Source organism: Mytilus edulis, chromosome 10 (genome assembly GCF_963676685.1).
Source record: "Mytilus edulis chromosome 10, xbMytEdul2.2, whole genome shotgun sequence".
NCBI lineage: Eukaryota > Metazoa > Mollusca > Bivalvia > Mytilida > Mytilidae > Mytilus > Mytilus edulis.
The window spans coordinates 36,370,916-36,443,004 of record NC_092353.1 but is presented as its reverse complement, the minus strand read 5'-3'; the positions used below and the strand labels follow the sequence as shown (position 1 = coordinate 36,443,004).

Genomic DNA, 72,089 nt, shown 5'->3' with positions numbered 1-72,089 from the left:
ATTGTTATTTGGATGGAGAGTTGCCTCTGAGGTCGAACCTTACATTCTAAATATTATTTCAATTTAGAGACGGAAACTGTCAGAAAACCTTTATCAAATATGACTGTTTCGCCGAGTGTGAATTCGAATTGCTTTACGACGTTGGTCTGTATTTATCTAACATTCTTCTATTGAGTTATAATTATAGTTGTCAAATCGTACACTTTAGCCTAACCGGTTACTCGTATAATCGTTCGACCGATTAACCGGTTAACCGGTAGTTTAAGTTAATGTTTGAAGGCCTTGTCAAAAGTAACCTACACATTGATATAAGAAGATGTGGTATGAGTTTCATTGTGACTACATTCCATCCAAGTCATACATTTACGTTTTTATAATACGATGATTTGAAGTTTGGCCTTTGATTTTATAAGGCTTGTCTGTGAAGATTCCTGTCGAAGTTTGACTTTCAATAATCAAATATTCGGTATCAATTATGGCGTTTGTACTAGCTTCAAATTATAAATAAAAAAAAAACTTCTTGATCTCGTAGAATTGAAAATGTCTGAAACCGATGATTCTTTCCTTATGTCTTGTTGTCTCCAAAAATAATGTGAGGTGTTTCAATTAAAATTGATTAATCCTGATATTCGTACCATCAAGTATATACATTGATTACATTCACCTTGGTTTGCTTTTTATAGTTTTTGATTTAGCATTTAGTTATGACAAAGACTTGCACGACGGAGATTGCACATTCAGATGTAGGTCTACACAATATACGATCAAAAGTGAAATAACGAAGTAAATCATAAAATTTAATCGTGTTACTGATTAAAAATTACTGTTGAAAAAAAAACATGAAACTAGTTATGTTTCCTTAAGATCTTGCCCCGAGCTGAGGGACAAGTTTTAATTAATTTTATATTTTTGGATTAACAAATCCAATCAGTATACTGGACAATTGATCCGTCAAATTAATTACCACGACAACATTTTTTAAAGAAAACACAACTATTTCATGATTTCAATTCAAATTTATATGAAATTTATTTAAATTGAAAAAAAGTTCGGTTAACCGGTTAGCTTTTTTGGTATTCGGTATTCGGTCGTTCGAACGGTTAACCGGTTAACCGATTAACTTTGACAACACTAGTTATAATCTAATATTTCTTCAGGTTCGATATTGTGATATGTATTATCATTGCCTATCGTTTGTGGTTTGAATTCTCTTTTTTTTTTCTACATGTATGTTAAAGTTAAGATAATTTAAAAAAAAATGCAAAATAAAGTCAATCTTTAATATCTTAATTAGCTTTGACGAGTTTATGACTAATTCAATTGTTTTCATCAAAAAGCTTCGTATATATTTGAGGTACAGCTGATATTTAAAGATAAAAGCTCTATAAATAATAAGTGACAATGACGTCTTAAAAGTATGGAAACCACCTTGTCTCAAACTACAGGACATACAGGTAATTGTATATCCAGGGTTTCCATTTGTATGAATATATATTTATCATATACTTAGACTAAATAACATGTAATTTTTACTGTTTGATAATAGCATTTAATTAACGTAAATTACATATTTTTCAAATTGGTGCTTAGCAGGCTGATATGAAAAGTGTATCACATGCCTCTCCGTAACTTTATCGCATGGCATTCCGGTAATACTCGGCAAATTCCGGAAAATACACCCCAATGCTACGTTTTCAGTGAAAACATTACAAAGTAGTGTACAAACCAATTATTGGGATACTGGTAAGTATATTGTGTAAAATAATAATAATAAAAAAAAATAAAAAAATAAAAAAAAATTATTAAATAAAAAATTTAATGCATATTTTAAAAGTTTCAAACATAATTTAGAAAGTTACTTTAAAAAAAAGTTGACTTTTCCAACCAGTGTTCATTATCATGATTATGTATATTGTTGAATTGATTGTTTTTTTTTCGATTCGTACATATCAAAATGTTTTTCTTTTCTGTTGAGGTATATGATAGAAAGATTTCATATCGAATGTACTAAATTTGGGGTCCGACGTCCGTGAACATTTCACTCTTTGAAATTCTTTTTGGGAACAATACATGCATTTGCTATTTTTCTCCATTGTTGAAGCATATGATAAAAAGATCATAACATGTCATTTTTCATATCGCATGTTTTATCAGCCCTCGGTGAATATCTACCCTCGAGCCATGCGGCTCTTTTGCTGATATGTACCTAGGGCTGATAATACATGCGATATGAAAAATGCCATGTAAATTTAAATCAAATCTAAAACTTCTTTTCATTTTTGGGTTTCTTTTATTATAGTTTGTAACACTAGCAGTATCATTTACCAGTTTTGACCTACGAATGTGTTATTATATTAAACAGTTCCATGTATCGTTTGTTTAAATTGATCATTCTGGTCTCGTTGCATTTAAGGTCAACTTTTCCTGAGACGATGAAACCTAAGCTCACTCAATTTATAAACGTACAGTTATTTTTCATTTACCTGTATATATTATGAAAACCGGTTATTTTTCAAAAGTGATTTTTTTTAGGGGTTAAATATTTCGTGGTGGTGTCTTGCCATGGGTTTGTTTGGACTTGTTTGTTTGCTTTTTGGCCTTGAATGTTTGTCCCATATATTTTATAAACTATGCATATACATTTAGGTATCGCAGATCAAACTCATTCGTTCATAGCGTGTTAATTTACGTTTTTCGATTGAGTTAAGCCTTCCAATTGATATTTTATCGTACATTTTTCTATGTTGTGATGTTATACTATTGTTTACTATTGTAGAAAAAGGGAGAAGGTTTGGTATCATAAAAACGTTGAATCCCACTGCAAATGTTTCATCTGTCCTAAGTCAGGAATCTGATGTACTGCAGTTGTCGTTTGTTTATGTAATTTATACGTGTTTCTCGTGTCTCGTTTTTTATATAAACTAGACCGTCGGTTTTCCCGTTTGAATGGTTTTACACTAGTGGTTTTGGGGCCTTTATAGCTTGTTGTTCGATGTGAGCCTAGGCTCCGTGTTGAAGGCCGTACATTGACATATGATGGTTTACTTTTATAAATTGTTATTTGGATGGAGAGTTGCCTCTGAGGTCGAACCTTACATTCTAAATATTATTTCAATTTAGAGACGGAAACTGTCAGAAAACCTTTATCAAATATGACTGTTTAGACGAGTGTGAATTCGAATTGCTTTACGACGTTGGTCTGTATTTATCTAACATTCTTCTATTGAGTTATAATTATAGTTGTCAAATCGTACACTTTAGCCTAACCGGTTACTCGTATAATCGTTCGACCGATTAACCGGTTAACCGGTAGTTTAAGTTAATGTTTGAAGGCCTTGTCAAAAGTAACCTACACATTGATATAAGAAGATGTGGTATGAGTTTCATTGTGACTACATTCCATCCAAGTCATACATTTACGTTTTTATAATACGATGATTTGAAGTTTGGCCTTTGATTTTATAAGGCTTGTCTGTGAAGATTCCTGTCGAAGTTTGACTTTCAATAATCAAATATTCGGTATCAATTATGGCGTTTGTACTAGCTTCAAATTATAAATAAAAAAAAAACTTCTTGATCTCGTAGAATTGAAAATGTCTGAAACCGATGATTCTTTCCTTATGTCTTGTTGTCTCCAAAAATAATGTGAGGTGTTTCAATTAAAATTGATTAATCCTGATATTCGTACCATCAAGTATATACATTGATTACATTCACCTTGGTTTGCTTTTTATAGTTTTTGATTTAGCATTTAGTTATGACAAAGACTTGCACGACGGAGATTGCACATTCAGATGTAGGTCTACACAATATACGATCAAAAGTGAAATAACGAAGTAAATCATAAAATTTAATCGTGTTACTGATTAAAAATTACTGTTGAAAAAAAAACATGAAACTAGTTATGTTTCCTTAAGATCTTGCCCCGAGCTGAGGGACAAGTTTTAATTAATTTTATATTTTTGGATTAACAAATCCAATCAGTATACTGGACAATTGATCCGTCAAATTAATTACCACGACAACATTTTTTAAAGAAAACACAACTATTTCATGATTTCAATTCAAATTTATATGAAATTTATTTAAATTGAAAAAAAGTTCGGTTAACCGGTTAGCTTTTTTGGTATTCGGTATTCGGTCGTTCGAACGGTTAACCGGTTAACCGATTAACTTTGACAACACTAGTTATAATCTAATATTTCTTCAGGTTCGATATTGTGATATGTATTATCATTGCCTATCGTTTGTGGTTTGAATTCTCTTTTTTTTTTCTACATGTATGTTAAAGTTAAGATAATTTAAAAAAAAATGCAAAATAAAGTCAATCTTTAATATCTTAATTAGCTTTGACGAGTTTATGACTAATTCAATTGTTTTCATCAAAAAGCTTCGTATATATTTGAGGTACAGCTGATATTTAAAGATAAAAGCTCTATAAATAATAAGTGACAATGACGTCTTAAAAGTATGGAAACCACCTTGTCTCAAACTACAGGACATACAGGTAATTGTATATCCAGGGTTTCCATTTGTATGAATATATATTTATCATATACTTAGACTAAATAACATGTAATTTTTACTGTTTGATAATAGCATTTAATTAACGTAAATTACATATTTTTCAAATTGGTGCTTAGCAGGCTGATATGAAAAGTGTATCACATGCCTCTCCGTAACTTTATCGCATGGCATTCCGGTAATACTCGGCAAATTCCGGAAAATACACCCCAATGCTACGTTTTCAGTGAAAACATTACAAAGTAGTGTACAAACCAATTATTGGGATACTGGTAAGTATATTGTGTAAAATAATAATAATAAAAAAAAATAAAAAAATAAAAAAAAATTATTAAATAAAAAATTTAATGCATATTTTAAAAGTTTCAAACATAATTTAGAAAGTTACTTTAAAAAAAAGTTGACTTTTCCAACCAGTGTTCATTATCATGATTATGTATATTGTTGAATTGATTGTTTTTTTTTCGATTCGTACATATCAAAATGTTTTTCTTTTCTGTTGAGGTATATGATAGAAAGATTTCATATCGAATGTACTAAATTTGGGGTCCGACGTCCGTGAACATTTCACTCTTTGAAATTCTTTTTGGGAACAATACATGCATTTGCTATTTTTCTCCATTGTTGAAGCATATGATAAAAAGATCATAACATGTCATTTTTCATATCGCATGTTTTATCAGCCCTCGGTGAATATCACCCCTCGAGCCATGCGGCTCTTTTGCTGATATGTACCTAGGACTGATAATACATGCGATATGAAAAATGCCATGTAAATTTAAATCAAATCTAAAACTTTTTTTCATTTTTGGGTTTCTTTTATTATAGTTTGTAACACTAGCAGTATCATTTACCAGTTTTGACCTACGAATGTGTTATTATATTAAACAGTTCCATGTATCGTTTGTTTAAATTGATCATTCTGGTCTCGTTGCATTTAAGGTCAACTTTTCCTGAGACGATGAAACCTAAGCTCACTCAATTTATAAACGTACAGTTATTTTTCAATTACCTGTATATATTATGAAAACCGGTTATTTTTCAAAAGTGATTTTTTTTAGGGGTTAAATATTTCGTGGTGGTGTCTTGCCATGGGTTTGTTTGGACTTGTTTGTTTGCTTTTTGGCCTTGAATGTTTGTCCCATATATTTTATAAACTATGCATATACATTTAGGTATCGCAGATCAAACTCATTCGTTCATAGCGTGTTAATTTACGTTTTTCGATTGAGTTAAGCCTTCCAATTGATATTTTATCGTACATTTTTCTATGTTGTGATGTTATACTATTGTTTACTATTGTAGAAAAAGGGAGAAGGTTTGGTATCATAAAAACGTTGAATCCCACTGCAAATGTTTCATCTGTCCTAAGTCAGGAATCTGATGTACTGCAGTTGTCGTTTGTTTATGTAATTTATACGTGTTTCTCGTGTCTCGTTTTTTATATAAACTAGACCGTCGGTTTTCCCGTTTGAATGGTTTTACACTAGTGGTTTTGGGGCCTTTATAGCTTGTTGTTCGATGTGAGCCTAGGCTCCGTGTTGAAGGCCGTACATTGACATATGATGGTTTACTTTTATAAATTGTTATTTGGATGGAGAGTTGCCTCTGAGGTCGAACCTTACATTCTAAATATTATTTCAATTTAGAGACGGAAACTGTCAGAAAACCTTTATCAAATATGACTGTTTCGCCGAGTGTGAATTCGAATTGCTTTACGACGTTGGTCTGTATTTATCTAACATTCTTCTATTGAGTTATAATTATAGTTGTCAAATCGTACACTTTAGCCTAACCGGTTACTCGTATAATCGTTCGACCGATTAACCGGTTAACCGGTAGTTTAAGTTAATGTTTGAAGGCCTTGTCAAAAGTAACCTACACATTGATATAAGAAGATGTGGTATGAGTTTCATTGTGACTACATTCCATCCAAGTCATACATTTACGTTTTTATAATACGATGATTTGAAGTTTGGCCTTTGATTTTATAAGGCTTGTCTGTGAAGATTCCTGTCGAAGTTTGACTTTCAATAATCAAATATTCGGTATCAATTATGGCGTTTGTACTAGCTTCAAATTATAAATAAAAAAAAAACTTCTTGATCTCGTAGAATTGAAAATGTCTGAAACCGATGATTCTTTCCTTATGTCTTGTTGTCTCCAAAAATAATGTGAGGTGTTTCAATTAAAATTGATTAATCCTGATATTCGTACCATCAAGTATATACATTGATTACATTCACCTTGGTTTGCTTTTTATAGTTTTTGATTTAGCATTTAGTTATGACAAAGACTTGCACGACGGAGATTGCACATTCAGATGTAGGTCTACACAATATACGATCAAAAGTGAAATAACGAAGTAAATCATAAAATTTAATCGTGTTACTGATTAAAAATTACTGTTGAAAAAAAAACATGAAACTAGTTATGTTTCCTTAAGATCTTGCCCCGAGCTGAGGGACAAGTTTTAATTAATTTTATATTTTTGGATTAACAAATCCAATCAGTATACTGGACAATTGATCCGTCAAATTAATTACCACGACAACATTTTTTAAAGAAAACACAACTATTTCATGATTTCAATTCAAATTTATATGAAATTTATTTAAATTGAAAAAAAGTTCGGTTAACCGGTTAGCTTTTTTGGTATTCGGTATTCGGTCGTTCGAACGGTTAACCGGTTAACCGATTAACTTTGACAACACTAGTTATAATCTAATATTTCTTCAGGTTCGATATTGTGATATGTATTATCATTGCCTATCGTTTGTGGTTTGAATTCTCTTTTTTTTTTTCTACATGTATGTTAAAGTTAAGATAATTTAAAAAAAAATGCAAAATAAAGTCAATCTTTAATATCTTAATTAGCTTTGACGAGTTTATGACTAATTCAATTGTTTTCATCAAAAAGCTTCGTATATATTTGAGGTACAGCTGATATTTAAAGATAAAAGCTCTATAAAGAATAAGTGACAATGACGTCTTAAAAGTATGGAAACCACCTTGTCTCAAACTACAGGACATACAGGTAATTGTATATCCAGGGTTTCCATTTGTATGAATATATATTTATCATATACTTAGACTAAATAACATGTAATTTTTACTGTTTGATAATAGCATTTAATTAACGTAAATTACATATTTTTCAAATTGGTGCTTAGCAGGCTGATATGAAAAGTGTATCACATGCCTCTCCGTAACTTTATCGCATGGCATTCCGGTAATACTCGGCAAATTCCGGAAAATACACCCCAATGCTACGTTTTCAGTGAAAACATTACAAAGTAGTGTACAAACCAATTATTGGGATACTGGTAAGTATATTGTGTAAAATAATAATAATAAAAAAAAAAAAAAAAATAAAAAAAAATTATTAAATAAAAAATTTAATGCATATTTTAAAAGTTTCAAACATAATTTAGAAAGTTACTTTAAAAAAAAGTTGACTTTTCCAACCAGTGTTCATTATCATGATTATGTATATTGTTGAATTGATTGTTTTTTTTTCGATTCGTACATATCAAAATGTTTTTCTTTTCTGTTGAGGTATATGATAGAAAGATTTCATATCGAATGTACTAAATTTGGGGTCCGACGTCCGTGAACATTTCACTCTTTGAAATTCTTTTTGGGAACAATACATGCATTTGCTATTTTTCTCCATTGTTGAAGCATATGATAAAAAGATCATAACATGTCATTTTTCATATCGCATGTTTTATCAGCCCTCGGTGAATATCACCCCTCGAGCCATGCGGCTCTTTTGCTGATATGTACCTAGGGCTGATAATACATGCGATATGAAAAATGCCATGTAAATTTAAATCAAATCTAAAACTTTTTTTCATTTTTGGGTTTCTTTTATTATAGTTTGTAACACTAGCAGTATCATTTACCAGTTTTGACCTACGAATGTGTTATTATATTAAACAGTTCCATGTATCGTTTGTTTAAATTGATCATTCTGGTCTCGTTGCATTTAAGGTCAACTTTTCCTGAGACGATGAAACCTAAGCTCACTCAATTTATAAACGTACAGTTATTTTTCATTTACCTGTATATATTATGAAAACCGGTTATTTTTCAAAAGTGATTTTTTTTAGGGGTTAAATATTTCGTGGTGGTGTCTTGCCATGGGTTTGTTTGGACTTGTTTGTTTGCTTTTTGGCCTTGAATGTTTGTCCCATATATTTATAAACTATGCATATACATTTAGGTATCGCAGATCAAACTCATTCGTTCATAGCGTGTTAATTTACGTTTTTCGATTGAGTTAAGCCTTCCAATTGATATTTTATCGTACATTTTTCTATGTTGTGATGTTATACTATTGTTTACTATTGTAGAAAAAGGGAGAAGGTTTGGTATCATAAAAACGTTGAATCCCACTGCAAATGTTTCATCTGTCCTAAGTCAGGAATCTGATGTACTGCAGTTGTCGTTTGTTTATGTAATTTATACGTGTTTCTCGTGTCTCGTTTTTTATATAAACTAGACCGTCGGTTTTCCCGTTTGAATGGTTTTACACTAGTGGTTTTGGGGCCTTTATAGCTTGTTGTTCGATGTGAGCCTAGGCTCCGTGTTGAAGGCCGTACATTGACATATGATGGTTTACTTTTATAAATTGTTATTTGGATGGAGAGTTGCCTCTGAGGTCGAACCTTACATTCTAAATATTATTTCAATTTAGAGACGGAAACTGTCAGAAAACCTTTATCAAATATGACTGTTTCGCCGAGTGTGAATTCGAATTGCTTTACGACGTTGGTCTGTATTTATCTAACATTCTTCTATTGAGTTATAATTATAGTTGTCAAATCGTACACTTTAGCCTAACCGGTTACTCGTATAATCGTTCGACCGATTAACCGGTTAACCGGTAGTTTAAGTTAATGTTTGAAGGCCTTGTCAAAAGTAACCTACACATTGATATAAGAAGATGTGGTATGAGTTTCATTGTGACTACATTCCATCCAAGTCATACATTTACGTTTTTATAATACGATGATTTGAAGTTTGGCCTTTGATTTTATAAGGCTTGTCTGTGAAGATTCCTGTCGAAGTTTGACTTTCAATAATCAAATATTCGGTATCAATTATGGCGTTTGTACTAGCTTCAAATTATAAATAAAAAAAAAACTTCTTGATCTCGTAGAATTGAAAATGTCTGAAACCGATGATTCTTTCCTTATGTCTTGTTGTCTCCAAAAATAATGTGAGGTGTTTCAATTAAAATTGATTAATCCTGATATTCGTACCATCAAGTATATACATTGATTACATTCACCTTGGTTTGCTTTTTATAGTTTTTGATTTAGCATTTAGTTATGACAAAGACTTGCACGACGGAGATTGCACATTCAGATGTAGGTCTACACAATATACGATCAAAAGTGAAATAACGAAGTAAATCATAAAATTTAATCGTGTTACTGATTAAAAATTACTGTTGAAAAAAAAACATGAAACTAGTTATGTTTCCTTAAGATCTTGCCCCGAGCTGAGGGACAAGTTTTAATTAATTTTATATTTTTGGATTAACAAATCCAATCAGTATACTGGACAATTGATCCGTCAAATTAATTACCACGACAACATTTTTTAAAGAAAACACAACTATTTCATGATTTCAATTCAAATTTATATGAAATTTATTTAAATTGAAAAAAAGTTCGGTTAACCGGTTAGCTTTTTTGGTATTCGGTATTCGGTCGTTCGAACGGTTAACCGGTTAACCGATTAACTTTGACAACACTAGTTATAATCTAATATTTCTTCAGGTTCGATATTGTGATATGTATTATCATTGCCTATCGTTTGTGGTTTGAATTCTCTTTTTTTTTTTCTACATGTATGTTAAAGTTAAGATAATTTAAAAAAAAATGCAAAATAAAGTCAATCTTTAATATCTTAATTAGCTTTGACGAGTTTATGACTAATTCAATTGTTTTCATCAAAAAGCTTCGTATATATTTGAGGTACAGCTGATATTTAAAGATAAAAGCTCTATAAAGAATAAGTGACAATGACGTCTTAAAAGTATGGAAACCACCTTGTCTCAAACTACAGGACATACAGGTAATTGTATATCCAGGGTTTCCATTTGTATGAATATATATTTATCATATACTTAGACTAAATAACATGTAATTTTTACTGTTTGATAATAGCATTTAATTAACGTAAATTACATATTTTTCAAATTGGTGCTTAGCAGGCTGATATGAAAAGTGTATCACATGCCTCTCCGTAACTTTATCGCATGGCATTCCGGTAATACTCGGCAAATTCCGGAAAATACACCCCAATGCTACGTTTTCAGTGAAAACATTACAAAGTAGTGTACAAACCAATTATTGGGATACTGGTAAGTATATTGTGTAAAATAATAATAATAAAAAAAAAAAAAAAAATAAAAAAAAATTATTAAATAAAAAATTTAATGCATATTTTAAAAGTTTCAAACATAATTTAGAAAGTTACTTTAAAAAAAAGTTGACTTTTCCAACCAGTGTTCATTATCATGATTATGTATATTGTTGAATTGATTGTTTTTTTTTCGATTCGTACATATCAAAATGTTTTTCTTTTCTGTTGAGGTATATGATAGAAAGATTTCATATCGAATGTACTAAATTTGGGGTCCGACGTCCGTGAACATTTCACTCTTTGAAATTCTTTTTGGGAACAATACATGCATTTGCTATTTTTCTCCATTGTTGAAGCATATGATAAAAAGATCATAACATGTCATTTTTCATATCGCATGTTTTATCAGCCCTCGGTGAATATCACCCCTCGAGCCATGCGGCTCTTTTGCTGATATGTACCTAGGGCTGATAATACATGCGATATGAAAAATGCCATGTAAATTTAAATCAAATCTAAAACTTTTTTTCATTTTTGGGTTTCTTTTATTATAGTTTGTAACACTAGCAGTATCATTTACCAGTTTTGACCTACGAATGTGTTATTATATTAAACAGTTCCATGTATCGTTTGTTTAAATTGATCATTCTGGTCTCGTTGCATTTAAGGTCAACTTTTCCTGAGACGATGAAACCTAAGCTCACTCAATTTATAAACGTACAGTTATTTTTCATTTACCTGTATATATTATGAAAACCGGTTATTTTTCAAAAGTGATTTTTTTTAGGGGTTAAATATTTCGTGGTGGTGTCTTGCCATGGGTTTGTTTGGACTTGTTTGTTTGCTTTTTGGCCTTGAATGTTTGTCCCATATATTTATAAACTATGCATATACATTTAGGTATCGCAGATCAAACTCATTCGTTCATAGCGTGTTAATTTACGTTTTTCGATTGAGTTAAGCCTTCCAATTGATATTTTATCGTACATTTTTCTATGTTGTGATGTTATACTATTGTTTACTATTGTAGAAAAAGGGAGAAGGTTTGGTATCATAAAAACGTTGAATCCCACTGCAAATGTTTCATCTGTCCTAAGTCAGGAATCTGATGTACTGCAGTTGTCGTTTGTTTATGTAATTTATACGTGTTTCTCGTGTCTCGTTTTTTATATAAACTAGACCGTCGGTTTTCCCGTTTGAATGGTTTTACACTAGTGGTTTTGGGGCCTTTATAGCTTGTTGTTCGATGTGAGCCTAGGCTCCGTGTTGAAGGCCGTACATTGACATATGATGGTTTACTTTTATAAATTGTTATTTGGATGGAGAGTTGCCTCTGAGGTCGAACCTTACATTCTAAATATTATTTCAATTTAGAGACGGAAACTGTCAGAAAACCTTTATCAAATATGACTGTTTCGCCGAGTGTGAATTCGAATTGCTTTACGACGTTGGTCTGTATTTATCTAACATTCTTCTATTGAGTTATAATTATAGTTGTCAAATCGTACACTTTAGCCTAACCGGTTACTCGTATAATCGTTCGACCGATTAACCGGTTAACCGGTAGTTTAAGTTAATGTTTGAAGGCCTTGTCAAAAGTAACCTACACATTGATATAAGAAGATGTGGTATGAGTTTCATTGTGACTACATTCCATCCAAGTCATACATTTACGTTTTTATAATACGATGATTTGAAGTTTGGCCTTTGATTTTATAAGGCTTGTCTGTGAAGATTCCTGTCGAAGTTTGACTTTCAATAATCAAATATTCGGTATCAATTATGGCGTTTGTACTAGCTTCAAATTATAAATAAAAAAAAAACTTCTTGATCTCGTAGAATTGAAAATGTCTGAAACCGATGATTCTTTCCTTATGTCTTGTTGTCTCCAAAAATAATGTGAGGTGTTTCAATTAAAATTGATTAATCCTGATATTCGTACCATCAAGTATATACATTGATTACATTCACCTTGGTTTGCTTTTTATAGTTTTTGATTTAGCATTTAGTTATGACAAAGACTTGCACGACGGAGATTGCACATTCAGATGTAGGTCTACACAATATACGATCAAAAGTGAAATAACGAAGTAAATCATAAAATTTAATCGTGTTACTGATTAAAAATTACTGTTGAAAAAAAAACATGAAACTAGTTATGTTTCCTTAAGATCTTGCCCCGAGCTGAGGGACAAGTTTTAATTAATTTTATATTTTTGGATTAACAAATCCAATCAGTATACTGGACAATTGATCCGTCAAATTAATTACCACGACAACATTTTTTAAAGAAAACACAACTATTTCATGATTTCAATTCAAATTTATATGAAATTTATTTAAATTGAAAAAAAGTTCGGTTAACCGGTTAGCTTTTTTGGTATTCGGTATTCGGTCGTTCGAACGGTTAACCGGTTAACCGATTAACTTTGACAACACTAGTTATAATCTAATATTTCTTCAGGTTCGATATTGTGATATGTATTATCATTGCCTATCGTTTGTGGTTTGAATTCTCTTTTTTTTTTCTACATGTATGTTAAAGTTAAGATAATTTAAAAAAAAATCCGACATGGTAAGAACATACCAAATAAGTATACCATTACAAACACAACTTTTATTTTCGAATAAAAATGTCATAGTTATAAAATACAAAAAGAACACATTTACATACTGAATTCAAATGTTATATTCTTTTTTGAGAATTTTACTTACTTTCTTAACCCTCTTCCTCTATGTTGTCTCCTTTAACTGTTATCATATATAAAAAAAAAAGATGTGGTATGATTGCCAATGAGACAACTCTCCACAAAAGACCAAAATGACACAGACATTAACAACTATAGGTCACCGTACGGCCTTCAACAATGAGCAAAGCCCATACCGCATAGTCAGCTATAAAAGGCCTCGAAATGTGAAACAATTCAAACGAGAAAACTAACGGCCTTATTTATGGACAACACATCAACGAAAATCAAATATGTTACATATAAACAAACGACAACCACGGAATTACAGGCTCCTGACTCGGGGCATGCACATATATATTGGTTGTTTTCTAGTTTTGTCATTAAGGCTAATTATATTTGTCTTTGGTGTATTTATCTTTAAACCTACAGATAGAGCAGTCTCATGTAGTATTGATGTTTTCTTCTGCATGTTTGTTTTAGTTGTTGATAATAGGCATATGTCGTCTGCAAAATAGACAGTTAACAGTTAAAATTTTCCACACCATCCGGAAAGCAAACATCAAGTGGTAGATTTAGAAGTGTGTTATTTTTCGTGTTCTTAAGATTTTGTTTATGTTTTAGTTTGTAAATCAAATGTTGGTGTCTAGTATTATAGATTAGACATTATTTTGACAACAGACATATTTACACGTAAAAAGTAAAACCACAAAAATACTTAACTCCGCGGAAATTCAAAACGGAAAGTTACTAATCAAATAGCAAATCAAAAGCTCAAACACATCAAACGAATGGATAGCAACTATCATATTCCTGACTTGGCACATGCATTTTCTCATGTAGAAAATGGTGAATTAAACCTTGTTTTAAAGCTAGCCGAACTTGTATGACAGTCGCATCAAATTCCATTATATTGACAACGATGTGTGAACAAAACAAGCAGGCACAATAGGTAAGTATGTCACAAATAGGGGAACAACAACAACGCGAACCACGCCAAAAACTGGTGGTTACTCCCAGCTCTTCTGTTCTACCAGGGGTGATCTGAACCGGATCATCCCTACCAGATCACCCCAGCTTGAGTTTCTTTGTTTTGCACGCTTTCATTTGTTCTGTTACATTTTGGTTGAAAATGTCAAATCCACTGTAAAACTTATGATTAACTATACGGAAAAGATCCAGTGTCTATGCTGGGATTTGAACTCAAGACCTTTAGCATATCAACCCACGACATATTCCACTACACCAGGAGGACTGGATACAAGACCTTTAGCATATCAACCCACGACATATTCCACTACACCAGGAGGACTGGATACCAACCATCATTAATTTAACATACTTAAAGGAAGCAAGATAATTTTATAAGTGGGGCTAATTGGCAGACCTTTATTCAGTGGGGTTTCAACCCTGTTCGTAAATAAGTGAGTTGACAGACGGATTGTTCAATTTGATTTTACACTTTTTCAAAAGTGGGGCGAGTCGGTAAACAAGAAAGTGGTGATTTTTTTTATAAAGTGACGATCTTGTGTGGGCCGAAATTCCAATAGAACGAGTTGTCATTGTATCATATTTAATCGTCGTGTTCCGAGGTCATTAAGGGTATAGATTATATAATAATATACCTTTAGCATATCAACCCACGACATATTCCACTACACGAGGAGGACTGGATACCAACTATCAGTAATTTAACATACTTAAAGGAAGCAAGATAGTTTTATAAGTGGGGCGAGTTGGCAGACCTTTATTCAGTGGGGTTTCAACCCTGTTCGTAAATAAGTGAGTTGATAGACGGATTGTTCAATTTGATTTTACACTTTTTCAAAAGTGGGGCGAGTCGGTAAACAAGAAAGTGGTGATTTTTTTATAAAGTGACGATCTTGTGTGGGCCGAAATTCCAATAGAACGAGTTGTCATTGTATCATATTTAATCGTCGTGTTCCGAGGTCATAAAGGGTATACATAATATAATAATATATAAAGTATATTATAATGGTTGTGTGGCAATTTCAAACAAAAAATTCTCTGAAACTGACATTATCAAGATGTTTGTTTGCTTGACTGCCAACATATTTGTTACGTTTTGAGGACGTGTTTTTCAACAGACTGTCGGCATTCCAATGGGAACAAATTGTGCCCCTCTTCTTGCCGACTTGTTTTTTTATTATTATGCGGCTGACTTCATACAGGAAGTTCTTAGGAAGAAAGATAAGGAGTTAGCAATATCCTTTAACTCTACTTTCCGCTATATAGATGATGTTCTTTCACTATACAATTCAAAATTTGGTGACTATGTTGAACGCATATATCCCATCGAACTAGAGATAAAGGATACTACAGATACAGTTAAGTCGGCCTCATATCTTGACTTACATCTAGAAATTGACAATGAGGGTCGGTTGAAAACAAAACTTTACGACATAAGAGATTATTTCAGCTTTCCAATTGTGAACTTTTCATTTCTAAGTAGCAACATTCCAGCAGCACCTAGATACGGTGTATATATCTCCCAATTGATACGATATTCCCGTGCTTGCATTTCCTATCATGATTTCCTTGATAGAGGGTTGCTGCTCACAAGGAAGCTATTAAACCAAGAGTTCCAAATGGTGAAGTTGAAATCATCACTTCGTACATTTTATGGACGCCATCACGAGTTAGTTGACCGTTATAGAATAACAGTTTCACAAATGATATCGGATATGTTCCTTACGTCGTAACTACAAACCCCTTCCCGTTCATGAATGAGACCTACCGAATTAGACTATTTACCGGATTTGTAATCACATAAACAACACGACGGATGCCACATGTGGAGCAGGATCTGCTTAGCCTTCCGGAGCACCTGAGATCACCCCTAGTTTTTGGTGGGGTTCGTGTTGTTTATTCTTTAGTTTTCTATGTTATGTCATGTGTACACTTGTTTGTCTGTTTGTCTTTCTCATTTTTAGCCATGGCGTTGTCAGTTTATTTTCGATTTATGAGTTATACTGTCCCTCTGGTATCTTTCGTCCCTCTTTGCCATGTATACAAGAGTACATTAGGATGTTATACTAGTACTTGTATTTATATTTATTTGACTCGTTTTTGTAGTGTGTTGTATGGTTTAAAAGGTTGCAATTGATTTCACACACGGTTCGGCCTTTTCTTTTTTTGATAACTTTTTCACATATTCTTCTTTCGTTTTTCTAATTTGTCGTTGCATACAATTCATTCTGATGGAGTTCCGAGAAAAGCTTTTGAGATTAAAATTTTTATCTGGAGCGATAACAAAATAAATATAAGAGTAAATTCATGAATGCTATATTTTATTTTGAGCAAACCACACAGTTGATAGCCATGTTATCAACATAAGGGGGGCAGGCCAAAGATCCACACTTAGTTCTGGTAGCATAAAGTAAATGACCATCTTTGTTATCTTGTCCAGCTTGTAAAAACTCAGGATGACTGTCAAGGCATAGGTAGGATGATGGTTTATGACTGTAGGACCCCGATGCCAATATTCCGTTATATTCAATTTTCCAGCCGCTATCACATGATTCCCTACCAGGTATCATTATTGATGATGAAGTGTTTGCGCTTCTGCATAGGGCACATGGGACATCCTCAGTATTTGCACCAGTAACAAAGAAGTTTCCATCGCGGTACTCTGTTCCGACCAACAAGCTGCTACCTGGTGCTGTTCTGTTGCTTATTTCAGGGTTGTTTGGAAGGCACAACATATTAGCTGGACCGCCATAATATTGAATATGATGATATTTTTGGCCTGCTGCAAAACCTTTTAAAAAGCACATACACATTACATAAAATTGTACATTGTTAAATAAAGACATGACAAGAAACAGCTTCCGAACCAAATTGCATAGTTATATATTATATATCTTTGTTTCCGAACCAAATTGCATATCTATATATTACTGTGGATTCATTTATTTTCGTGGATATAAATTTTCGTGGATTGAAGAAAATTTACATTTTCGTGGATACCTGAATTCGTGGTTTGCCGAATTCGTATGTACAAAGCCTATGGAAAATTTGTAATTCGTTGAACATATGAATTCGTGGTTCACTTGTACCCACGAAACCCACGAAAATTGGTATCCAACGAATAATAATGAATCCACAGAATATTTCTTTCTGTGCTGTGATGTTACACTATTGTTTCTGGTAAGGCGGAAGTTGGGTACCTATTTAAACGTATAAACCCCCTGGATTTTTTTTGGCACCTGTCTTAAGTCATGCACCTAAATGTTCAGTGGTTGTCGTTTGTTGATTCGTTTCATAAGTGTTTCTCATTTCTCTTTTTATTATAGATTAGACCGTTGGTTTTCCAGATTGAATGTTTTAAACTGATAATAATGGAAGTTTTCAACTACCTCGACTGGCTATACTGTCTATACACGGTCGGTTTTACACTTAGTCTAGTAGTTTTTGGGGCCCTTTACAGCTTGTTGTTCGGTTCGAGCTAAGGCTCCGTGTTGAAGACCGTACTTTGTAGAACTCTGATGGTTTTCTTTTACAAATTGTGACTTGGATGGAGAGTTGTCTCAATGGCACGTATACCACATCTTCTTATATCTATTAATTTTAAACTTTGTCGATTGAATGTTTGCAACTGATCTTTCCTTTTTTAATTGTTGCGTTTAGCATGAAAAATCTGTTTAATTTTTGTAAATCACTGTTTAGTTACATACATTATTTGTAAAATCTCAGCTATTTGGAATTTAGCTCTTATATTAAAGTATTTGCACCTATTCGAAAGTACATTTTTAAAAAGACGGCATTAATGTGTTTATTTTTAATATAATGATAACAAAAAATATAAACGTGACGCATTTTTCAGAAGGGAAAATTTAGTATGAAGCAGAATTCATTCAGAACCTTCTTAAAGACAAAAAGAAAAAATACCTTGCGAAATTCTTTAATTTTACTTTCCAATATATTAATGATGTCCTAGCATAACCAATATTTCAGCCAATTCTTACATCTCATATTTCCCAGTGAACTTGAAATCAAGGATACTACTAATACCAGAAGGACTGCGTCACACCTTGATCTTTTCCTCAATATTGACACAGCTGGTCGACACGAAAATCTATGATTAACGGGACGATTTCAACTTCCTAATTTTCTCATTTCTCAGCAGTAACATACCCTCTGTCCCTTCATATGTTGTTTACATATCTCAGTTGATACGTGATGCTCGTGCATGTTCACACTACACGGATTTCATATACAGGAGTGTGCTCCTAACGCAGAAACTGCTTCAACATAGTTATGAGGCGGACATATAAAAAATGGCACTCCGTAAATGTTATGGACACCATTACGAATTGGTTGATCCATACGATGTGCTTTTGTCCTTACTAACTAAGGTTATTTTTTCCACGTATTAGATCGAAAGAACTCGTCAGCGTATGTTTCTTTAACAAAAAGGGCACTAGACGTTTTAAATATCTAGTTTTGGGCAGGAATTCATCTTACTTTGTGAAAAATCACACAGAGTCAAGGAAAAAATACACCGAAGAGGATATCACTGCAATGCTGGACTTTTTGATTGACAACATATTTGTTGAATTTGGAGGTTTGGTCTTCCAATAGACTATTGGAATCCCAATGTGTACCAATTGCGCTCCTCTACTTGCAGATTTGTTTTTGTATTTCTATGAAGCAGATTGTATCCAAGGGCTTGTACAAAAAGGAGAAAAGAAACAAGCCCAGTCTTTTAAATTCACCTTTCGGTATGTTGGTGATGTAATGTTTCTTAATAATAATAGATTCAGTGATCACTTACATTTAATATATCCAAGTGAACTTGAAATTAAAGATACTACCGACACTGATAAATCTGCTTCATATTTAGACTTTTTTTTCTCGAAATGACTACTGCTGGAAGGTTGAATACCCAAATTTATGACAAACGTGATGATTTTAATTTTCCTAGAGTCAACTTTCCATTTCTGTGTAGCAACATCCCAGCGGCACCAGCATATGGAGTATATCTGTCTCGATTGTTACGTTACTCTAGAGCTAGCTCAAAGTACTTTGATTTTGTTGAACGAGGAATACTGCTTTCTCAAAAGTTGCTAAGACAGGGCTATGAATCAATCAAATTAAGATCATCACTCAAGAAATTTTACGGTCGCCGTCATGAGCTGATTTGCCATTATGACAAAAGTGTGTCTGAAATCATATCTGATATTTTTTCTCAGTCATAATAACCTGCCATCATTATCGAACTGAACAAAGAAATAACACGACGGGTGCCGTATACGGTGCAGGAAATGCTTACCCTTCCGGAGCACCTGGTTTCACTCCGGGTTTGTAGTGGAGTTCGTGTTGTTTCTTATTTATTATTTATAACTGTTGATGTAAATGTCCCTTGGTTTTGTGAGTCCTTGTTTACTTCTTGGTTTTTATTGTTATTGTCTATTAGACGTTTCACGGTATTTTTCTATCCAAGTTTTATGTATTAAGTTTTGATGTTATATTTGTTATTCTCATCTGATTTTGTCAAATGTTTCATCGTTTGTAGTTGTAAATCTTATATTTTTTCTGTTCTATTAATCACTCAGTTTATTTCCAAGATTTTAGTTTGGGTCAACTAGATTGATACAATGTATTTGGTTTACAGTTTGTTTAGAAGAAGTACCGACATGGCTAGATACTACAATTAATGATCTTATTGCTACCACTATTTTATGTTAATAAGAATTGTGATTTTCATTGTTATTGAAAGATGTTACATCAGTATTACAAACCTAATCTTGAATACATCCTATTTTGTTGTTTGTTTTTTGTTTTTTGTTTGTTTTTTTTTGGGGGGGGGGGGGTAGAATTTTTTTAATGTGACATTACTTTTGTGCGTTGTTGTTTTCGGCTCACACCTAGTACGTTCACGTTGTTCGGCTGTGCCGTTTTTATGTACTTATTTAGGTTGTTTTACGTATTCGTTTTTACTCTTTAGTTAGTAACCACTTTGGTGTTGACATGTATGTCTATTATATAGTAATTTTTATAGATTTACTGTTTGCAAAAGTATGAATTATTCTAGGTACTAAGGATTTTATTGTTCAAGTCATATAGCCTTGGCCGTGTTTGACGCAGCTTTTTGGAACTTTTGGTCCATAGTGCTTTTTACCTTTTGTGCTTGTTATGGCTTTCTGACTTTTTTTTGTCTAGGCGTCACTGGTGGGTCTTGTGTTTGCGTAACACGCGTCTGGTGTATAGGATTGTAGGCCTGGTGCCTTTAGATGGCTATTATTTGTGTGTTTCTCTGTCATGCATGTGCTCCCATTTATTTGTTTTATAGTCCTGTCTTAACATTGCCGTAAAAGCGGGAGGTTTGTCTAGCCACAAAACCATGTTCAACCTACCATTTTTTTTCTTAAAATATCCTGTACAAAGTCAAGAAAATTAACATTGTTATATTATAGTAGTTCGTTTCTTTGTTTTCTGCATTTTAGTCTTGTGTTTCAGTTGTGTTGTTGTTCAAAATTGAAAACAACACGTTTAATAATTTCTTGCGTCTGAAGAGCTTTTTCTCGATTTACCTTCATCAGGAACGCTCAAAGCAAAACATTTGAAATCCGAAGATATATAAGTACCGAAACCGTTGAAGAGCTATATGTCAAAAATACCTAAAATAACTAGCAAAATTCATTTAAAGTCTAAGGGAGTTTAAACCTTAGTTTCTTAAAAATTAAAAAATTTATAAACGGACAATTTTAGTAAAGTTTGCTAAATCATGTCAGTACCGAAGTACTGACTACTGAACCAATGCTACCCTCGGAACTGATAGTTCACCAGCAGAGGTATGGACCAAGTGATGTAAAAAATTAAAAACAACACGTTTAATAATTTCTTGCGTCCTAAGCGCTTTTCTGGATTTACCTCATCAGGAACGCTCAACTCTTATATTTGATGTTTTTTCCTCAGTTTTAGATTGTAATCCGGATTTGTTTTTTCCTTAATCGATTGATGAATTCCGAACAGTGGTATACTGCTGTTTCCTTTATTCATCTTATGTAATAACTGAAATATTTCCAGAAGATAAGGCATATTCAAATTCGCACACTCAAACAAACTTTTAAGGTTTCGTACATGATTTAATTGTAAGTTGTTAGTGACTATGAACTAGTTTGCAGTAACTGTAGTGAGTTCTCGCAAATCGCTGCGTTGCGTCTTTTTATATCACTTTTTCTGCTTCAGATCTGATGATTAAATCCATTTCCAGCAGATTTTTATAGTTTACTCTTGAATTGGGTTTTACACCATTGTTACAGTTATAAGGAACTCTAAACTTTACATTTTTTGATTGAGTTAAACCTTCTTATTGTTATTTTATCGTGTGTTTTTCTATGTTGTGATGTTATACTGTTGATACCATTAAAACGTTTAATCACGCTGCAAATGTTTGCACCTGTCCTAAGTCAGGAATCTGATGGACAGTAGTTTGTTTATATAATTCATACGTGTTTCTCGTTTCTCGTTTTTTATATAGATTAGATCGTTGGTTTTTCCGTTTGAATGGTTGTACACTAGTAATTTTGGGGCCCTTTATAGCTTGTTGTTCGGTGTGAGCCAAGGCTCCGTGTTGAAGGCCGTACATTGACCTATAATGGTTTACTTTTATAAATTGTATCGAATGGAGAGTTGTCTCATTGGCACTCACACCACATCTTCCTATATATATTTAAACTATAAACGGCTAAGTGAAGTGTTCTCATCCCTTGACGTACGTCTTTCGTCGTCGTCGTTAACCTTTTACATTTTGAACTTCCCCTAGAGAACCACTGGATGGAAAGGAAATAAACATGACACGAAAGTTCCTTGTGAGGTGCTGACAAGGTGCTGCTACTTTGAAGCCGACCAATCATCCAAGATCATGAAGACGGCCGCCAGCGAGGGACTTAATTTATGATAGAACCCTATGCACGGGTGTCATTCGGTTTAACGAGAGAAATGATCGAGAGAAATGAAAAGAATATCTAACAGTGGTCAAGTATTGCGAGACGATCGTGAAAGCTCTGGTACAGGATCGTAAAAGACATTTAATGTAAATTCTAGTTCAGAATCTGTGAAAAAAATCGCTTAATTTTCAAAACGCGGAACAAATCCGAACAAAAAAATATGTCTGTCAAAATGGTTTAACTTCCTCAACATAACTGTACATTAAGATAAAGAAAATATACAGTACTTTATGAAAAAAAAACACAAAAGGCGCAACGCATGTCTATGGAATTAATTAAAAAAAAAACACGCTATTTGTTCCTATAATGGTCATATTTCAATATATCATGATATATTTGAAATTTAATTTTTGGTGTATCTGATAGTACAGTAAAACAGAAGTATGCTCTTCCCTTAAAAGCGTTAATTTGTTTATGAAAACTTTGAATTTTGTTGAATTTTCATCAAACTTGATCGTGAAAGTTCAGGCAGCGCATTATTTTGATCGTGAAAGATAATCCGTGACCAGACTTAATACTAGTAATCAGAAATCAATATTTCTTTTACCATTTGATATACATGCAACTGGTATGAACATTAAAGTATTATTTTTTTTTAATTCAACATTTTACCTCGAAAGTTCAAAGAAACCCAACTCAAAACGTGACTAAATCAGTGTGAAAAATTCAGCTCTGAGAATCGGTCTTAAACAAAAGAGGGACGAAAGATACCAAAGGGACAGTCAAACTCATAAATCGAAAATAAACTGACAACGCCATGGCTAAAAATGAAAAAGACAAACAGACAAACAAGTGTACACATGACACAACATAGAAAACTAAAGAATGAACAACACGAACCCCACCAAAAACTAGGGGTGATCGCAGGTGCTCCGGAAGGGTAAGCAGATCCTGCTCCAGATGTGGCACCCGTCATGTTGCTTATGTGATAACAAATCCGGTAAATAGTCTAATTCGGTAGGTCATATTCATGAAAGGGAAGGGGATGTAGTTACGACGTAAGGAACATATCCGATATCATTTGTGAAACGGTTATTCCATAACGGTCAACCAACTCGTGATGGCGTCCGTAAAATTTACGAAGTGATGATTTCAACTTCACCATTTGAAACTCTTGGTTTAATAGCTTCCTTGTAAGCAGCAACCCTCTATCAAGAAAATCCTGATAGGAAATGCAAGCACGGGAATATCGTTTACAATTTAGGCAAATAACCACTATTTAGGTATTAATATGGGTATGCAACGTTTAAACCAAAATGTTAACCATCAACCAAAAACTTGCAGCAAAAACAGCATCTTTCATGAACAATTTGTGATTGAACGATAACCAACATTTTGTGTACTTCCTAAGATCTACAAATCTTTATATACAACGTAGCAGATGTGGAATGATTTCCAATGAGATAACTATATACTACAGACTAAAGAATACCAGAGCGCAAATGCTGAAATGTCTCGTCTGCTTTACTTATGATAGTATATTTGTTGAATGTCTGTAATATAAAGGGTTTTTACTAGAAGTGTCAAATGCGCTTAAGATTGTCAATGGTTTACAAAAAGGGGTCAATGTCAGATGAACCATGACATGCAAATCTCTACAAACATCCCGTACACCAAATATAGGTGTTCCGATCCTTACAGTACGTTAATAACTGACAAATGTAAAAGTTATGTTTGGCAAATAAATTTGGCACATAAGGTCAAAAGTATATGAACCCTCACCGACAACCAAGCTTAGCCGTCTTACTATCATTCAATACATCAAATACAATTGACGTCATATATGAAACATGCAGCTAGACAGAGAGACATACACCAAATACCGTGGCGCTATAGCATACAGGTATATAGGCAAAAGGACAAACAACATAAAACGAACACTGCCAAATGATGCATGATAATGAGGTCAATGTTATTTGAAACCTTGCAGAATTCGAAAATGTACACCTTACAATCATAACAACAGACAGTTATCCCAAAGCTGAACGAATCCGCGATACGGACTGGACCACAAAACTATCTCTTTATCCATGAAATGAGGTAAAGTCAAGGTCAAATGAATCCTGTCTGACGGACTTGTAGATAATAGGATCCAATATACAAAATGTAGTTATCCTATAACTCGTGATAAGTGAGTAATCCACATGACAACGAAAACCTTAATCCTGCAATTACCCAACAATTATACAAATAACATGTTCACAAATGCACAAATAATAATTTGTATGTATTATTTGTACTTGTACAAATAAAATATCTTGTTACCTTTTTATATTTTGAGCAAGCGATGATATGGATTGCCTTTATGCGCAACAGTTCCATTTTTGGCTCCTCTTCCAGGTATTTGGTGTATGGTGTACATGTCTGTCGGCATATGACGTCATTTGAATTTGATATATTAAATGATAGTAAGATGTCTATGTCTGGCTGTCGGTCAGGGTTCATATAATTTCGACCATATGTTGACTGAACATTACTTTTACATTTGTCAGTTTCTAAGGTACTGTAAGGAACGGAACACCTACATTTGATGTACGGGATGTTTGTAGAGATCTGTATGGCACGATTCATCTGACCTTGACCTCTTTTTATGAACCGACAATTGTAAGCGTATTTGGCACTTCTAGTTAAACCCTTAATATTACAGACGTTAGACAAATAGAATATCACAAGTAAAGCAGAAGAGACATTTCAGCATTTGCACTCTGGTATTCTTTAGTCTGTAGTATATAGTTATCTCATTGGAAATCAATGCACATCTGCTACATTGTATATAAAGATACATAAAACTTACATGTAAGTAAGTAGTGTTGCACAAAATATTGGTTATCGTTCAAACTCAAATTGTTCATGAAAGATGCTGTTTTTGCTATAGGATTTTGGTTGATGGTTAACAGTTTTGGTTTAAACGTTGCATACCCATATTATTGGCTGAAGAGTGGCAGTCTGCCTGAATTGTACTATATAGACCAATTCTCAGACCTAAATTTTCGCACTAATTTAGACACGTTTTAGGATGTGTTTTTTTTTTTAACTTTCGGGGTAAACTAAAAAAAAGAGGATAACTTTAATATGTTCGTTCTTATCAAAAGAAATACTAACTGGCTTCAACCAGTATATCAAGTGGTAAAAGAAATATTTATTTCTGATTACAAGTATTAAGTCTGGTCACGCATTATCTTTCACGATCAAAATAATGCATCTTTCACGATCAAGTTTGATGAAAATACAACAAAATTGAAGGTTTTCATAAACAAATTAACGCTTTTTAGGGAAGAGCATACTTTTATTTTACTGTCCTATTAGATACATCAAAAATTTAATTTCCAATATTTCATTATATATAGAAATATGACCATTATAGGTACAAATAGCGTGTTTTTCTTAATTAATTCCATAGACATGAATTGCGCCTTTTATGCTTTTTTCATAAAGTACTGCATATTTTCTTTATCTTTTTGCGCAGTTGAGGAAGTTGGTCCATTTTGACAGATATGTTTTTTGTTTGGATTTGTTTCGCGTTTTGAAAATTAAGCCATTTTTTCACAGATACTGAACTAAAATTTACATTAAATGTCTTTCACGATCCTGTACCAGAGCTTTCACGGTCGTCTCGCAACTCTTGACCACCGTTAGATATTCTTTCACGATCATTTCTCTCGTTAAACCGAATGACACCCGTGGACATAGATGTGTCTAATGAGATAATGACCAAATGTTATTACTTTGAAGCTGAGCCATTATCTAAGATGGCCCTCAGGAAAGGACTTAGTTTAACATAGGACCCTTATGGAAAAACATACAAATGTTTGTTAGATAACCACTTAACAGAATGCATCTAAACGTGAAATGAATGTTCCTTATGAGGTGCTGACCAAGTTTTGTTACTTTGACGCCGATCTATCAAATACATTTATTTCTGTTTACCATAATCTTTCTTCAGAGAGCTGTGGTGTAGTTGTTAGTGCATCGGACTACTAACACAAAGGTTCCCGGTTCGATTCCCGTTCCGGGATGAAAATTTCAGGGACTGAATTTTCGGCTCTCCCTTGAAACCATTTGCGAGTATAGTCTTGAGGAAACGATGATAACCCGTCGAAAGGGGACGATCAATGGATGACCCGTTTTAAGAGAGAACCATATCTCTTGCACGTTAAAGACACCCTTGTAGATTTCGAAAAAAAGAGCACACTAATGCCGCTACAAGGTAGCACTCGCACCCGCAAAGTGGAAAGGGATAAATATAAGTTGCGAAACCAATCCACTATAGATAAATATGTTTAAACTGAGCATTCTTCATAACATTTTTGATATCCAATTCTTCTAGAAAACATTAAAGTACCTGTGTATAGCATCTCTGTATTCACTCCACTACATTGTTTACGTCCCCAGCGAATATACGTCGATCCTCTGTCTTAAATGAATAAAAATAAGCGTTTTCAAATTGATTAAAACTATAAAATGTCTCGGCATTATAAAATGTGACACAATTCCCAAAACAATTAATTATCAATGGAGGACGGTATTTGAAGGTAGATAGCAATCAAAACAGCCACTAGGTCACAGGTTTTATAGCGAGACAGTCACATACAGAATGATTCATGTTGCCTGCCAACTTATGAGATAGTTCCTCCATATATGCCTTTAAAACAACTTCTGTCAACCATTACTTCGGAAGATTTCAAATAGTTTAAAATAAGATGCTTTCAATGTAATTATTTAATCCCTTACATTGTTAGTATTTTTTTTATGCAAACACAAAATTACGGTCAAAATTTGTATGAAACGAAATTAAAAGCTCTCATCACCAAGAGCTTTTATGCGTATTAGGTAAAAAGGTGAAGCACGCAACATTAAATCCAGTTCAACAAACATCGGCTTTTCACAAAAAGATCTCACCAAGAACATATGAATCTAATAATTATACAATAAACACTGGGCTGTCATCATTTGAAATTATGTATAAAAACACTCAAGTAGAAGAAAGTACTTACTAACTATATAGTTTTTTATATTACTTATTTATTTACATCTCTGATTGTGAATATTTAATAAGACGCTTGAAACGAAATGAAATGAGCTACACTATTGACAACTCAGCTACACAAAATCCACAAGGATACCTATAGAGGTCAAAATAAGGTATTTGACAGAAGACACTTTATTTATAAAATATATTAGGCTCGAAAACTCCCAACGTTACAAATTTGTAAATAAAGGAGTAGGTCAGGTAAGAGTCGATTTTGGCCCCAAATTTCAAGTTCATCCGAAGAAAGATTTTGGACACTTTTTGAACACTCAAGTGTCTACTTTAGTAGATTTAATTAATTAACATGAAAGATTTGAACTGATTTAATCATTTTAGACGCTCTAACTCAAGCTTTAATATTAAAAATCTATCAAATATGCCATACTATGTCACTTTTCAGATGGTTTTTGTCACAAATGTTGGTGACCGCATCCGTGTTCATCCTCAACCTTTATATGTGTTATATATTATCATAAAATACAACTTGTATTCAAATATTAAGAAAGAACACAAATGCGGCCACATCCATTTAAGACGGAAACCGTCTAAAAAGTAACTCAATTGCTAAATTTATGAAGATTTCAGTAATTTTGCATGACTTAATGAGGCTAGTACCCGATATATGTGCATTGTATTGTCAAAAAAACACCATATTTATGTAGTAGAAGTATTCTACTTTCCAATAGATAGCTAAAAGTTTACATTTTAACAATTTTGTAAATCTGCTATATTTTGGGGCCAAAAAGGGGTCTTACTGAACCTACTCCTTTACTACAGACTTAGTACTTAGTAAAGATCTACTTTGAACATCAGATTCCAAAAATGACAATAAAATTCGTTAGATATGAGAATAGACAACCACTAATATATATGAGGTTCGTGACTTTGGCCAATCAAATGAATATATGTAATGGCGTTTAAATAGTTAACGAATAAATCACCCCTTTTAAGGTTACCGTCAAAGGTTAAATTGCTTAACGCATTTGGTATTGATTTTGACAAAAACTTTAAAGATGATTTACTTACCATTCAACAAAGCATTTTGTAGTTGTGCTATGGTTGACTGCATTGTCTGTTGTTGTTGGGTTAGACGAACCACGTCCTGCATAGATTTCTCTAGGTTAATCAGCCTCGAATTTATAACATCTGGATCATTGAGTAGGAGACGTTTGTAATGGTCCTGTTCTTCTGTACACACCATTCCAGTTAGGACTATGTACAACAAAGACAGTACGGCGGTTAAATATGTCATCATTCACAATCGAAACGAATACGTTCAATCATGTGTGTGTATGAACTGTGACAGTACTTTATGTAATAACAATCTCAAGATAAGACATCAAAATTTAGAAGGGTCACTGTCTCACTGATTGTGCATTACATACACACGCATTTGTCTCAGATTTTTTCTCTTATATACCTTAATATTATAATATTAAGTTAAATACGGGGAAAATTCTGAGACAAGTGCCTGTGATTATATATGAACACTTATTCTTGATACATTTCTCCTGCATTTAAACATAGTATTTTGAATTTTGCAGAATGAAACAAATCTAAAATTAACATTTGAAGAGGTCATCGTTTGAATTTAAATTGAGGTCAGCATCTTCCAAACACATGAAATTTAACACCTTTTAAAGTCATATGAAATGAGTGACTGGTGAAAAAAAAGTTAATCGAATTCTTGAATCAACAGATATAAGAAGATGTGGTACGAGTGCCAATGAGACAATTCTCTCATCCAAGATACAATTTGTAAAAGTAAACCATTATACGTACCTTGACCTTAAATGGTTTATTTTTATAAATTGTGACTTGGATGGAGAGTTGTCTTATTGGCACTCATACCACATCTTCCTATATCTAGCCAGTAAGTTATAAAAACATATGCATTATGGTTTTTAATTTGAAGTTTCATATGACTTTAATATCCAATGATGTTTTATATCTATGAGGAAATTATACCCAAAAACAAAAAATAGAAGTTTGATCATTTTTTCCTAAGATCTTAAATGAGATGATAGAATAAATTTTTCAGATATATAATACCTAATATGTAATCATGTACGATTATATACGAGATCTATTGTAATGGAAGAACAAAAAGGAATAAACAGCATCCATTTGTATTTGATTATTTCCAAATGATCAAATTCTGGTTCTGGTAAGTTAAAAAAGAGACATTTTCTAACTAGTCACTACAGGAACTTTGATATTCAAAGACACATTGCATATTGCTGTTATCAAACAGTTCACTGTACTCCTCAGATCTATTGCACAAACAAAATATCAGTTTAGCATGTTCAACACTTCTGATAAGCTGCATTTTTTTTTAATTTTGTTAAGCCCCCTTGATTTATGAATTAAATTAAACTATCGAAGCTTTATCATAAAAGACTTATGAATCTTATTAGAATTCTTTACAGAATTACACTGGTATTGGATGCTATAGTCGATCAGAATTTTGTTAAGAATTACATTCAATTTGGTTTTTGATGCGACCGCCTTGTTCGAACTACATTGGTTTTGGATGTTGTAGTCTTATCAGAATTCTGTTAAAATTACATTCAATTTCGTATTTGATGCGACCGTCTTATCAGAATTCTGTTAAGATTTGCATTGCATGGAACTGGATGCAATATTCTTGTCAGATTTCTGATTATAATTGAATTGTTATAAGATGCTATAGTCTTATCAGAATTCTGTTAAGAATTACATTTATTAGTATTAGATGCTATATAGTCTTATCAGAATTCTGTTAAGAATTACATGGGTATTAGATGATATAGTCTTATCAGAATTCTGTTAAGAATTACATTAGTATAATATGATATAGTCTTATCAGAATTCTGTTAAGAATTACATTGGTATTAGATGATATATATATAGTCTTATCAGAATTCTGTTAAGAATTACATTAGTATTAGGTGCTATAGTCTTATCAGAATTTTGTTAAGAATTACATTGGTATTAGATGATATAATCTTATCAGAATTCTGTTAAGAATTACATATAGTATTTGATGCGACCGTCTTATCAGAATTATGTTAAGAATTACATTGGTATTAGAGTCTTATCAGAATTCTGTTAAGAATTACATTGGTATTAGAGTCTTATCAGAATTCGGTTAAGAATTACTTTAGTATTAGATGCTATAGTCTTATCAAAATTCTGTTAAGAATTACATGGGTATTAGATGATATAGTCTTATCAGAATTCGGTTAAGAATTACATTAGTATTAGATGCTATATAGTCTTATCAGAATTCTGTTAAGAATTACATTGGTATTAGATGCTATAGTCTTATCAGAATTCTGTTAAGAATTATATTGGTATTAGATGCTATAGTCTTATCAGAATTCTGTTAAGAATTACATTAGTATACTATTAGATGCTATAAAGTCTTATCAGAATTTTGTTAAGAATTACATTGTTATTTGATGCTATATATACTGATGAGAATTCTGTAAAGCTATATCATGACTAAAATGCTATTAGATGCGACAGACTTATCAGAATTCTGTTAAAAGTACCTTTTGTTTGAAAGGCACATTTCATCATTGCGAATAGCAACTTTCAAAAATTAAAAGGCGTTAGCACATATATAGCTCAGTGTGCTCTGAAATACATTTACCGTGCATGCTAAATAAATCTTATATATTTATTCCTCTTAAAACGTTGCATTACCATAGCATTAAGGTAATTCGTTTAAATAAAAGGCAATGCTTTATTATATACTTCAAAATATTCATAACATCACAGTTTTTATTGTATTTTTCTTATATAAATATAGTAGTATATGGTTAACTAGATCAAACACTAAGTAAAAAGAAGAATATTAAAAAAAAGCATAATCATATCATAGCATGTCATGTAAAAAAATGCTTGCCTCGTATACTTGAAAAATTAGAAGCCTCGTACCAAAAATAAAATCATTTCAGTGAATAAAAGACGTATAAATGAATGATTACACATTACATATTCAACGGGAATAAATAATTAAGAAAATTATCAAAGAAAAACAACTGCCTTGCCGATCTGAAAACCGCTCTAGACATTGCATCAACTCATTCATTTATAAAGTAAGCCAAGTAATATGTAACATAAGTAACAAATGCTATGGACATATCCCAGGACAAGTTTGTTGCAGTGAACTCCTCTGTGCAATTTTTTCGCTGTTTAATCATATTTATTTGCATGTTGTATAATCCAGCGTTATATACCCGCTCAGGTTTAACAACTTTTCAAATCTTTTTTTTTTTTGACACGCTATCTATAGAATTGTCTTTCAAATGGTGTATCGCCTTCTGATCTTGTGGATTCCAACTTCTAGTTGCTCCTTTCTATACCGGGTAGTTATAAACCTTCAAATAAAATACAATATTTGATATAATTTCCCATCTTTAATCATTTTACTAATTTATTTTTTTTATCACATGCATGTCAATTACAATTACGAATGTACATTGCTTATCATTTGTAAACTTTGAAGAATATTTCATTAGTTTAACATGTTTATGCTAGATTTCAGATGCCGTTTAATTGACTTGAATCTGTTTGTTGCCACCACATTATCAGTGATCCATATCCAGTATTATATATATCCGTTTTAATAAGACAAGAGATTCAAAAACACAAAGTAAACAAACTCAAGATTTCATTATACCTAACTCTTGGGAGAAATATTGTAATCTCCTTGTCATTCAAACAAATATTTCCGTAATCTTATTCTCAGAAACTTGATAAAAGAATGACGAAATATTTGTAGCATGTGCACAGTTTTCGGATCTGTGGGAGTTTCTCGCTGCATTGAAGACCCATTGGCAGCCTTCAGCTGTTGTCTGCTATTTGGTCGGGTTGTTGTCTCTTTAAAAAATTCCCCATTTCTATTCTCAGTTTTAGTGTTTTGTCAATAATTGAATACGGTGAAAATATCTGCTCTTCCGCAGAAAGTAAGTATCGATATTAATATAAAAACAAGAAGACGCGGTATGAATGGCAATGAGACAACTCTCCAACAAATATCTCAACAACCACGACAAGGATGTCAACCATTTTAATGTAAGATATGTAAGTCATTCAATAATGAGAAAACCCATACCATATAGTTAGCTTTAAAAGAGCAAAATATCAACCTCTTTTTTATTTTATATTTTTGAATATTCTAATTTCTGTGTCGTTTGGTCTCTTTTGTAGAGTTGTCCCATTGTCAATCATACCACATCTTCTTTATTATAAATAAAATAAATCGCTATTGTTCATCTATTTTTTTTTAACTTTTTCTTGCTATAATTAAAAGTCAAACTCTGGAGGCATTTGTGTGTGCCTCGTCTCTACTCAAAGAGGATTGTTTGATAGCATCAGAAATAAATCATTGCAACAGGGCATTTACGGACACCTATGAGAGTTGTCGCGATGTTTTTTTTTTTTAAAGACGACGACATTGTGGTGCTTTCTGTACCCGAGGTCATCGAATACTTCCCGAACAAACATACGTACATATGTAGACCACTGCGCTTGAATCGTCGCCTCTCAAACGATGAACTGGAGCCATTCTCTGTCTTCTGTGATACCATCAGGAGTCTAAAAAAATATGCAAATATGCTTCTATACTAATGAATGTGAAGACGTGTTTTATGGTGTCCCTTTTCCGATTACAAGATAAACTGAGTCAGTAAGACAACTTTGGAGCCTACATCCAAAGTCATGACAGTGAAGTGTTTAATTATTAGAAAAAGAAAAAGAATTTCCATATGACTTTCATAAATATCATATTGAATGAGCGTTTCATGTGTATACTAAACATAAATGAATGAAGAATTTTAATTTAATTTGTAGTGCTGGTTTAAATTAAATAATTGTTTTACTTCAACGTGTTGAACTAAGTTTTATTTGATATAAAATTTAAGAACAATTTTTTTTGGGGTAAATTAGTGAACAACCCCGGCTTATATTAGGATTCATACTTATTTCATATACCTACTCACGCCTCAATTTAATTGCAAGCCCTGGCTAATACTCTAGAATTTATTATATTTTCTTATTTTTACCCATATAAAATTATTTTTTGATTATTTATTTTTTCACGTATAGAAATACAAGATGATCGCCTGGTTATAAAGCAGTAATACACGATCTTTATAAAATTCAGGCTAAATAATCGAAGGTATTAAATGTATTTAATAAATTAAGTCAGGAAGATTTCAAGAAGGGGAGCGGGGTTACATGGAATAATAAATGTTTATATGCACTTTAACTCCAGCTGCTTTTACTGACCGCAGAGAAATATTTGTGAGTTAACATCCTTCTGATTAATCAGGTCAACATGGTCACTGTGATCCCTACAACACCATATGTTACTCTTCATGCTCTTAAAACTTTGGACAAGGTCGAGTCATAATAAATTCATCTTTTACATTTATTATATATTTTCTTTTTAGCTAATATGGATCCTTAAAGGTCTAGCAAACATTAAACGTTTGCGATAACTTGGAATCCGTCGGCATCCGTCGTACGTACATGTAAAGTGTTTACAATTCCATATACCATTGTAAAACCCAATATCTATTTTGCCAATATTGCAAACTGGATTTGTGTATGCATGCAAGTCCTACACAGAATGGAGTTTTACATAAACGTTTTACTAGAGCGGGATACGAGAATCTGACAAAAGAATAAGAGGGATCCGGGATCAGAACCCCCAAATGAGACCCCCTTTACAGGAATTTCGAGACGTACGATGTAAAAACTCACTAGAGGATGTGTCGCTCACCTGATATATTTGTTTACAATCGATGCATAAAGTAATGCAACTATTTTTCTCTGGCTTTAGTTTCAGAGACATAAGCAAAAATCTGCATTAACCCTTATGTTCTATTTTTAGCCATGTTCGCAATGTAGGTTTTCAGGCGGGTTCATCGGACACTTTTTAAAACTAAATACCCTAATGATGATTGTGAAAAGTTTGGTTAAATATGTCTCAATTGTTTCATAGGAGAAGATTTTTGTAAATAATTACATTAAAAAAATGTTAAAAATTGACTTTAAAAGGCAATAACTCCTTAAAATTGACAATTTTGACTTATTTATAGGTCTTACTTTGCTGAACATAATACAATTTATCTCCATCTATAATAATATTTAAGATAATAAGCAAAAACTCAAATTACTTTAAGATTACTAATTCAAAATCAGAAACCCAACAAAATTTTGGCTGATTTTTCTGAAAATTTCAGGCCAGATTGACTTGACCACATAAACAATTTAACCCAATGTCAGCTTTGCTCTAAATGCAAATGGATTCGGAGATATAGGCCAAAATCTACAATTCAATATTATGTTCTATTTTTAGCCATAGCAGCCATCTTTGTTGGCGGGTCAGGATGTCGGACACATATCTTAAACTAGATACCCTTATGATGATTGTGGTCAAGTTTTTTTAAATTTTACCCAGGAGTTTTTGAGGAGAAGATTATTGTGAAAGTTAATGAACGACAACGACGGACGACGTTTGACGGACGCCAAGTGATAAGATAAACTCACAAAAGGCCTTTTAGGCCAGGTGAGCTAAAAAGGGGAAGGAGACAACTCCACAAAATTATTTTGCTAAACACAGACTCGTCAGTGCAAGAAAAATATCTCTTAGAATTGAGCTCATTCACCTCCCTCTTTTTTATTCTTTAATTTCATTGACTAACAAAGGAAAATGCCATTTCAAATACATTGCCCCCCCCCCCCCCCCTTTCCAAAAAAACCCAAACAAAAACAAACAAAAAAAACCAAATCAAATCAAACATTATCTTTCAAAATTGTAAACTTTGAAACCTCATAAAAATCCTAAAATTGAATAATAACACCCAAATTACGGTGTAATTTTAAATGTAAATGAATACAACAGAATTCACAATTATTTGATCTGTCACTAGAGCTCGGCGGCGGATTTAGGAGTGTGGTGTCCCCGATCGGTTTCTTTACTCAGACAAATTCATTGTCAATAAAAATAATAAAATATTGTATACATTTTGTCATGAAATTACTATTATGATACTACAAGAATTTTGATAAAATGTGAATGGTCTATTGTCAATGATTGTTTAATGGTTTAGAGTCTATGTTTTATCCGATAAAACGGTCTTCTATTCTGAATTGAATGTATCTTTTAAAATGTTAGCGTATGGCGAATAAAACAGGCATTTAGATATTGAGACTAATCATAACTGTGAATCATCACCATCTGACATATAAATATATATATAGGTCTTATGTTTTACTCCCATGTTAAGGGTACAGTTTTCATGGTTCTAGCTGTTAATTTCTGTGTCATTTGTCTCTTGTTGAGACTTGTCTCATTGGCAATCATACCACATCTTCTTTTTTATATACTAAAAGTAAACCATCACTGTATATCATCACCATCAGATATGGGTACTCTTGACCTGGTTCCCTGTTCTTTGTCCAAGAAAAACAACATTACTGTAGTCTGTACATATACCTACGGCCAAGGGTGCATATATAACCCTACCAGACAGTATACACCTTAAAATCATGTTGTACATCAAATATATTAAATCTATTGCATATAGCATTTATATATTGTATACATATATATAAAAAATGACTGCGAAAACTTAACCTTGCTCACTGATCTAGATCCGACTTACCAAATATAGTTTCCCTATTTCTCATATTTATCATTTTATATGACAAAATTATATGCAGGGTTGAAGCAGTCGTTGAACTACGAAAATTTGGGCAGAAACAATGAACATATGAAACTGCGTATCCTAGTCATGCTAATGCATATATATTTGTGATAATAGGTATGAAGGTTCCAGGGATTTTACATATACTGAAATATAAAACTGCATACGAATAGTTTAGCACACCTACAAAAGTATGTCTCTCATTATGCTATTTTGTGGAAAGAGATAAAAATTGTGCCAAATATGTCTTCTAAGTCACAGTCATGACAGTGCTATCACAATAAAACAATTTGTGTGATTTTTTTTATATTTTGTTATACGAAATACCGTAACGATTAGTCAAATCGTTTGGCATTTTTTTAACCTTTTTGCCAAGGAAATTGATTTAATTGGTATAGTTTTCTTAACGTACAGTGGCGAATATTTCATTCATATTCGAAAGGAAAATAAACGTTCTTTAAGGTGCGGAGAGAGAGATAGAGAGAGTGAGTGGATCTTTTTTACAAGGCGATTGTTTGAGGGCAACAACCATTTAACTTTAAGGGGACCGGGTAATGTTTTTCTTTTATTCTTATTTATTGTAAAATTTGTGTTTCAACATATGGACACATTTATATTCTTTTTTTTTTAAACAAACGAAATCATTGCTTTCTTATGTAGTCATGGTAGTCTAAGCAGAATATTTTTTGGCAATACTCCGAATTAAAAATGTACGTGTACTCCTATGAAATCACCAGCAGTAAATAAAGCTTTAATTGGTTTAGATATACATGTAGTTGAATATCCACATTAGGGGCGTATTGAGGGTCCAAGATAGGGGTTTAATTGTCCAAAATGGTGAACAAATTTAAATTTTAGAAAAATGTTGTATTTTTTTAACAGTTAGGGGTTCACCCTCAACAAACCCCCTCCCCCGAATCTGCTACTGGACGTTTGTTGGATGGACATGCATTGTTTATATTTATCAAAAGAAAAATGCTTTGATTGACGCTCTCCATCTTGATGAACGATCAATTAAAGGTCAAGTATAAAAAAAAAATCTGTTCCATACTAAAGAAAGTTAGGTATGTAAATATGGCATACATGTTCTAAAGAATTTCTTATAATCTGATAATAATTAAATTTTTCAGACAACTGAACTGTTGAATTATTCATTTCGAATGCCAATGCAGGTGAACTTTCCCTATCACTAACGTCCATCTTATGTTATCGGCAGTCTTTGGCGTCAGTTGTTCGTTAACTTTTAAAACTATGCAATACATAAGAATTTAGAAGCAGAAGTCGTTTGTAATGTTTCTAAAATACTTTCACATATTTTTCTATTATTTGATATTATTGACTCTGACTTGGCTTTCAGTAACTGCGAGTTGTCCCTGGGTTGTATACTAAGGTGTATTTTGTTGTTCTGGGGATGAATAAGTACCCTGCAACTCTGTTTTTGTTAAATGCATTTCTGTTTTGTATCAATCTGATGAGCTAGCCCTTTTCAACTTATTTTTTCATATGTGTATGTCCCATTTATGGGCAATATGTTTTCTGGTCTGTGCGTTCGTTCGTCCGTCTGTCCCGCTTCATGTTAAAGTTTTTGGTCGAGGTAGTTTTTGATGAAGTTGAAGTCCAATCACCTTGAAACTTAGTACACATGTTCCTTATATGATATGATCTTTCTAATTTTAATGCCAAATTAGAGATTTTCCCCCATTTTCACGGTCCATTGAACATAGAAAATGATATGGCGGATGGGGCATCCGTGTACTATGGACACATTCTTGTTTTCTAATGTTGCTCTGTCATGTCTTACATCACTGTTCCAGGTTAGTGAAAGGTTTGCGCCTTCAAACTAGTTTAACCCCGCATATTCTGTATGTGCCTGTCCCAAGCCAGGAAGGAGCCTGTAATTCAGTGGTTTTCGTTGGTTCATGTATATCATAATTGTTTCATATCTGGAATAAACTGTCCGGCGGATATAAACAACGTGACAACGTCATTTTTCTTCAAAATTTTGGGTTCGTTAGATATCAACTTATTTGTATTCGACACGAAACAGTTGAACAGTTCGATAAACATCGCCCTTCGACAGTTTACAAGCCGCATGCATACAAGTTGATATGTTTCTGACATGCAGTGACCGAATGTTGTATATTTCTACATTTGTTTGTCCATTGTTCGACATTATATTAGTGTTGCTTAGTTGTTAAAAAAAAAACTAGTTCAATCCTGTCAACTGTTCAAAAGCTTGCAATTAACTAGTTCAATCCTGTCAACTGTTCAAAAGCTTGCAACTAGTTGTCTTTTGTCATTTGTACATTTCAATGTGTAGTTTTGGTTTTTATTATGACTGATTGTCCTGTTAATCGTACATTTTTATGTCAGTATCAACGTGTTTTTTCGCTGTTCGTGTCATTAGGTTGCTGTCTCATTTTCATTTTCACACCCCATACGTACCTCACTCATATATTTCGCAAATAAAGGATATTAATGCGCTAAGGCGTTGTGCACGATGTTCATACAACACGACGTTACACCAAAAATGGGACATCAAAGAGTATTTTTTCTGAAATTTTGACATCGATTAGTTAAATTTATAAATTTTTGTGATATATTTGTACCATGAATTACCTCAAGTTGCGGAAATCTATTTAAAACGTTTACCCTTAATTCACCTTAAAATGCTGTATTGTCGTAAGTAATGTAGGAATGAAAAATGTGATAAAAGAATACGGTTTCCCAGAAATATATTAAAAAGATCTACTAGTATATCTATTTCTTGGTACTTCCGCAATGTAACGAAAATTTCGCCTTTTACATAGAGGACTGTATTGGTGTCTCAAAATTGTTTTTGCAAAAATAAAACATTTCATTGGCATTAGTTTGCCTCTAGCAACAATAAATCGATTACAGCTATAATTGATTATAAAAATAGCAATATTTAATCTGTATCGAATCTATGTTCCGAGTCTGTCAACAATCTGTGTCAAATCTATGCTCGTATCTGTCAACAATCTGTTTCAAATCTATGTTTCGAGACTGTATACAAATCTGTGTCAAATATATGTTCCGAGTCTGTCAGCAATCTGTGTCAAATCTAACTTCCGAGTCTGTTAACAATCTGTGTCGAATCTATGTTCCGAGTCTGTCAACAATCTGTGTCTAATCTATGTTCCGAGTCTGTCAACAATCTGTGTCTAATCTATTTTCCGAGTCTGTCAACAATCTGTGTCGAATCTATGTTCCGAGTCTGTCAACAGTTTGTGTCAAATCTATGTTCCGAGTCTGTCAATAATCTGCGTCAAATCTATGCTCCGAGTCTGTCAACAATCTGTATCACATCTATGTTCCGAGTCTGTCAACAATCTGTATCGAATCTATGTTCCGAGTCTGTCAACAATCTGTGTCGAATCTATGTTCCGAGTCTGTCAATAATCTGTGTCAAATCTTTCTTCTGAGTCTGTCAACAATCTGTGTCGAATCTATGTTCCGAGTCTGTCATCATGCACCATTCTTACTTTCGACAGCCTTTGATATCTTTTTGCAAATTTCACCACACTATTTGTTTGATTATCAAGAACATTTAATCGTAACGTCGGAAAAAAGCGTTTTTTTTATCAGGTAAAAAACCCACATTAATTGCTATAACAAATGACGAAATATTTTAACTTGGACCAAATGACAACCGCTTAAAAAAACGACTGGATCACGAACAATGAGGCAAGTTATGTCATTACGTACTTTTATAAAAAGTTATTTTTTTATTTCACTTTATTGACATTTTTCTGATATATCTCACTTTCAGTCGTTGGGTTAGCAAAAAAACATCGATGGACATTTTTCTTATTCCAGCTTAATATGCAGCCGCCGAGCCAAATGAAAATTGACAAAATAACGACTTTAATGACACAAAGAAGTTGAATGGTTCGACACATGTCATTGTTCCCGCCAAATTTCAGGAAGATCAGATATGAAGAAATAGAATCTCGCTACATACAGATGTACACAACATAACCATAATAACAGTTAAAAAAGTGGTTCAAAAATGTAACGTTGGACATCCGTTTTTTTTTCACTTAGCTTTGTTGTTCCAATCCTTACATTTACCAGATATTACTATGCATATACTATGTTATAACAGGAGACCTTAACATCGTTCGCGACCGAGAGTTAAAATCATTCCTCAGTAAAGGACCTAAATATCGTCCCCCGTCAACTATTAACTGGAATGAGTGTCGTAATATCATCAACGACTCACTCCGCGCCTACTGTTTGAAATGGGTAAAACGGGAAAAAGCTGACAAAAAATCTTTGGACTCTTTTTTTAATTCAGTAATGAAGATAGTTGATATTCGAATACAACATTTTAAAGAACATTTTACCCTCAGCAAAAACTATAAAAACCCTATTTCGCGTATCAAAAATAAACTAACAGAACTAGCCAAGAAATTTGTTTTTGTCCCGGCTGATAAAGCTGCTAATAATATCATTATTGTTTGACGTAAATTTTATATAGAGGTTCTTCAAAAGGAAATCACGAATTCACCAACATTCCAACTGACTTCATTTTCAGAAAACGACATCTGTAACAAACATAAACTTTTAGCTACTTCTTTACAAGCAGAACCAAACACAATGAAAGTCCCAACTATGTACTGGCTTCCGAAGCTGCACAAAAAACCTTACAAATATAGATTTATTTCATCTTCCAGCCATTGTTCAACTACTAAATTGTCTGTTTTACTTACTAGTACACTTGGTACAATAAAAAACCTGATAATAAATTGTTCAAATAAGGCCTTTGAAAATAGTGGAATTAATTACTTTTGGAGTGTCAAAAACTCGTTGGAAGTACTTGATAAATTGCATGCTTATATTGGTGATTTTGAATCTGTTCAAAGTTTTGATTTTTCTACCCTATATACCACTTTGCCTCATATTCTTATTAAGAAAAAATTCACATCCCTAATTAACTGGGCATTTAAAAAGTCGGAATGTGAGTACATATGTTCAAACTCTTTTAGATCATTTTTTAGTAGCAATAAACAAAAGAACTATGTCAATTGGACATGCTTTGATACTATTTATGCACTTGAATTTTTACTTGATAACATTTTTGTTCGCTTTGGAGATTCCGTATATCGTCAAGTTATTGGAATTCCAATGGGGACTAACTGTGCACCACTTATTGCGGACCTGTTTTTGTATTGTTATGAGTTACAATTTATGACTAAAATTAGCAAAGACCCATCAAAACAACATTTGATACAAAAATTTAACAATACTTTTAGATATTTGGATGATATATTGGCTCTAAATAATGACGACTTCAGTATGTATACTAAAGAAATTTATCCTGTAGAACTTACTTTAAATAAAGCTAATGATAACAATGACCACTGCCCTTTCCTCGATCTTGATATCTATATCATAAACGGGAAGCTTAATACAAAAATTTATGATAAAAGAGATGATTTTTCATTTCCTATTGTTAATTATCCATTTTTAGATGGTGACGTTCCCTTGTCACCATCTTATGGTGTTTATATATCTCAACTTGTACGATTCGCTCGTGTATGTAACAATGTATTAGATTTTAGCGAGAGAAATTTATGTATTACTGAAAAATTATTACACCAGGGTTTTCGATATCACAAACTGGTCAAAACATTTACTAAATTTTATCACCGGTATAAGGAAATAATTCGTAAATATAACTCAACATGCAGACATCTTATACGTTCAGGTATTTCACATCCAAAATTTTATGGAAATATTCTTTATAAAGCACAAAAATGTCAGTATTCTCCTCAGAAACTAACAAAACCTTTAAATAGACTTATTAAAAGGGGATATAGTTACGATACTGTTGTCAGGTCATTAAAGATTGCATATTTTGGCTTTAACATTGATTCACTGATAGGGTCTTTGCATCGGAACTAAACACATTTATTTCTAAAAAAAACAGTTGTTGGCATGACACGGGTTATGTTCTTCTCATATATTTTATGATAGTATGATACTAAACCCCTAACGGGAGGGATTGTACCTGATATTCATATGATGAAGACATAATCTTTCAATCAGTTTAATTGAGGTCTGGAGCTGGCATGTCAGTTAACTGCTAGTAGTCTGTTGTTATTTATGTATTATTGTCATTTTATTTATTTTCTTTTGTTACATCTTTTGACATCAGACTCGGACTTCTCTTGAACTGAATTTTAATGTGCGTATTGTTATTCTTTTACTTTTCTACATTGGCTAGAGGTATAGGGGGAGGGTTGAGATCTCATAAACATGTTTAACCCCGCCGCAATTTTGCGCCTGTCCCAAGTCAGGAGCCTCTGGCCTTTGTTAGTCTTGTATGATTTTAAATTTTAGTTTCTTGTGTATAATTCGGAGTTTAGTATGACGTCCATTATCACTGTACTATTATGCATATTTTAGGGGCCAGCTGAAGGACACCTACGGGTGCGGGAATTCTCGCTACATTGAAGACCCATTGGTTGCCTTCGGCTGTTGTTTGCTCTATGGTCGGGTGGTTGTCGCTTTGACATATTCACCATTTCCTTTCTCAATTTTATATGACTAAGAGCTATAGAACGTAATTGAACGCATATACTGAATTTGTTTTTATAGTGGTTAGATTGTGTTTGCTAATATTTTTTCTTTGTTTTAGCGGAGGAAATTTCGAAGATTCTCTTTTAAATTCTATGGGTTGTAGGAACAGCGTGCGTAACGTAAATTACATTTGCTAGAATGTCCTCTACCGGTATGAACGTATTTATTCAATGAGTTTCTGAAAGCGACAAGCAAAAATACAAAAAAAAAACAGTTTCTATAATCAATTCAGTGTCATCTTTCATTTGTTTAAAAAAAAAAAAAAAAAAAAATTGGCAAAAAAAGTGGGGTGCAGTTTTTCCTGCCTCCCCTAATTTTGAGAGCTATTATTGCATCTTTCTTAACAAGTAATTCATCCGATAAGAAATGTCGTTGTATTACTTCACAGTTGGAAGCCTCATATCTCGAAGAATATTTATTATAATTGTTATATCTCTCAATCCATGTGTATGAACGGTCAAGGTCAACCATATGGTTTTCTAGCTGTCTAAACGGTGTTTGTAATTTATAGCGTGTGTCTCCCGCCAAAATACAGCACACGGTTTGTTTGTGAAACCTTTACACAGCTAGTTTACTCTTGGAATACTTAATGAAGGTACGTATATACTATTTTCAACATTCAAATTCATGAAGATAGCATTTTAATATTTTTTTGTTAACCCTTAAATATTCTCATAGATATTTTTTAAAACTTCAATAAGTATTAATTGAGATTAATTGAATAAATGAATAAGTAAAAATAATTTTATATCCGTGTGTCTTGTCAAGAACAACAAAAATACTAATATAACATGTATTATCATCATGATCATGATAATACAATTTCTGATAATAATAATAAAATAGACGATGATGATTATGGTGTGAATAACAACATGTTGAAAGTATTTTAGTTTTATAGCATACATGTACATGCAGTGCATAACTTCATACTTATATCACGGAAGTATCAAATTATATGATCAACTGATTATTTTGATTCTTCCGTTTCTGCCTTAGAGCAGACATTTATTAATGTTCTTCCTTTTTTTTTATTAATATATATATAATTTTTTATGGCCAAAAGTTTTATTCATATAAACAAAAATAATCAAATATAAATAATTATATATAAGTTAAAAAATTAACTGGTGGGAGGTTCGTGTTGCTCAGTCTTTCTGGTTGTGTTCTGTTGTTTGTCTGTTTTTCTTTATAGCCATGTCATTGTCAGTGTATTTGTCAACCTACGAGTTTGAATGTCCATTTGGAATCTTTCGCTTCTCTTTAAAATGTCTTTTTGGACTAAAATTACTAAACATAATTGACAATTTCGTATTATGTCAACGAAAACTATGATATTACTTTCTGTATGATAAAGTCAAGAATTAAGGAAATTCAAAATGAAATGCGAACCTTTTATCAGTTAAAAGATGTGTCATTTATATTGGATTTGTTACACCAGTTCAGGGTCCAAAAGGGGGGGGGGGGGGGTAGGGGTTCGGAACCCCTGGTTTAGGACGATCCAAGCATTTATATGGGAACTTTTATTTGGAACCCAGTTACCCTTGCCCCTTTTTCCTGGGTTGGAACCCCCTTCGAAAATCCCCCCATGTTTACATAATTTAGAAAGGGCGAAGTCGAAATGATGATTAACTGGTTTAATTATTGTATTATAGTTAAGATATTTTGAGAATTAAACATTTATTTTTATAAAGACACATTGTGAATAAAAGAAACACTTACCGTTTTGACTAGTTCCATCTCCATAATTGAACTTCTGTCATAATTATGTAAAGTCTTCCCAAAGTATCACAAAAAGATGTAAGACTTGCTTGTAAAGATGTCACCACACTGGTTGATAGATATTTGCATTGTTGTTGTTGTTGGGTTTTTTAATTCCACAACACAGTATATTCCAAAAATTGTGTATGATTAACTAACACGGTTTCACAAGTATCCATAATTTTAAATTTGTAATTTGTTGATACGAAACAAATATTCAGTATGCATGATATATATATGTTTTAAGATTATCATATGGCGTGCTAACATTTTTATATTCTGTTACTATATTTCCAAACGTATTTCAAACATTTAAAGTAGAACGGAAGTAGAGTAAGTTTGAAAATTTTGAAAATAAGCGCCGTATACTCATTGGTTCAAAATTCAAATTCGATTCCAGGTCATGGAAGGCAATATTGAGAATGTATATTACGAAGACGTTTCAAAGAAAATTGATAAAGGTGAGTACAAATATTGTATACATATTTTTCTTGTAATGGAAGAAAAGGTTAATAGTCAGAAACGTAACTTTGTTAGATTTACGTGTACAACTATTTTGTATAATCGAGAATGGTCGTAACCAGCCTTCCCAGAGATGGTGTCATGTTAGTCCAAATAATTATGACGTCTGCCCCGGTCTGGCAAGGCTATTTTTTTCATGCAGGGACGCCTTCCTACGACAAGGAAGGCGTCCCAGAAAAAAAATTCAAAATAGCCTTGCCAGACGTCATAATTATTTGGACTAGTGTCATGTTGTAGCGGAAGGAACTTTCACTAAAACATTTCGACAGATGTTTTCAGTTTAAAGTACTGTTTTTTCAACTAGTGATTCTTGTGCATCACTTATCTTTCTGAAAAACCTAACAGATTGGGTTATCTCACCAAAGATCAATGTACTCGTGTAAAATCCAATTTGATAAGGTTTTTTTTTATAAGAAGTGTTATTTATGTCTACATAATTCATATGCCCCATGCTTTTTTGAAATTATAAATACAAAACTTATCTGGTGTATGGCAAAAAGACAGCGAACAAAGACTAGAAGACAAACTCCAAAACGCATTGTGTCTGCAATTTGCCAGATACGTTTGTCGATTGTTGACAGGGGCTGCTATATAATTTTGCTACTGCGATGTCTAAGCAATCTACACTTATTAAGGCACTTGTGAATATAGCAAGTTTAATATTTTTCATGAATCACGAGATTATTATATGTATCTTTTGTTTTTTCGTTATGTCAGAAAAAATAGAGTGTCGTATTTAATGTACACACTATTTAGTTGTAATACTAGCGTCAATGATAAACGAAACTAGTATTTGCATGTTATCAAGAATATGAGGGCTCAAGAATTATGTATTGAATATATATCACAGCACATAGCATAAATGATAAACTATAATAGCATAAAGTTGTTATTATAATTTTTTATAGTATTGAAACAAATACTTGACATGTACACTATTTGATTATTGATAAGGACAATCTCTTGAGAATTTTTGCTTGTCTGATTTACCAATCCTTATCATTTTGTTTGCATTCAAATTATAATAATTAGCCAAGAAATCCTCCGGCATACTGGAAAAAAATGATATGGACTTGAGCTCTTAAAATGGACTGCTGCACTGATGTTCTATGAAGAATTTTTTTATCGCATTCATACGACCGCAAAAAAAAAATACGTTCGTATATATTCCTATCACGTCGTCGTCCGAAGACATTTGGGTTCCGGACAATAACTTTAGTTTAAGTGTTCGGATCTCTACGAAATCAAAACCACAGAAGGAAGGTTGTGATTGTATATGGGGGGATGGTCACATACCTATAGGCAAAAAAGGGCCAAAAGGGGGCCCAAAACAAGCATTTTTCGAGTTTCAGGACAATAACTTGTGTTTAAGTATTTTCATTGCTCGAAAATTGTACTACAAGGTTCAATACCATACGTAGAAGGATAGGATTCATTTTTGGGTTTATTGTCCAAACCGTTCAGGAATCAGTCAGGGGCCAAAACAAGCATTTTCTAGTTTTCAGACAATAATTTGTGTTTAAGTGTATGGATGTCTCTTAAATTGAACCACAATTTAGAAAAAGAAAATTTCTTCAAATGCATTTTTTTTAGGGTACAAAAATATTTTTATTTTGGGGGTAGGGGGTCAAATTTTTCCCTCCGGAAATTTAAGCAATTATTGATTCCCACCCCCTTCTACCACCAAAAAAATAAAACCGGGGGTCACAATTTATTTTGCTTATTCTTTTTATATAGTCTTAAAACTGATTACTAAGTATTGCAAACAGCAAGTATATTGCACAACAGTAAGACATCTTCAATTGAATATACATTCAAATCTTATAACCAATTTCAATACATTCATAAACCCGGAAAATCCGTGTGTGAGGAACTTATATAGATATAAGAAGATGTGGTATGAGTGCAAATGAGACAGCTCTCCATCCAAGTCACAATTTGTGAAAAAGTAAACTATTAGAGGTCAAAGTACGGCCTTCAAGACGGAGCATTGGCCCACACCAAACAGGAAGCTATAAAGGACCCCAAAATATGAAACAGGAAAACCGACGGTCTTATCTATATAAAAATCGAGAAACACTGAACAACAGGTTCCGGACTAAAACTTCTAAATCAATTTCTCTACGGAGTAGTTACTTGAACGTTTTATTGCACATCATTATCACTATATTGAACTCGATAGGTTAAACTGTTTCGCGATGCCGAATTTGCGTTCGAGCTGGCAACAAGTGTTGCGGAAGCAAGACACGACTACGATCCATCAGTTGTCGTTTTCGTCCTTGATATCTTCGATGACGTAAACATAGATTGAGTCTATCGTTTAATAAAAAAAGCGTCTTCGAAATCGACATGAAACTTTTCGACATTGCACTAATGTTTGTATGTGATAAAAAGATAGAGCAAAATTCATTTTTTTTTACTCTGACATGTTTTAATTTTTACCTATTTTACTGAAATATTTTTGGTGATGTAAGGTTCTGACAATGATATGTATCATGGAAGTATTATTTAAGCTAACTGGAATTGTTATTTTTCAAAGTTTCATTAGCATGATTAGTGGATGTTTAAACGAAATATGTTTAAATACGTTCATCCCATAATCATTACTAAAGGCACGTAGTCACTATCAATTTTTCTTTCTCTAAGAATACTTGGTCAAAGTTTTTGAATGATTTGTTCTAATGACAACTGTAAAAATTCTTTGGACAAAAACTTTCACGGACTTTAATGGAATAGAATCTCATTCGAATTTTCTTGAAACTTTGTTGTATTTTGACGGGAATAAGCCCATCCTAGTGTTGTTCAGAAATGATCAATATTTTGTTCACAAAACAAAAGTACATCGCAAATTTATCGGAAATGCAGAATGAGTTCCAGTTAGAGTGAAAAGAAATTAATGTGGTGAAATAAATTGATATAATATTATGAATATGAATTTGTTGAATGTATTTTTATCAATGGTTCGATCTGTCGAAATTCATGCAGATTGAATGTCGCTTTGTCAATTTCAAAATAATTCCTTTTAATTCGACCTCGGAGATCTTCACTATGAAGTTTTTAAAGGATTCTGTTCGGTACTACTATGCCTTCTTCTAGATCTTAGGAGCCTGTTTCTACCTCCCTTTTGCATTACTAATTTACGATTATTAATTCACGAAATGATAATACACAGTGAAAAGTTTATTAGAGCCATGTGTATTTTGATAGTGACAACAGCTGACTTTGACCAAGTTTTCTTGTTCAAATTTTCTTTTTCAAAGTGTTCATAGTTTTCTTTGACCGAGTTTTTGATGGAAGACTTCGATAGTCACAACAGGGTTGCAGTAAGAAAATTATATTTTTTTTTTTATCTTGGTTTCATTTGGTATTTTTTTTTCAAATTGAAACGACTTATTTTAGGGTTAAAAGGTTTATGCACATATAACTTTGTCAAACCATCATAGAAATTTATGACCGAACTTTGACAGAAGTTTGCTTATATTCAAAGACAGTATCCAGAGCAAAATTTAAGACATTTTCCCCTTTCAATAATCATGGACTAAAATCATTGGAAGTAAACATTTAGGGAAATAATTTGGTTCAATTTTTTTTTCACATCAATGATTTTTCAAACCTTCTTAGAATGTTATGAAGCTTGGACAGATACTATTGTATAATTAAGAGTCAATATCTGAAGCAAATTTCGAAATTATCTTTTTTTCATTTACCGGTTATTCACTGTTTCTACAAGCTGCCATATTATACATTAATTTTACTCAATCTACAGCAAATCTATTTTTTGGTATGATCTGTTAAGAGAATATACGTTTCATTTAATATTTATATATTTGCCAAAAAGTTGCTCCCCAACTTGATTGAAATAGCGTCAAATGGAAGTACACATTTGTTTTCAACTCTTTAATATTGACCAAACACAAGCAATAAAACCACGTGTCTCAGATTTTTGAAATATTGATTTAATTGCTGGATGCCAAACTTCATAATAATCACCTTTCACTTTTTTCGAGACAAATAAATTCATTTTAAAACACATCCAATAACTGGAACACGCTGTTACTGAAAATGCTTACTTTTACTACATAAAGCAAAGCCAAACCTTTGGGGTTCTATTTTTATTTTTTGTTCACTCCAGTTACTTTTGTTAACTCACTGAAAAACTAAAGATAAATGCAAAATATTTATAAACATTCCTCTGGGAACACCCCAAACGCATCCTCATACATTTATCTTATCATGGTAGCCTTATCAATAGAACTACACAACACAACAGGGGTCGAGTTTAAGTGACCAACTGCATGCAATTAATATTTAACATCATTCTCAATATGAAATAATAATTATCATTCGTATTAACATTTAAGGCACATGTATCACAGTACAAAGGCAACCATGGCAACTACATTTGATCTAAATTTCATTTTCAGCTGTTTTTGTTACTTCTTGGTATTTCTAAATATCCACAGAAGAAAAAAAATATTTACATATCTTGCACTTAAAATGAGTTTTGATGATAATTAGTTTTATTAACAAATGCACGTGTCTGACTGATGCAAGATAAGAACATGTGGGCAGTACATTGTGGTTAATCAATATAATCATTTGATAGCTTTATAACCACTGACACTTTTGAGATCATAAATAGTAGGTTTATCCAGGTGGGCGGAGTTTTGGCCATATCAGTAGCAACTGACTTACAACAAGGTCAATAATGAGATAACATCTCCCGCCAGTTTTGATTTTTGATGCATAGGGTGTGCATTTCCCTAATATATTTAGAATTGCTGAAATGGAATGCTTTCTTACTGGTCCAAACCTAATTGATATATGATTATTAAAAGGCCAATCCTGAAGTATCCCCATGGTATATGTGTGAATTATATTGAAGTTAATGGGGTACAAGTAGGAAAATCCTTATTTAATCAATTGTGACACATTAATTGTTATCATGAAAATGAAGTTTTAAATGAAATTAGCTCCTAGATGAGTCCCCTATAATCCTGATTTTCACACATGTTGTTCCTTGGCCAGTTATCTTCAAAAGATTGTCTCAGATTTCCAAAAACATCAATGGAACAAATTGTATACCTAATTAAATTTAGAGATCTCTTATGAATTGGGGTTGCAAACTTGGTTGAAGGTTAATGAGAGAATGAAATACAATAGAAAAAGTCTGAGACTTTCTTTTGGCGGTCAAACTGTGTTGTACAAGAATCTTTATTTTGGTTTGGTCTGACTAACAAAGAAGCTTATTTCATTCCAGTGTGAACCTCCCAATATAGCAACTAATTACATAATAACTAATTATGTAAAATAATGTCATATAATTGTAATTGTCACCATCTGAAAGATTATTTTTTCCCATTTTTTTGGTACTTTATTTATAAAATTGAAAACTGGGTTAAAGATATTACATCAGTTTAAAGTTGTCTGATTGGGGGTGAAAAAATCTTTGTATTGTGGGGGTGAAAAAATCTTTGTCTTGTGCTACCTTAAAAAGAAACATGTTGTACTGTGAAATAATCAAGGACACAGACACTTCAAACAAAATTAATGTACATGTAGAAGGAAACAAGATATTTTCATGCTACCTATTGTCCGCTCCAAAAATAAAACGGAAATTTCGTATTAAATAAGTTAAATCAAGGTTATTTGTCTAGAATAATTAGGGTTGTGAATTTCGCTGTCAGCTTGCCTTCGAAAGAACATTTGTCAGAGACTTTTAAAGCTATTCTCACACTTAATATTTATCAATAAATATATGTTTTCACTTTAGATTTTTTCCTCTACAGTTTTTTTCTCTAATATTTTCTTTATTTACCTGCAGTGGCGGTTCGTGCAGAAATTTTCATGAAAGGTATTTTTCTTTGGGGGGGGGGGGGGGGGGCACTGACTGACGCAAAGGAAAGGAGACCCGCTCCAGTTATGCCTCAGTGATTCCCTATATCAACAACAAAAAATACAAAGGGGGGATCCGGGCACCTTGCCCCCTCTAAATCCGCCTCTGACCTGCATAGTTGTATAAATTAATTTTGATTGCGACTTTATAAGATACGACCAAGTGGTCAGAGATTAAAAGCTGGGCAAATGGTATCAACAGGTGATTGAAGGATTAGCTTCCCCAAAATGCTGGTTTATACATGTATATATAAAGTATTTACCTTTACTTTTACGTATTTTACTGAAAAAAATGTTTTGTTTGGCAGTCAGCAGTGTCCTTTTGCATTGACAAGTAGAATTTTAAACATTAATTTCATGATTATTAACAACAATGTATATATACCGATTGATTCCAGGAAACAAAACTAAAATTAATTGTTAATAAAAGTTAGGAAATTTGCAGTAAAAACTTAAATTATTTTTTCTTCTGATAAACATCTTTTTGTATAAAAGATATCAATTTAAGAATAAATAATTTTGAGAATCATTTTTTTTTAACTAGGATATCAGAATATTGGTTTGACAGTAAAGTATGCTACCAAAAATTGATGCACGGTGTCACATTAGCGATTAGAGCTTGATTTTGTTGAAACATCATAATCTTTATATGGCTCCTAAAAATGCACAACGAATACTTGCATGGCGCTTGCATTTATTATGTTTTTTCACGCAAAATGTGTATCCTGAAACATGAATTAATATGAAAATAAAGAGATGTTTATTGTAGTTTATTTGCATCCTATATAAGTTATTTGTCTCTGTGACTCGTATAATCAAAGTACTGAAGTACTTAACATCGGATGACCGCAAGTTCTCGTGGATGGTCAAAAGCACCTGTCACAGAAAAAAATCACATCTCTATACCTGATACTGAGGTTAATGTACAGATATATTTTTTTTCGGAGACAAGTTCGTGCGTGGATGATGAATAAATGACAGGAAATTCAACATCACCGTAATAACTATTATATTGTAGTGATACAAATAAGTATACACTGGTTTGTTGTTATATTTTATATTAATATAACAGTTACATGTATATATAATTTTCATCCATTTGTATATTATTATATTCTACTATTCTAAAAATAGTGCAGAGCAAGTGTATGGTGGACACTCTTCTGTAAAAAATCGATTTTTCTATAAGATTGGATACAAGTTGGCATTCATATCTTCCCGCAAAAACAATCTTCCATGCAGAGTAACCGGTCATTGCCGGGATTGTCGCAAAATGTTCTTAAGATATTCTTCCGCATGCTTTTTGCATAGATATTATCAATGATTTTTTACTTTACATTACAAGGAATGTTTTTTTGCACTCGTTTATGTGCGCGTATTTATCATGTTTATAGATCGGTTACAAACCCATAACGAAAGTAATGTAATGGAAATCTAGGCAATAGCAATACATCGGAATGCTCTCATGGTCATCGCGATGTAAAAATATGTTCCATACATTGCATGTACTTTTTTTTTAAATTGATATATTGTATTTCAGGTTACCAAGATGATGTGGATGAGAAGACTGACCAGATGACCAATCTATACGAACTCAAAATATAGGTAATCCTTATTACTCATTTTCAAATGGAAAACAAACAGAAAACATTACAACATTAGTAACTACAATCATGGTGCAACTGTATTTGTTGAATATTTGTATATCTATATTTTGAGGCCTTTTTTTCTTGTTTGTTTTTTATTTACCTGGCAGCTCTTAAATATTATTTTCTTTAAATAGTAACTCTTTTGTTCATATCTTCTGTTTTCTAAAAACATAACAGTCAGATACTATATATGTTTACAAAACTGATCATCTTCAAAACTCATTAACAGAGCAATTTATGGAAGTATATGTGTCGTCTGTGGTTGAAAATATTACTAGGTAACAAAAGCAACTGGAAAAGAAATTTTGATAAATCGTATTGAATATCGCTTTCCTTCGTACATCAGACCACAACAACGAAGACCCGACCCCTACGAGAAATACATATACACAGACAAAAAGCAGAACATAACACATACTATTAGTCTAGATAGACGGTTTTGCTACCGGCAGTACATTTTGTAAACTAGTGTTGCGTGTGCACAAACATTCTGCTTTACTCGTCTGGTATCTTTGCAGAGACACTAGTAAGGTGTTTTAATCAAAGAATATATTTCCATACAGACAAAGGTGCTTGTGGTTCATTACTGTATCTTAAGGTGAATGACCGTCATGATCTCATTGCTTGTGGAGGGTGTTTGCCAATATCTCAGGATATGTGTCTGTCATGATCGGGATGCTTGTGGTGTATGAATATATCTCAAGTAAGTTACCGTCAAGTTCTCGATGATTGTGGTGTATAAACATCTTTATGTTGAGTGACTGTCAAGGTATCGGTGCTTGTGGTGTAAGAACACGTCTCAATATAAGTGACTGTTAAGTTCTCGGTGCTTCTTTTATTTTACTCTTTCTCCAGACAAGTGACTGTTAAGTTCTCGGTGCTTCTTTTATTTTACTGTTTCTCCAGACAAGTGACTGTTAAGTTCTCGATGCTTCTGTTGTTTTACTGTTTCTCCAGACAAGTGACAGTTAAGTTATCGATGCTTCTGTTGTTTTACTGTTTCTCTAGACATATGACTGTTACGATTGTGCTGCTTCTGTTGTTTAACTGTTTCTCCAAACGAGTGGCTGTCAAGATCTTGGTGCTTCTGTTGTTTGACTGTTTCTCCAGATGAATGACTGCCAAAATCTTGGTGCTTCTGTTGTTTTACTGTTTCTCCAGACGAGTGACTGTCAAGATCTTGTTGCTTCTGTTATTTTATTGTTTCTCCAGACGAGTGATTGTCAAGATCTTGGTGCTCCTGTTGTTTTACTGTTTCTTAAGATGCGTGACTGTCAAGATCTTGGTGCTTCTGTTGTTTTACTGTTTCTCCAGACAAGTGACTGTAAATATCTTGGTGCTTCTGTTATTTTACTGTTTCTCAAGATGAGTGACTGTAGAGATCGCAGTGTTTGTGCTGCTTCATCATTTTTTATTGTTTACCATAATGAGTGACTGTGAGATCTCATTGCTTGTTTTGTTGTAATGCAAATCCTGCTGAGTGACTATTAAAAGATCTCTGTTTTTGTGTTGCTTTACTGTTTCTCAGGTTCAGTGACTGCGAGATCTCGGTGCTTGTAATTCTTTTCTGTATCCGAAGATGAATGACTGTCAATATTTCGGTGTTGTTTTACTTTACTGTATCTCTTGATGAGTGACTGTGAGATATCGATGCATTGATTCATTATTGTATCTGTAGCTGAGTGACTGACATGATCTCAGTGCTAGTGTTGCTTAACTGTAGATTTAGATGAGTGACTGTCAAGATCTTAGTGCTTGTGTTGCTTTATCATTTCTCTTGATCAATGACTGAGAAATTTAGGTACTTGTGAGTCATTATTGTATCTCAAGATGAGTGATAGTCAATATTTGTACTTGCTTGTGGTGCATTACTGTATCTCAAAATGAGTGACTGTGAGATATCGATGATTATGTTGCTTTATTGTTTTCATGATGATTGACTGTAATATCTCAGTGCTTGTGATTCATTACTGTATCTCGAGATGAGTGATTGTCAAGATCACTTGGTGCTTCTAGTGCATTACTGTATCTCAATATCAGTGTCTTTCAGGATTTTGTTGATGTGGTGTATTACATTACCTCAAGACGAGTATCAGTCAATACATCGGTGCTTGGGTTGCTTTTATGTATCTTAAAATATTTGACTGTCAAGATCTCGTGTTTATGATGACCTTATGTATCTTCAAATCAGTGACTGTCAAAGTACCGGTGTATGTGACGCATTACATAATCTCAAGAAGGTTGACTTTATAATAAGATCGCTTATGTTTCTTGTTATGAACTAAAGAGTCCTGTATTTTGATTTAAATGGTGGGTGACGTGAAATTTTGTTTTCTACCGACCCGAGTTTATATTCCTGCTTAAAACCGATAACCTCGTCAGTGTTTCCTGTAATTTCTATTGATTTTTATTGTGTGTAGATTTTGGTGTTAAGGTAGATGGGGTGTCTAAATTATAATCCATAGAATCTTTTAATAATTTGCCAAAATGTAGTTCATATCCTGCTTGTTTAAAAACATTAATAAAAAGAATGGGTCACCGGACTTATTTTCACGCTACAGGTTGTTCAAAATTGTCAAGATTTTGTATAGATTATGCATGGAAAACCCATTTTTCCGCCAAAAAACGCAAACCACACCATAAAATATTGAGATAAAATATGAGAAGATAGCTTCAATATTATGCTTTCAGATAAGAAAAAGAAAAAATGGGGTCACCGGACTCGTTTTCTTGCTACATGTAAAAATGGGTAAATTCCTAACACATTCTATTGTAAAAGTAACACTATCTGGATTATCTGCCCTTGCATTTGAGTTGCCTCCCCTTATTTGACAAAGTTGGAAAAAAATGAATCAAACAAAAGGATTCTTATTTTTGTAAAATACAATAATAAATATGATCAAACATAGCATTTTCTATATTATAATGAAAATTCTTACACATGAGTTACCTACTACTATAAAAATTTGCACATTTCATCAAAGATCTAGACCTTGTTTTCTAGTTTTTCAAAATCCAAGATGGAGGAAGACACCCTATCTACCTTAAGTGCAAATATTTGGAAGTTTAAATATTCTGAACTCATTTGCTCAGAAATCAATTCGAACGATATTAACTATACATTCTTTTGTTGAACAGGTGTTTTGACATGCAGGATGCGGTTAGGTTGATTGTACCTCACTCCTCCTTTTATTCATACTTAATGTATCAAAGAAACTTTAAAATAGGGTTTTGAAGTTTTATTTTCTTTCTTTTTCAGGCAACATTTCCTGGTTTAGAGAAAAACTGAAACACCAATATTGTGTGTACATGTTGCGATAAACAATTATGACAACACCACTCATTTGTTCTCTTGTTGGTTGGGAAATACAAGTTGACGTCGGAAAGGAAACTAAAAGCTCTACAACATTGAAAAAACTGTTATATATCATGTATACAGTGCTTCTACATGTATGTGTGGGACTCTAACACTTACAATATGCAGAATATCTTACTTACTATTTTTAAAGAAGTGTACCAAAGTTTCCACCTATAATTTTTACAGACGTTTTAGGTCAAATTCAATTCCATTTGTATATTTCAGTAATCATTCCTAATTTTAATTGGACACTTGACAAACATGTTGCTGTTGTATGTGTGTATTTTAAGCAGACAGTAGCCTGAAATTTAAAATTTATTTGATGTGCTTAAGGGAGTTTATTAATGTTTATCAAAATTGTATGTTATTGTAATGAAAAGGAAAGGATTTAGTGTTTACCAATCATTTGTCAATTTGTTATTCTACGAAGACTTTATCACAAAGCAACAACTCTCACCTCACTGCAAGGCCACCAAGTACGATTAACTGCATTCATTTATTATTATGATATTGCTTTTAAAGTAGATGTATTTTCTTTCAACGATATATACATGTCTATGTTTCGTTTTACCTTGTTAACAATAATGCCCTTACCATAATTCTAATAACACTATATTGTGTTTTTGGTCAGAATTCTGATAGACATACATGTCAATATTATTCATGTCCTTCTAAATTCTGATAAGAATCTAATATAGTAGCAATGAAACCTTAACAAAATTCTGATAAGACTTACATCTGACAACAATAGCCTTCTTAACAGAATTCTGATAAGACAGTTGCATCTCATAACAATAACCTTCTTAACATAATTCTGACAAGAATCATCGAATATAGTACCAATGAAACCCTTAACAGAATTCTGATAAGACTTGCATCTGATAACAATAGCCTTCTTAACAGAATTCTGTCAAGAAGGCTATTGTAATGAGATGCGACTGTCTTATCAGAATTCTGTTAAGGGTTTCATTGGTTCTATATATTCGATTCTTATCAGAATTCTGTTACGAAGGCTATTGTTAAGACTTACATCTGATAACAATAGCCTTCTTAACAGAATTCTGATAAGAATCGAATATATAGAACCAATGAAACCCTTAACAGAATTCTGATAAGACAGTCGCATCTCATTACAATAGCCTTCTTAACAGAATTCTGATAAGACTCGAATATATAGAACTAATGAAATCCTTAACGGAATTCTGATAAGACTTACATCTGATAACAATAGCCTTCTTAATAGAATTCTGATAAGACATTCGCATCTCATTACAATAGCCTTCTTAACAGAATTCTGATAAGAATCGAATATAGTACCAATGAAACCCGTAACAGAATTCTGATAAGACTTACATCTGATAACAGCAATAGCCTTCTTAATAGAATTCTGATAAGACAGTCGCATCTCAAAGCAATAGCCGTCTTAACAGAATTCTGATAAGTTAGTAGTATCTTGTATCAATGGCTTTCTAAACAAAATTCTTATATGTCTGTAGCATCTAAGCTGGTCTCTTTTGGGATATTGTTCTTAACATAATTCTGATAAGATGATTGTTTTTGAAATACATAGTTTGACTTTATCAGAACGTTCTTATAGTTGCTAGTTAGAAATTGTCTCTTTCTTAACTTGCCAGACCCAGAATTTGATCATTTGGAAATAATCAATTGCAAATGGAAGCTGTTAATAGTGTTTATAAATTGATGGTTACTACAAAAAAATAAAAAGGCTCCTTGCAGTGCTAATTATTAGACTAAGTGCAAGGAGTTCACAAATGAGATATTTTTTTATTAACTTAAGTATTTCAGAAAGATAAGGTTTTTACCTTTTATAAAACTTACACTTGGTATACACATGAGGACTAAAGCTAGTGAATTTATATATAGTATCAGATAGGTGAACGAGAACAATTTCCTGATTTCCCCTGTAATTCAACTTAATTGAATACATTTTAACTGTATTTATATGTACATACAGCAAGAAGGTATTTATTTTTTCCTCTTATTTTGTTTTTATGTAAATCAACTTTTTTATAAAACGTTGTCATAATTGTAATCAAAGCTTTAATTTTTTTATGCGTTAATGTTGATGCCACCTTTCTGTTTATCCTGTGTCCTACTTCGAAGAAAATCTACAATTCAAAAAACAGATGGAAATAAGAGTAATGTGTCTCACATTCCTCACGCTTAAAGTAGATTCGTAAAAAAACAGCATACTAGATATATTTATATTAGATATAAAAATTTCAAATGTAAAGATTGAAGAAATCTTGGAACCGTTTACATCCACATGATCTTTTAAATTCCTGGTTATTTAGAGCTCGGTAAGGTATATACACTTGATATGTCTTTGTCTATTGATGTAGGCTGTATATAGTGAATCTGTAATTAGAAGATGTGGTACAAATGTATAATGCCAATAAAACGACTACTCAACAAAGTTGAAATGTTCAATTACACAACTACTGGTCACCGTACGGCATCAAATCTTATTATGCCATTCCAAATAATTCGATATGAAATGCCCAAACATGACAAAAAGTGAAACAATTCAAACGAAAAATGTAAAAACTAGTATCTTTATGACGAAAAGAAAAACAAACATAACATATAGCATACAACGGCAACCAACAACAACCCTTCTAACGCCCAGCTTTACACACTGGGACAGCGGCGCAACATCACAACACTAGAACATACCGTAATAACAACTGGTAATGGCCCCACCCATCAAATTAGCACGAAGCATTACAACCAACAGAAAGACACATATCATCGACCAAAGAACACCTGCAGCCATATAAAGCCAACCAAAGGTTATTGATATCATGTATGGTCATTAATTTCCTGATAAAACAATGCATTAGTCATGAATAGACTAGATGCCCTTCAAAAAAGGACCAAACCCATATTGTGTAGTTATCTATGACAAAATATAAAACAATTTAAATGCGAAAATCAACCGACCAATGTTGATAAAACAAAATAAAAACATGATAAATTAGGCAAGTGCTTAAACAATATAGTGAAAATAACAAAATACTTCAACAAACGTACGCGTTTGAAGTGCTTGTCTGCATTTACTGTCCTCAGGAAATCTCAAAGCCAAATATTTGAAAGCCAAAGTTGTATCAGGACAGAAGAAGTTGAAGAGTTATATGACCAAACAAAGCAACATAGCAATAAAAATTCATCTTTGTTGTCAACTTTGTCCGAGAATGTAGGAACTTAGTTTCTTAATAATTTCTCAACTTATAAAAAGATGAAAACCATCCGAATTTGTTTGTCCACCAGCAGCAGTATCAAACTGTGAACGTTAAGGTTCACCAGAGGAATTGAAAAATATGGCCGTGTAAACACTACAAAATCTGCTATGATACAGACTAACTTATTATTATAGGAAATGTTTAAAAAAACAAACCGTACATAACATTTATATGTAGTCTATGTGTCAGCAAAATAAACAAATAATGTGAATTTTTCCAGCTTGCGGAAGATAACAAAATAAACAAATAAATGAGTTTCATTCGATACGGTCAACCCAGTTACACAGTTTAAATCACCTATTGGTTGCCGTTGTCTATAATCAATCTTTTGTCACTACATTAATTGCTTGATAAACGAATTAGGTATAGACAATTCACTTAGAAACTCAACATATACCCTCACGACACTTACCAAAGAGGAAATCCTGGATAATCATAGGTCTGTTCTTTGTTCCTTTGGTATTTCAATCAAAGATGAAGAACTGGATCTTCCATCACTGTATTGGATACCTAAACTACATAAGTGTCCTTACAAACAACGGTATATTGCTAGGTCTTCCAAGTGCTCCACGAAACCTCTTTCTAAATTATTAACATCTATTTTATCAGCAATCAAAGACGGGCTTCAAAGTTATTGTGAAACTGCCTATTCTAGAGGTGGCGTAAATCAGATGTGGATACTTAAAAATTCCAAAGATCTTTTAGAGTTCATACAATCTAACTCTCTTTCATCTTGTAACAGTATTAAAACATTTGACTTTTCTACTCTTTACACAAGTATTCCACATTCCAAACTAAAAGACAAATTAAAAGAGTTGGTATTACTTTGCTTCATAAAAAAGAATAGCCAACGTAGATACAAGTATCTTGTCATAAGGAGGGATAAATCATACTTTGTAAAGAATCACTCTGATTCAAACAAAAAATTCTCTGAAACCGATATTATCAAGATGCTTGATTTCTTGATTGACAACATATTTGTTACGTTCGGAGGACGTGTTTTTCAACAGACTGTCGGCATCCCAATGGGAACAAACTGTGCCCCTCTACTTGCCGACTTGTTTCTTTATTATTATGAGGCTGACTTCATGCAGGAACTTCTTAGGAAGAAAGATAAGAAGTTAGCAATATCCTTTAACTCTACTTTCCGCTATATAGATGACGTTCTTTCACTAAACAATTCAAAATTTGGTGACTATGTGGAACGCATCTATACCATCAAATTGGAGATAAAGGATACTACAGATACAGTTAAGTCGGCTTCATATCTTGACTTACATCTAGAAATTGACAATGAGGGTCGGTTGAACACAAAACTTTACGACAAAAGAGATGATTTCAGCTTTCCCATTGTGAACTTTCCATTTCTAAGTAGCAACATTCCAGCAGCACCTGCATACGGGGTATATATCTCCCAATTGATACGATATTCCCGTGCTTGCATTTCCTATCATGATTTTCTTGATAGAGGGTTACTGCTCACAAGGAAGCTATTAAACCAAGAGTTCCAAATGGTGAAGTTGAAATCATCCCTTCGTAAATTTTACGGACGCCATCACGAGTTGGTTGACCGTTATGGAATAACCGTTTCACAAATGATATCGGATATGTTCCTTACGTCGTAACTACAATCCCCTTCCCTTTCATGAATGTGACCTACCGAATTAGACTATTTACCGGATTTGTAATCACATAAGCAACACGACGGGTGCCACATGTGGAGCAGGATCTGCTTACCCTTCCGGAGAACCTGAGATCACCCCTAGTTTTTGGTGGGGTTCGTGTTGTTTATTCTTTAGTTTTCTATGTTGTGTCATGTGTATACTTGTTTGTCTGTTTGTCTTTTTCATTTTTAGCCATGGCGTTGTCAGTTTGTTTTAGATTTATGAGTTTGACTGTCCCTTTGGTATCTTTCGTCCCTCTTTTAAATGAATACTACTCACAATTTTTTTGTTATGTGAGGGGATCTTCTCAAACTTCTTTCCTAACTTTAGTTTATTTTTGGACCTTCGGCAGCATTGAAAAAAAAATGAATGCAAAATCTAGAAAAGTTTTTAATTTTCTGAATCATAAAATGCATTTAAAAATGAGAAATCTAGTTCCAGCCATGGATTTAAATTTACAATTACTTGTCGATTGACTTAAGTACAGAAATAACTTGTATATGTGAAGTTTTGTGTATATAGAATAGATAATGGAAAGGGGGAATGTGCATTTTCAATGTAAAACAGATTAGGATATATCTATCTTATAGATATTAAAACTAATTCAGTTTTCTATATGGTATAAATAGCGAATATAATAAAATAAAATCTGTGATTTAATTATCCACATGTGTACATACCCCGTATATTAACATATCGATATTATCCACCCCGCATTGAACTCACACAATCATTTCCAAAGTAAAAGGAGTACGGTACATACAAAACATCATCTGGACTATGTGCGGTATTTTTCGTTTTAATTTGTTTGCCTTGTTTTTGTATTGAGCTATGGGTTTTTGAAAATTTAGATGTTTAAAATTGGTTCGGGGTTTCCATGATTTTGATAAAATAATTCTGATTCCGATTTTCGTTATCTTTATCTATATCTCTCTATTTTCGTTCTTAAAGTTTGGTTCCAAGAATAGAAGAATATTATTAAAAGCAAGAAAAACACATCATAAGTCTTGAGATAAAGAGAACTTATTGTTTATTATTTTATATAATTCATTGTTTTAAATGATTTCTGTTATTGCAAGATTTTGAAATTAAAAAAACTAACTAAGTGAAATCACCAAATTTCATTCCGAAAATGCGATAAAAAATATTTTAAAGCCAAAACAATTATTGCTTTATTTTATTTAGAGCAAACGACACAGTTTATAGCCATGTTGTCAACATATGGAGGACAGGCCAAAGATCCACATTTAGTACTGGTACCATACAGTACATGACCGTTCTGGTCACCTTGTCCTCCTTGTAAAAATTCTGGATGACTGTCAAGGCAAATATAGGATGATGGTTTATGGGAATACGCCCCTGATGCCAATATGCCATTATATTCAATTTTCCAGCCGCTATCACATGATTTTCTGCCAGGTATCATTATGGATGCAGATGTATTTAAACTTCTGCATAGCGCACAAGGGACATCTTCATTGTGGGCGCCATTAGCAAAGAAGTTTCCATTGTCGTACTCTGTTCCAACCAATAAGCTGCTTCCTGGTGCTGTTCTGTTGCTTAGTTCAGGATTGTTTGGAAGGCATAACATATTAGCTGGACCGCCATAATATTGATTATGATGATATTCTTGACCTACGGCAAAACCTTCAAGAAAATATATAACTTTGTACTTTGTAAGTTTTATTTTTTTGTCGAAAAAATCTGTTTGCGATTGTTCTTTCCTTCTTTCAGTTGTTGCGTAAGTAAATCTTTCTGATTTTGTTTTCCAAATCAAAATTTGAACTCAAGATTAAATTATACTTACCTGACATATAATGTACTTTGGGATTTCAATGTCGTTGGTATTGGAATCGATTGGAAGTTATCCTATATCATGAAAGGGTTTGTGGTATATATGTCAGGTCAGTATAATTTATTTATAAAAATTTAATTTGAGTTCAATTTTTTTAATTTTATATCATAAATTAAGGTACTTACCTGACATATGTTCTTTTAAGATACAAGTAAAGAGTTCTTTAAGGATCTAGTAATTTGCTCTCTGTAAAAGACCGCCATAAAAGGGGTATGACATTTTTTTAATTGTCATTATAAGCTATATCTTGCATCTAGTATGAAATTCAAAACAGTGTAGCTGTGGCCATTGATTGACCCATCAAAATCATCCATTGACTGGGACAATTTACGTGAACGTTTGTCTGTAACAACCACTGTTCATGACGTACCTACCATAGACATTTAAACTGTGGGGTCAACAAAGGTTTCTTAACGCCTTTAATTATAAAATAATTCGAAAAATTAATCAGGAATAACCTTTGTGTTTTGATTTATATAATTGATATAAATCAAAATATCGTGTTATTTCTGATTAATTTTTCGAATTACTTTATTTAGGTGTTGAGAACCTTTGGTGACCCCATAGTTTAAGTGTCTTTAAAAAGTACATAGTGAGCATTTGTCGTTACATACAAACGTTCACCTAAATTGTCCCAGTCAATGAATGATTTTAATGTGTCAATCAATGGCCACAGCTACACTGTTTTGAATTTCATACTATAACCTTCGCCTAGTTTTAAAGCTTGTAAGTCACTACACATTCGAAAAGTTGAAATAGCTATTAAAATGCAGTTTTCCACGGAACATGCTTAAGGCTAGCAAATTTCATTGCAGCAAATGGAGGTTTTTCTACCATGTCCAAAATAAGTGGTAAATTCCACTCTGTAAGTTTTTTGCGCTTAGGTGGTCTACTGTTAAAAGTCTGATAATGTAAGGATGGTGTCCAACATGTGTCTTATCAACAGGAGCTAACACAGGAGACAACATTCATCCGTATCCTGCAATTGTTCTATATTTTAACCCCTTATCATATAAAGATGCAAAAAAAGTCGCACTCTTCTCTTTAGCTGCAACATGTGGATCAATTTCCCGTTGATCACATCATGTACTGAAATGTCTGAATCTACATGTGTAGTCCTTGCGTAACCCAGATCTCCATGAAGCGGACAATTATTTTCTAGTGATTTCTGAAAAGCTTTTTGCAGTCAATTATTTGTCAATATTCGCCATGCAGTCAGGTTGAATATCTCTCGATTTGGAAGAAATATTTTTAATCTTCCCTGACAAGGTTCTACAGCATCTTTTTTCAATAAAATTTTTACTTCTTGTTTTAAATTTCCAAATTTGTTCGTTTACAAGTCTTCTTGACTCCTAAAATTTCTAGTTTGTAACCATTTTGAATTATAGCCAAAACTCATTTGTCATTTGAAATTTGAGAATGAACAAGACGACCACCTTCTGGTTTTTCCAGAAACAACACTTTTCTCACCTTGTCATTTTCTATAGGACTTCCCTCCTCTAACCGGAAAGGGATTCTTCTTGTAACCACTTTGGAGAATATAACATTCTCTGTCTTTTTAATGAAATTTATAGGTCCTGTGTTGGAATACAGGTTCAGGTTACAGTAATTCTCTGACGTCTGGTCTTTGTTTCGGTCTGATTTCTCTATTTTAGCCTTCTTAGCTTCACTAGAATCATCTTTCAAAAGTGTTTTCCTTAACCTCTCATTTTAACAATATATCAGACATCCAATCATCAAGTGTTTTATCTTTGTCTTTTCTAGCTTTTAAATTGAAACTAAAATTGTAATCGAAAACACCTTCTCCAGGAACAGGCACACCGGAAATAATTCTAGAATCATGAGGTAAAAACCTGGATGTATTAATCATTCACATTTAACGACTCAAAATAAGGAGAAATCTCCTGCTCTACCAGCCTTATCCAACTCTTTCCTGGACATCGCAAAAATATCCCTAATTTGTTGAATAGATTTATCAGTGTTTAGTGTCTCCTCTGGTAATCAATCTAACAATTTACAAAGACTCTGTAGCATATACATACAAATGACAGTACCCATGAAATTTGCCTGCTGCCCTCTGTATGCTATTTTCTCAAGCGTTTTGTAAGTCTGTGAATATAAATTCTTTTCTTTAGAAAAGAGGCTACACTGTCATGTCTTTTAGCTAAACAGTTTCTACTGAAATCGTCTAAAGTCGGTACCTGAGGGAATTTTTCCGTTTCTTCATCAACAGTAAAAAGGTCTTTAGTTTCTTCAGCTAAGGCTGATACTAAAAGAGGGACGAAAGATACCAAAGGGACAGTCAAACTCATAAATCGAAAACCAACTGACAACGCCATGGTTAAAAATGAAAAAGACAAACAAACAACAGCACACATGACACAACATAGAAAACTAAAAAATAACCAATACGAACCCTACCAAAATACTAAGGCTGAACTCAGGTGCTCCGGAAGGGTAAGCAGATCCTGCTCCACATGTGGCACCCGTCGTGTTGCTTATGTGATAACAAATCCGGTAAATAGTCTAATTCGGTAGGTCACATTCATGAAAGGGAAGGGAATTGTAGTTACGACGTAAGGAACATATCCGATTTCATTTGTAAAACGGTTATTCCATCACGGTCAACCAACTCGTGATGGCGTCCGTAAAATTTACGAAGGGATGATTTCAACTTCACCATTTGGAACTCTTGGTTTAATAGCTTCCTTGTGAGCAGCAACCCTCTATCAAGAAAATCATGATAGGAAATGCAAGCACGGAAATATCGTATCAATTGGGAGATATATACCCCGTATGCAGGTGCTGCTGGAATGTTGCTACTTAGAAATGGAAAGTTCACAATTGGAAAGCTGAAATCATCTCTTTTGTCGTAAAGTTTTGTTTTCAACCGACCCTCATTGTCAATTTTTAGATGTAAGTCAAGATATGAGGCCGACTTCACTGTATCTGTAGTATCCTTTATCTCTAGCTCGATGGGATAGATGCGTTCCACATAGTCACCAAATTTTGAATTATTTAGTGAAAGAACATCATCTATATAGCGGAAAGTAGAGTTAAAGGATATTGGTAACTTCTTATCTTTCTTCCTAAGAAGTTCCTGCATGAAGTCAGCCTCATAATAATAAAAAAAAAAACAAGTCGGCAAGTAGAGGGGCACAGTTTGTTTCCATTGACATCCCGACAGTCTGTTGAAAAACACGTCCTCCGAACGTAACAAATATGTTGTCAATCAAGAAATCAAGCATCTTGATAATATCAGTTTCAGAGAATTTTTGTTTGAATCAGAGTGATCCTTTACAAAGTAGGATTTATCCCTCCCTAATACTAGAAACTTGTATCTACGTTGGCCATTCTTTTTTATGAAGCAAAGCAATACCAACTCTTTCAATTTGTCTTTTAGTTTGGAATGTGGAATACTTGTGTAAAGAGTAGAAAAGTCAAATGTTTTAATACTGTTACAAGATGAAAGAGAGTTAGATTGTATGTACTCTAAAAGATCTTCGGAATTTTTAAGTATCCACATCTGATTCACGCCACCTCTAGAATAGGCAGTTTCACAATAACTTTGAACCCCGTCTTTGATTGCTGATAAAATAGATGTTAATAATTTAGAAAGAGGTTTCGTGGAGCACTTGGAAGACCTAGCAATATACCGTTGTTTGTAAGGACACTTATGTAGTTTAGGTATCCAATACAGTGATAGAAGATCCAGTTCTTCATCTTTGGTTGACATTCCAAAGGAACACAGAATAGACCTATGATTATCCAGGATTTCCTCTTTGATAAGTGTCGTGAGGGTATCTGTTGAGTTTCCAAGTAAATTGTCAATACCTAAGTCGTTTATCAAGCAGTTAATGTAATGAGTTTTACACACAAAAACGATGTTGTTTGGGGCTTTATCTGCGGGGACAACAACATATGTGTCATGGAGGTAGGATAGGTGTTTTTCAACATTTTGGTCTTTAAAGATTGACGTAGCATGGGCATTGATGGACCCATTCAGTTTCGTGATTCTGGTTTGTGTCAACACCTCACTGCCTTCATCCATTCGGAAAGAGTTTCTACGTCTTCATTCTCGCACTTAGCCCATTGCCTGGCATAATCCTCAACTGAATCCCTCAAAATTTTAAAGTTGTGTTTCCAATTGATTGATTTAGGCTCACGATATTTCTGACCTTTCGATAACACATTTCGTAGAGAAGTGTTATTAACAATGTTGAGGTCACCGGTAATAACGTGGCCAACAGGATTATATGTGAATTGGGAACTAGCACAAGTGCAATCAGGAGGTTTAGACTTGAAGTCGTCAATATCGAGATCCTGTAAAACGTGTTTGTAATTGAAAATTTTAGTTGCAATAGGTTTGGTATAGGTAGAAGAAATGATTGGTACAGACTGGTCTTTGAAATAAGGAGGTATTTTCGATTGAACTAATTTATGATGAAGGATATTGCGAAGTTGACGCCATCGAGACCTTTGTGGGCAAAGGAAAGGTTAAGGAAAGATCTTTTCTCTTTTTCATCTTTGCCAATGCGGACTGGCTTGAAAAGTCTGTGACTTGCAATATCCGAAATTATAGCTTCAAGTTTGTATTGGTTTGAATGAGGGTTTGTAACGGTGGATTCCAATTGAACAGAGAATGAAGTTTTGAAAGGGGTAATCAATAAAGTTTCGTTCGAATGTGATGAATACCTAACGGCTTTTGTATAAATGGCAGCAAGTCATCAATAGATACATCATGCGGAGAAGGTGATGTACAATGACGATGACCATGATTGCGTCTACGTCGAGGAGTCGAGATGAAAATATTCATCCCATTCACCGAGTTACACGAAGGACTAGATAGAATACCTATACCATCAGTTTTGTCATTACAACCATAATGTGTCACAGTTCCCATTTGTCTAATCCAGTAACTAAATTAGGCTTGGTTGCACTTCAGTGACCCATGAGAACCTCTTTTGGGGAATCATCTATTGAAATGACAATTTGTTTCTCTGTTTTCGTGGCAATGGCATTCACCCAATAAATATCAAACAAACATTATTTTGCCTTACTTGACAACTGTTCATCATTAGAGCCATCATTGTCGAACGCTGTCTCAGAACACAACTTCGTTTGACCAGGTTTCAAAGACATAACATCACCACGATCATCACCTGATTCACTATCAGAATCTCTAGACCTACATAATGTACGTGTCTGTGTTTGTGGTTTGCAGTAAGACTCAACTGTGACAGACTTGAACTGGACTGTCCATGTGATTGTAATTTCAGACGTATTATTGTCACCATTTGCAGTAATTGTCTGTCCAGCGGTGAATTCACCCGTTATAAAATTGACCATATTGTCTAACGTATTGTTTAAGTTTCTGTCCTTCATGAGAGGAATCCTCCAAAGTATCTTCTGCCGGAGAAATATCTCCGTTTCTATTTTCCTCTGCCTTCTCAGAAGAACGGCAGAATTACGACCCCGTAATAACACGACTATCTTTCAAGCCACCGAGATAGAAAACTGATAGTTCATGCATGGTGAATAGGATGTAGCATAACAACTGGTTCCCGCGCGTTTTGAACTTACATTGAATATAGTACCAACGAAATTAAAATCCTAAAGTACATATGTCAGGTAAGTACCACACTTTATGATATAAAATCATTGAAACATTCATTAATTGCAAAATCGCAGCAATTTGGTATTTTAAAGCTGTTATCCTACTGCTAGCAAGTTAAAGGTCTGGTTCAATTGTTATGCTTTGTTCATATAAATGTTTTCTCAATTTGTGTAAGTAAGATTGACATCTGCAATCAAACGATAAGCGAGGCTTCCCTTTGTATATATTTCGTGTTGCTTAGTCTTTAGTTTTCTATGTTGTGTCTTGTGTACTATTAGTTGTCTGTTTGTCTTTTTCTTTGTTGGCCATAACGTTGTCAGTTTATTTTCGATCTATGAGTTTGACTGTCCCTCCGGTATCTTTCGCCCCCTTTCTTGACTACCATTAACATTATATAAATATTGTATTTTAAGCTCCGACAGCATCACTTGGTGAGTTGATGGTCGCAAATATTCGTATGCTGGGTGCGCCGACACGTCGCCTGTAAACTTAGTTTGCGATAATCAAATCACCCAGTGAAAGAAAAAAATCGGCGCAAGTGAATGCAGAATGATGCAAATGCAAAACGCCGATTGGTCTTTATCTACGGATTAACTATCATCTGAAAGTCGTCCAGAAGATGATAAAGTTGACTACATGAACGCCTTAAAAGAAACTTTCACAACTACCGAACAAGCCTTGTTATGTCTTGTAATGTCTTATGCATATTTCCATAACTAAAAGGAAATTCTAAATAAAAAATACAATTGTAAGATTGAAACATCACATTTATATGAAATATTTTTAAAAGTGTATATCATTTACTTTAAAATTGTGTTAAACTATATATAAAAAAAGGCTGGCTATCTTTGTTCCCAGGAGAAAACAACTATTGTTTTTCCGTAGTTCAATTTTATTTCTGTTGATGAAAATCTGATTATTACAAAATGTTTTCTGAAAAGCACTCATCTTGTGTTCGCATAAATATCGATTGGGAAGTTCTGAAAAGCTGATTTACAAATATATTTATGGCAATTTTAAAATGTTCTATTTCGTATACTTGTAAAATCAAATGAAACAACTGTTAAAAAACAGTAATTTCTCATATTTTAGTCTTTCATTTTTTGCTAATGTGCTTTGTCTATATGCCTTTTGGTTTTACCTCGATAACTCGTTTGTTGCTTGTCTTTCCTTTTTTCTATGTGCTTTGTCTATATGCCTTTTTATGTTTCTTTGTTACATATATGACGTGGATCTGTACTTATACATCCCGTCATTGTTTTATTGTGTACTATGGTTAATTTGTGTTTTCTTGTCTATAATTGTTGCTAATATGTTTTTTTAAGTGATTAAGATTATAAAACAATGTTTACTGCTGTATTTTTGACATTTTTACCTATCATGTCTGTTTGTTTTGTTTACGCATCGTTGTCAATACACTAATAATGAAATTTGATGTAGCTCTCATACAAGTGAGAGGTAAAACTAGCTTTTAGTCCACCACTTTCTACATGAGAAAATGTCTGTACCAAGTCAGGGATATAACAGTTGTTATCCATTCGTTTGATGTGTTTAAGCTTTTGATTTTGCTATTTGATAAGGGACTTTCTGTTTTGAATTTTCCTCGGAGATCAGTATGTTTGTGATTTTACTCTTTTCTGTTTAACATAATCATTCTTCATAACTAGTTTGATATCCAATTCTTCTAGAAAATATCAAAGTACCTGTGTATAGTATCTCTGTATTCACTCCGCTACATTGTTTACGTCCCCAGCGAATATACGTCGATCCTCTGTCTTAAATTAAGATATTTGTTATGTTATTATAAGATCTGTACATTCCGATAACATTAAAAAAAAGAATATTCCAGAATTTTATTTTCACTGTAAGTTCTTTTTCAAAATGTAGACATTTGTTCTTCAATATTATCGATGATTCATGATTGCCAATGATACAACATTCCAAACAAGGCCAAAGAGACAAAGCTGTGACAAACTGCAAGACATAAACGACCTTCAACAATTATAAAATCCTTCTTATTGTATATAAAGTTATAAAAGGTCCCAGCATAAAAATGTTAAATTTAAACCATTCCAAAAAGAAAATTAACAACCTGATATATACTAACATAATAAAGGAAAAACGAGTATGACATACGACAACAAACAACAACCAATTGATCACAGGCTTTGGGGCAGATGATTATCTTACCATTTAACAAAGCTTGGGAAACCTTTTCTTTTTCCTGTGCTAACTCTGTTTGCAGTTGAGCTATGGTCGTCTGTTGTTGTTGGGTAAGGCGAACTATGTCCTGCATTGATTTCTCCAGGTTTACCAACCTCGAATTTATAACATCTGGATCATTGAGTAGGAGACGTTTGTAATGGTCCTGTTCTTCTGTACACACCATTCCAGTTAGGACTATGTACAACAAAGACAGTACGGCGGTTAAATATGTCATCATTCACAATCGAAACGAGTACGTAAGTATGAACTGTTATAGTACTTTATGTAATAACAATCTCAAGATAAGACATCAAAATTTAATAGGTCACTGTCTCACTGATTGTGCATTACATACACAGGCATTTGTCTCAGATTTTTTCCCCTTATATACCTTAATATGATAATATTAAGTTAAATAGGGAAAACATTCTGAGACAAGACTTAGTGCCTGTGATAACATATGAACACTTACTTGATACAATTCTCCTGCATTTAAACACAGTATTTTGAACTTTGCAGAATGAAACAAATCTAAAATTAACATTTGAAGAGGTCATCGTTTGATCTTAAATTGTGGTCAGCATCTTACAAACACATAACATTTAACACATTTAAAGTCATATGAAAAGAGTGACTGGTGAAAAAAAATTAAACTAATTCTTGAATCAATAGATATAAGAAGATGTGGTACGAGTGCCAATGAGACAATTCTCTCATCCAAGTTATAATTTGTAAAAGTAAACATTATAGGTCAAAGTACGATCTTCAACACGGAGCATGAGCTCACCCGAACAGCAAGCTATGAATGGCTCCAAAAATGACATGTGTAAAACCATTCAAACGGGAAAATCAACGATCTTATCTATATAAAAAGAGGAACGAGAAACAGTTATAAACCACATCAACAAACGACAACAGTTACTACTGAATATCAGATTCCTGAAATAGGATGAGTGCAAACAAATGCATTGCTTAGTTCAATCAAAAGACATATTAACACAAGTGAACATATACTGAACGTATGAATTTAATCTATGACACAATGCATGTACATATCATAAACTTAGTCTTCTGTGAACGATTTTATCATTTTTATGCATCAATATCGTAATATGATCGTCAAAATAATATTTCACTCGATCTGTTTTGATGCGAAAATACGGCAGCTAATTAATTGTTGTGTTTTGATGTCGAAGTTTACCGATTGTAACCTTAGTAAACAATCAACAAAGAATATAAAAGAAGATGTAGGGTATAATTTCCAATGAGACAACTCTCCACAAGAGTCCAACTTACACCGAAATTAACATATCTAGGTCACCGTAAGGCTTTAGAGAAAGCCCAAACCGCATAGTCAGCTATAAAAGACCCCAGAATGACAAATATAAAA

The 72,089-nt window shown here is 33.0% G+C and overlaps 2 protein-coding genes and 2 long non-coding RNA genes across 4 annotated transcripts; 1 reads left to right on the top strand and 3 right to left on the bottom strand.

Annotated features, from left to right (window-relative positions):
- Positions 1-16,886: 16,886 nt before the first annotated feature.
- On the bottom strand, positions 16,887-28,935 carry LOC139492414 (uncharacterized). The gene is made up of 3 exons (XM_071280614.1): positions 28,623-28,935; positions 26,910-26,981; positions 16,887-17,373 (listed from the first exon to the last, which is right to left on the bottom strand). The coding sequence occupies exons 1-3, from the start codon at positions 28,849-28,851 to the stop codon at positions 16,904-16,906; spliced, it is 771 nt and encodes a 256-aa protein (XP_071136715.1). The 5' UTR covers positions 28,852-28,935; the 3' UTR covers positions 16,887-16,903.
- Positions 28,936-31,461: 2,526 nt separating this feature from the next.
- On the bottom strand, positions 31,462-45,065 carry LOC139491043 (uncharacterized). The gene is made up of 3 exons (XR_011656452.1): positions 44,633-45,065; positions 33,099-33,182; positions 31,462-31,963 (listed from the first exon to the last, which is right to left on the bottom strand). It is a non-coding gene; the product is annotated as an uncharacterized lncRNA (long non-coding RNA).
- Positions 43,349-56,497, top strand: LOC139491042 (uncharacterized). The gene is made up of 4 exons (XR_011656451.1): positions 43,349-43,505; positions 45,072-45,132; positions 52,629-52,693; positions 55,997-56,497. It is a non-coding gene; the product is annotated as an uncharacterized lncRNA (long non-coding RNA).
- Positions 56,498-62,182: 5,685 nt separating this feature from the next.
- LOC139491045 (uncharacterized) lies at positions 62,183-70,983 on the bottom strand. The gene is made up of 3 exons (XM_071278316.1): positions 70,685-70,983; positions 70,198-70,269; positions 62,183-62,669 (listed from the first exon to the last, which is right to left on the bottom strand). Exons 1-3 carry the CDS (start codon positions 70,935-70,937, stop codon positions 62,200-62,202), a joined length of 795 nt encoding a protein of 264 aa, XP_071134417.1. The 5' UTR covers positions 70,938-70,983; the 3' UTR covers positions 62,183-62,199.
- Positions 70,984-72,089: the final 1,106 nt, after the last annotated feature.

Coding starts and splice junctions, on each gene's coding strand:
- LOC139492414 (XM_071280614.1), bottom strand. CDS start 28,851: ATGATGACATATTTAACCGCCGTACTGTCTTTGTTGTACATAGTCCTA. Junction 26,982..28,622: donor ACAAAATGCTTTGTTGAATG/GTAAGTAAATCA, acceptor TATTCATTTAAG/ACAGAGGATCGACGTATATT. Junction 17,374..26,909: donor TACAGAGATGCTATACACAG/GTACTTTAATGT, acceptor GCTTTTTAAAAG/GTTTTGCAGCAGGCCAAAAA.
- LOC139491045 (XM_071278316.1), bottom strand. CDS start 70,937: ATGATGACATATTTAACCGCCGTACTGTCTTTGTTGTACATAGTCCTA. Junction 70,270..70,684: donor TTCCCAAGCTTTGTTAAATG/GTAAGATAATCA, acceptor TCTTAATTTAAG/ACAGAGGATCGACGTATATT. Junction 62,670..70,197: donor TACAGAGATACTATACACAG/GTACTTTGATAT, acceptor ATTTTCTTGAAG/GTTTTGCCGTAGGTCAAGAA.